Consider the following 72,089-nt stretch of genomic DNA (forward strand, 5'->3'; position numbering starts at 1 on the left):
AGGACACTTGCTGTACCACATGTTGGAGGGGTTCTCTCTGAGATGGTCTCACGGGGGAGGGGTGGGCAGGGTGGGTGCTGTCTGTCTGTGCACAGAGGAGAGGCGAGGCTCACAGGAGGAGGCCTGAACCCCCAGCACTCTTCTGTTTTCACAGTGACCGTTATAGGTAGTTTCTCATAAATCATGACACCCGCAGACACGACCGCCAGAAACATCATGATTCCACATGGTCACACAGCTCGGGCCTGAGGATCTGAGGGTGAGCAAATGCCACTTGACTTGTCTGGCCGCCGGTATCACTGTCACACATCCCTTCAAGGAGCGGAACCTCAGAAAACTCGAGAAGATGGCCAGGCAAGCTGCCTCAGCAGAGCCCACACAGCATGCTCCCATCTCTCCGAGAGAACGGGCTCCACAGACGTCACCAGATTCGCCTGAGTGAATCAGAAGGAAATTTCAGCATCATCAGGGACACATTTGACAGGGAGTTGCGGGGGGGTGGGGGTGGGGGTGGGGGAGGATGAACCGGGAGACTCAGGTTGACATATATACAGCACCGATACTACACATAAAGTCAACGAGTAAGGACCTAGTGCATAGCACAGGGAAATCTACTCAGTGCTCTGTGGTGAAGTAAATGGGCAGGAAATCTAAAAGAGAGGGAGATACGTAGATAGATAGATAGACAGATAGATGACTGATTCACTTTGCTGTACAGCAGAAATTGACACAGCAGTGTAAAGCAACTATACGCCAAGAAATGAATGAATGGATGAATGAATTTTTAGAAAAGGAACACACTGGGCACCCTAGAACTTGTAGAAATGAGGAGTCCACACCCAGGGTGCAGCACAGCGCTAGGGCTGCCCTAATGTTGGTTCACTGCCAACGGACTGCCTGGACCAGGCCTCTTCTACCCCAGAGATCTCAACGCAGAGGCGGGGAGGCAGCCAGTTGCGGTCTCGCCAGAGCTCTGCTCTTGCTCACGCAGCCATGCCAAGGCTGAGATCACCGGGGAACAAGGGACCCACAGTCCACCTCAGGACAACAGACACAGCTGCCGTCACTTACTTCGTGAACATCCTGCTGCAGTTTCCTGTTCACGTCCTCGGACTTGAGGAGGTCCTTCCTGGCCGTGTCCAGGTCCTCCTTCAGCTCTGTCACATGGGCAAAGAGGGCTGCCAGGCGCTCCTCCATCTGGCTCTGCTCCTGCTTGTCTATGACTTCCTGGAGGTTGATCACCTTAGCCAGGTCCTCCTCGTGGCTTAGAGGGTCTCTAAGGGGGAAAGGAAGCCTTAGACAGCCTTGTTTTGAGAGGGAGGGACCACAGCACTTCCGGGCAATCGGTGAGGTCAAAACTGCCTTCTGCGCTCTGGGAGCTCACAAGACCCTCACAGCCACTCAGACCTACATGGTATGTTGGTGAGAGGTCCCGACAGCCCCACACAGACTGGATGGTAAGACAAGAACCAGACAGAGGGTGAGACCAAGGACTTGCCTTTCCATTGGCGCTTGGCATGTTTTCTTGCTCATGATTTACATCTAGCACCCTGTGCGTTAGTATCTTTTCCTGGTTATTCTCCTCTTTAAGAATCATCTGCTAAAACCAAAAAGTTGAATTAGAGTCAAGAAATAAGTAAAGACAGCAAAACACCTGGAAATATTCAAGTCTAAACTGAAAATGCAACATATAAAGAAAATACATGGTGATGCTATCCATCCCGAATACCACCAGGTGATTAGAGTCAGAATTTGTCTTCTGCTGGACAAAGGGGGTACTTAAGAGATCCTGCAGCTCTGAGCCACAAGTCTAGTTTACTAGTCATTAAAATAACCCAGGTGGGCAGGTTCTCAATCAGAACGATAAAAAACATCTGATGCCCACCACTACAGCTTTCATTCTTTTTTAAAATCAAAGGATTCAAATGACAAACCCTTCACGGAAATTACACAATGACTGATCAAACTTACCTCTTTATGTGTGGCACCTAATTCTTCTTCTAACAAACTACACCTTTCGAGTGCTACTCGTAATCACGCTCTCAACTCAAATAAAAGGGGCCAAGTCACCTTGTGTTGATGTGTGTATATACGTTAGTACACTTCTTAGTGTATACTCACCCTAATACATAGATACTGTCACAGAATACCTTTAATGTCTCTCATTGATCTTAACGTCAAGAGAATCTGCTTGTTAACAGCTTTAAATTCTAAATTTGAGAGAACAAAATGTTATCCTAAATTAATTCTATTACCCAGTTTTTAACTGCAAGTTGATATACAGAATATAATAAATCTGGAGACATTTATGCCAACTAATACTTTTTAACTGGGGGTTTCCCAGGTGGCTCAGTGGTAAAGAATTCGCTTGCCAATACAAGAGGGCAGGTTCGATCCCTGGGTCGGGAAGATTGCCTGGAGTGGAAGATGGACACCCACTCCAGTATTCACGCCTGGGAAGCCCCATGAAGAGAGGAGCGTGGTGGGCTACAGTCCACAGCATCACAAAGATTTGGACATGACTGAGCATGTACACAGGCAATGCTTTTTAACTATATAAAACTCTGACTTCTTACAGAAAAAAAAATATATACAAGAATTCAAGAAGCTCAAAAGTCAAGTAGTTACATAAATACATGCATCATCCACCTAACAAGACAGCAAGTGTACAAATCCAGGACGGTTGGGTGGCTGGTACCTTCTCGTCCAGGGTCTTGTGGTGCTCAAACAGCAATTTTGGTGCCCTGAGCACCTCCACGTCGCTGGTAATGCTGGCTAGCTTGCTGCTGCTTGCACCTGCTGCTTGCCCACCGTCATCTGGAGGGACGGCACATACCAGGAAACCAGGCACTCCAGGAGCTCCAGCAGCAGCTGCGCCTGCTGCTTGCCCACCGTCATCTGGAGGGATGGCACATACCAGGAAACCAGGCACTCCAGGTGCTCCAGCAGCAGCTGCAGGGCAGGGCCAAAGGAGCACCATCAACCTCATGCTTGATTCAGGGCCAATAACTCCTCTCAGACTCACCCTATAGCAGAAAGCATGCTAAGGCACATCGGAATCCCGCCAGTTCAAGCTAAAGTTAGAGTGGACTTTCCCAGGGGCCCAGTAGTTAAGACTCCACACTTCTGCAGGGGTCATTGGTTTTAATCCCTGATCGGGGAACTAAGATCCCACACAAAGTGTAGCATGGACAAAAATGTAAGTTAAGAGAACTCCCCCCTCAAATGTTCTAAAATTACATTAGCTCTCATCATAAATTTGAAGCAAGGTATGAGAATCCCAAACTGATCCACCCTGGTCTGCTCAGTGGGAAGGTGTGAAAAATGACTTGAAAATCAGACAGAGTTTAAAGACACCAAAACGGAGGCCAGTGGTGACCCCCCGTGGGGCAAATGTCAACACTTGAGAATCCCCTTACTGACCCTGGTATTGCTTCTTTCCACTCTAAGCTCAGTGATTTCTTCTTAATCTTTCAAGAAGCTGCTCCCTGCATATTTTTAGTTCTTCAGTAGCAGTTGGAAACTCCTAGAAAACAGTTAAATGAGAAACTAAATGCAAACATAAATTAAAAATGAGAGCGAGACTGTGAAGACTGACCCTGTCAAGTCTCTCCAGGCTCCACACAAAGGATCTCCTTGCCCCTCCACAGAAGAGGGGGTCCACTGACCCCACGACCACACAGACCACCACAACTCAGACCGGCCTTCGGCCTCCAACTCGACCTGGCAGGCACGTGGCAAGGGAGCACCTGGAATCCAAGCCTGCCTTCTCAAGACCCAGGGAGGTCTGAGAAGCTTTCCAAAATATAAACCTAACAACAAAGTGGATAAAGAGATTCTTAAATGACACACAGACCAATGACCTAGAGCCACTGGGGAGAGTGAAGAATAAAGGGAAGGTCTACAGGGCCACCAAGCTTTGGAGTGTTCCTCTGGGAGAAAGGCAGATGGCACCTCAGGGCCATCTGTTAGCCTGACTCCACTGAAGCCACCCAGTCATTCAATCAAGTGGTTAAAATGTTAAATTTATGTTATATGTATTTTAAAACAATTTGCGTGCACATGGGGCCCTCCACATGGTGAACTTTCTCAAACTGAACCACATGGAATCTTTCGTTCTATTTTTCTTTGCAGAAATAAAAAAATCCTGGGCTACATATCCCCTACTACATACTGAGTGTCCAGCACCCAGAACAGTGCCCAGCACTTGTAAGAGGCATGTAGTAGACATGTGTAGCTATGAGGGTGTATGTCATACATGTAAGCAGTAGGTACCCATCATTAAAATACTGGACACACTGGTCTGTGCTTTGTAAGATGGGAGACATTAACAGGCTTAGCCTTTCTGCTTCAAGGACTGACTCTCGAGCTCGATCCTCATGCCCAGAGACTCCTCCAGCCAGTGTATCCTTTCTTTGGAAGAAGGGAGACGTTAAGGGGCTTAGCCTTTCTGCTTCAAGGACTGACTTTATAGCTTAGTCCACGTGCCCCAGTGACTCCTCCAGCCAGTGTTTCCCTTCTTGTGGGGCCCCCGCCCATCCTCCACGTGGCACCTGCACAACCTCTTACAAGGTAATCCTGCTGGGGTCGATCCTGCCCACTAAGGCCAAAGCGCCCTGGCCAGCAGGGCCCACAACCATGCTAACAAAATGAAACACAACCCCAACACTTCGCTGGGTGAGGCCCAATCTGACGGGCCCAGCCCCCGGCTGCTCTCACCTCAGGCCACTCTGCTTCCAGGACTTGGGCCGAGGCCAAGTTCTTCCTGGTCTTGGTCTTTGCCTTGGGGTTGCAACACTGAAAAAGTGCCCACAGGCGGGCCCTTCTGTTACACAGCCTCGCGGATGGGGGCAGCCCCCCACTTCAGGACCTGCCGAGAAGGGGGGCGCCCTATGGGGCAGCCCAGGCTTCCAGACCGAGACGCTGGAAAGCTCCTCCCTGGGGTGGTGGTGGAAGGTGGGTGAAGGCTGCTGAGACTGAGCTTACAAGGACACCGCCCCCTCCCCAGCCTCAAGTCCCTCAGGCCCTAAGTGAACAGACAGCTCTGTTCCCACTGGACGTGTGTGTCAGAGGAAACTCTGGAGAAGGCAGCATCACTCAGAACTTCTAGGGTTTTCCAAACATAATGTCCAACATGCAACCAAAGAAGCAAAAAAGGGTGTAACAACAAACAGGACCAAGAGAAAAAGAGCTGAACCAGATCCAGAGGTATCAGATGTATATCAGCATATCAGAGGTGTGCTAGAGGTATCAGATGCAAATGTCACCTGTTCAAAAATATACTTGACAAAAGGAAAAATTTCTGAGAATCAAAACCAACTCTAGAACTTTACAATAACAGTGACTGAATTTAAGAACTCAGTCTCTGGGCTTAACATCAAATCGGACGTAGCTGAAGAGAGGATCAGTGAACTGAAGGATTGGTCAGGTAAAAATATATATAAGAGAGAGAGAAAAAAAGGATAGAATATATTGAAGGAGCCCCTTGTTAAACTACGTTGTTAAAAAGTATAAATGGGGACTCTCATGGTGGAGAAAAGACAGAAAGGGGAATAAGAAATGCCTCCAGGGGTTGAAACTAAAGAGCCTCTTAATGAAAGTGAAAGAGGAGAGTGAAAAAGCTGGCATAAAACTCAACATTCAAAAACTGAAGATCACGGCATCCGGCCCCATCACTTCATGGCAAATAAATGGAGAAACAATGGAAACAGTGACAGACTTTATTTTCTTGGGCTCCAAAATTACTGCAGATGGTGAAATTAAGAGATGCTTGCTTCTTGGAAGGAAACCTATGACAAACCTAGACAGCATATTAAAAAGCAGAGACATTACTTTGCCGACAAAGGTTCACTGAGTCAAAGCTATGGTTTTTCCAGTAGTCATGTATGGACGTAAGAGTTGCCCCATGAAGAAGGCTGAATGCTGAAGAATCGATGCTTCTGAACTGGGGAGTTGGAGAAGACTCTTGAGAGCCCCTTGGACTGCCAGGAGAGCCAACAAGTCACTCCTAAAGCAAATCAGACCTGAATATTCACTGCAAAGACTGATGCCGAAGCTCCAATACTTTGGCCACCTGATGCGAAGAACCGACTCATTGGAAAAGAACCTGATGCTGGGGAAGGCTGAGGGCAGGAGGAGAAGGGGACAACAGAGGATGAGATGGTTGGATGGCATCACCGACTTGATGGTCATGAGCCTGAGCAAACTCCGGAGTTGGTGATGGACAGAGAAGCCTGGTGTGCTGCAGTCCATGGGGTCGCAACGGGGCAGATACTGAGCGACTGAACTGGCTGACAGGGACAGTGGCAAGATTTGGTTCAAGACTCAGACCACTGACTCAAAAATGAAAATCGCCTATTGGTTTCAGCAGCTCTGTGGGTGCCTAAGGCTAGAAGAACATGTTCAAGCGTTCAGAGGAAAAATGGTGTGGCTTTTAATGGCACAGCAACACTGAGAGCTGACTTTCCAAGAACAAGGAAGTCAGAAAATAATGGACTGGCATCTGTAAAATGCTGAAAAACAAATAACCACCAACCTGGAATTCTATACCCAAGAAAAACACTCTTTGAAAATGAAAGCAAAATAAAGACTTTTAGGGCAAATGGAAATGAGACAACTCATCACCCACACACATGCACTAAAAAAATATTAAGGCAGTGCTTTGGGGAAAAAAAAAAGTAGTCTCTGATGGAAATATAAAAAACAAGTAGAGACCAACAATGAGGTAACTGTGAGGGTAAATACAAACTTTACAAAACAATGATGTTAACGCCAAATATATATCTAACAGTTCAAAGTGTAACAGTGACAAGGAGGAAACAGTCGTGTCAGGGAGGCAGTAAAAGTACTAAGTTAGACTTCAATGTAAAACACACGCTGTGTCTCTGAATGTGCACCCAACAATCTGACAGAGGAGCACAGAACTAGAGAAACATTTCAAACTTCTAAAAGAAGGCAAGAGCAAAGAACACAGACTAGGTGGGACAAACAGAAAACACACAGCAACATGGTGTCTACACACTGAATATCAACATTATAAACAGAGCAAATACTCTCATTAAAGGATAAAGTGTCAAACTGATTCCAATGAAAACTACACACTATTCACAGAGCTACATGTTAAGATGGAATATCTTTTAGACAGGTGAACGTAAAAGATACCCAGGCCAACAAGGACAGAAAACCGATGTGGCAATATCACTGTCAAATAGTCTCTAAAAAAGAAGCATTTCTAGCGATAAAAAGAAGCATCTCATACTGATACAAGTTCAGTCTAGCAAGAAGATGAGGATTCTAAATTTGAATGTACCTAATAACATAACTTCAAAATATCAATACATAAAAACCAACAGAAATAGAAAAGGAGTAACAGCCGAGTTCATAATCCCAGTGGGAGACGTTCAAGACACATCTCTCGTGGAACTGGGCCCCCTGGTATGTAGTCACCTGCAGCCATGAAGTACCTGAAATGTGGCTGCTCTACAATCAGATGCACTGCAGGCATGAAACACACACTGGATTTTAAAGACTTAGCGTGAAAAAAAGAACGTGAACTATTTCATTAGGTTTTATCATGTTGATGACACACGGAAATGATAATATTTGGGGTGTGTTAAAATAAAATATATTACAGGTAATTTCACCTACTTCTGCTTTTATTCAACGTGGCTACCGGAATCTGAATTACATGAGTGACAAGCCTGATCTGACTGATACACATGGAACATTGCATTCCCACTGATACATATTCAAGAGCCCAAGGAACATATAACAGAAAGAATATGTATTGAGCCATTAGGAAAGCTTGACTTATTTCAAAGGACTAAAATAATGCAGAGTATATTTAGGGATTGCAATGGGCTGACGGTTTTGGGCCCTCAAACTTCACCCAGCACGTGGTGATGATCCGAGGAGGCAGGCACTCTGGGAAGGGTCAGGCCAGGAGGGAATGGGCTCCTGTGCTGTGAGGACAGGGAGAAGCAGGAGGCAGTCTAGGAACCAGGAAACAGGCCTCACCAGATGTGGCACCTGCTGGTGATCTTGGGACTCCCCAGCCTCAGGACTCCAAGAAACAACTTTCTGTTGTTTATCAGCTAGTCTACGGGATTTATAACAGTAACCCCAAAAGCCTATGACGGGGCTCTTCATGGAATTAAGCTAGAAATCAAAAAAGGATCACTGGAAAAAGCTCCCCAAACATTGCGAAGTTAAATGACATACTGCTTGAAGAATTTCATGGATAATGATTTTGAAAAACACAATGAAAATTAGAAAATACTTTTCCATAAAAGATAATGAAAATCTGGCTTATTCAAACCTGTGGGACACAGCGACTGTGTCTAGAGGGTAACTTAAAGCCTTAAACACGTACACTGGAAAAGAAGGAAGGCTAAAAATCAATTAAGCCTCTCTCCCAAGAAACCAGGGAAAAAACATAGCAAACGAAACACAACATAGATGGGGAAAAAAGGGAGCAGAAAACAAGGAAACAGAAAGCAAATATGAAGTTTTTTAAAAACAAAGCCAAAAGTTTGCTCTTTGAAAGAACTGATAAACCCCTAGAGAGACTTATTAAGAGAAAGAGACAAAGCTCAAATCACCAGCATCAGGGGTTTTTAAAAGGGGAGACAACACATCTTGCAGATAAGAAAAATATTATGAACCACAGTTCACTTACTAACTGGAGAGTCTGCTCGCCTCAATAACTTCCTAGCAGGAGGGAAATGCTTTACTGAAATAGACCCAAGAAGACATACAAAATCAGAAAATTTTATTTGCATGAAAAAAATTACATCTGAAATTAAAAGCCTCCCCACAATAAAACCAACTGGTTTTGCCAATCAATTCTTCCAAAATTCTAGGGAAGAAAACAGTCATCTCACAGGAATTCTTGCAGTAAACAAGGAACACTCTCCAACCTTGTTTTATAAGACTAGCATAACCTTGATACTAAATCCAACCAGGAAGAAGTACAAGAAAGTAAAATTACAGACTCTGAGTATAGATGAAATAATCCTAAATAAAACACTAAGAAATAAAGTCCAACTGAAGGAGAATACATTGAGATCAGGTTGGGGTCGTTTTAGAATCACAAAATTTTTTAAAAGTTAAATCACATAAAAGAAAAATAATCACATACAAGAAAAATTACCTGTTTCAAAATCTGCAGAAAATAAACAAGAAAATTTAATGTAATAATTTTAGTGCACGACTAAGAAAAAACTCTTAGTAAACTAACAGAGAAGAATTTACATATTTTGATTAAACTGTCTACAGAAAAGCTAATATCATGTGTGATGGTGAAATACTGAAAGCTTTTCCTCTGATAATGTGAAAGAGACAAGGATACTTATTCTCACTACTTCTGTTCACCAATGTACTGGAGATCCTAGTCCATACAATAAGGCAAGAAAAAGTAAAGGGTTATCACAGTTGCAAAGGGGAAAAAAGAACTTATTTGCAGACATAATTGTGTATACATAAATAAATACAATTAGAATGATTTGAAATATATGGATTTACCAAGTGAATATAGAAAAGTAAATTCTGTATCTATTAGGAATTTATAATGGCACTGAAAATATCAAGATATCTAATTAAACATTTGTAAGACATACAGCAAACTATAAACTTCTAAGATAAATTAAAGAAGATCTTAAAAAATGGAGAGCTATCTATATTGTGTTCACGGATTATAAGAACAACATAAAGACACACACACACAGAGTTAACCGTGTGAGGTGATGCGTATGTAAGGCAATCATTCCATGACATCTGTGGGCATCAAGTCATCACAATGTAGACTTTAAATACACATAAACTGTATCTGTCAATGACTCCTTAGTGAAGCTGGGGGTCTAAAATCAGGGCCTGGCACCTGGTAGTTGGCAGGTGTGGGAACCCAGGTTCACGTGCAGGCTGTACACACTCTTAATCACAGGTGAGCCCTGAAGCAACCCAGCAACTCTCTATTTTTCTTTTTCTGTTTTGCTCTGTTCCCCTTGCCATTTGTGTTTAACTGATTCCCAGTATCGAGTGAGCAGTGTCAATGCAGCAATAACGTTTCCCCATCTAAGGCAGGAGCATGTAACACCAACAGACTTCCCATCGCCCCGAGATAACTGGGGTGCCCCATCACAACAGAAAGCAAAGAAACACGACAGTCCCCGCGAGAGAGCTGCCCCACGGCAGGGGGAACTAGGTCCACCAGACGTCCCAAGGGGACCCCCAGGGGCTTGGAGCCCAGGCTGGGCCCCTCAGCTTGAGGCCACACTTGCCTTTCCACCATTCTGGGGGTCCTGGCAGAAGAAAGCCAGGCCAAGGAAGGGGGAGGGTGTGGCCGGCCCGTGGGACTCAGGGCAGGACTGACTTGGGTCTGTGCTGGGCTCCACGTCCAGTCACCACCCTTGGAGTGTACAAAGCTCTTGGGATCATTGCAGGTTTTTGGCAAAAAGCAATGGAGCTGAAGTCACTTAGGATGGTTTTTTTTAAAAAAAATCCTCACTGAGGATTCCCTCAGTGCCAGCCTCGGCTCCTAGTGAGATGCAGACTCCTGGTCATCCATGGCTCTGCCCGCAGCCTGCCATGGCAAGGGGAGGCTACCGGACACTGGGTGCCAAATGGGGTTCTTCCCTCACTTTGAGTGAAGGGCTGCACCCCCCCAGGATGAACCCAGCTCAACCCTCCACCTCTGATGCTGAGGCGCCCATGCCTCCCACGACCGGAGGATCCAGCCTCTCCTGGGGCCTCCGTGTCACCGCACAAGCCTCGTCCATGCGGCCCCAGCAGACAGGGTGAGTCCTGTGCGGAGCCTCCCAGCTCGCTGGCCTCGCTGCCCACATCAGGCCCTTGTATGTCCACTGAATGAGTGGATGAGGGCCCCTCACAATGACGGTGATGGTGACGAGGAGGAGGAAGTGAAGCGGGCTGAGATCCAAGTGTCAGTCCCTGATTCAGCCATCTGTGTGTATGAACTCATTTAACCTCATGACAAGATTGTGTGTTGGGGTTGGGGGGTAGGGGGTGGGTCCTGCCACTGTTCTCACCTTGGAGCCAGCAAGTTCACTCTCGGTGTCCAGGGGTGGCTGCAGCCACTGGCCACAGACTGGACAGCTTTAACACAAATTCATTCCCCCCCCCCCCCAGTTCTGGAGTCAGAAACCTGTGATCAAGGTGTGGGCAGGGCTGAGCTCCCTCCAGAGGCTCCAGAGGAGGGTCCCTCTGGCCTGGTCCAGTCCTTGGGGGACGCCAGGCCTCCCTGGGCTTCTGGCCACATCACCCCGACCTCTGCGTCCATCTGCACAAACCTTCTCCCCTGGGTGGCTCTGTGCCTCAGATCACCCCCTCTTTTCTTCCAAGGACACCTGTCGTTGGATTTAGGGTCCACATGCATCCCGGGTGATCTGGTGCAGGGGTCAGGAACTTACTTCCATCTGCCGAGACCTTTCATCGGAATAAGGCCACCTCTGGAGGCTGCAGAAGGATGGATGGCTTTCGGAGCCACCACTCAGCCCAACATACTTGTCATGAAGCCACAGGGCAGAGCCTCACTGGGCTTGGTGAAGGGAGCTTCGAGGAAGCAGGGCCCAGTCCTGGGGCTGCCTCAAGAAAACAGTTAGGATCAGGACACTCGGGCACAGAGACCAGATGGGCAGGGCTCGGAGGTGTGCTGGTGGGCGTGGGGCTCACCTGCAGGGAGCCTGGAGCCTGACATGACGGCCCAGGGCTGGGGGACACAGTGCATGATTTGGGAATGGACACATCCCAGCGCGGACGAGGGGAGGCAGGCCCAGGGGCTCAGGCCAGGGGAGCCCAGATCTTCCTGCTGCCCTCAAGGGGCAGGTCAGATGGGCACAGGAGGGAGCCGTGGTTTCAGCGACCTGGGTCGGAGTCCTGGTCTGCTGCTGTGTGGTCTCTGGTGAGTGACTCAGCCTCTCTGAGCCCACCGGAGAAGTGCTCGGTGGTGCCCGGGAAACAACGCATGCATTTTGGAACTGGGAGAAGAATCCTCGTCACTTATTGGTACAGCTCAATCTTTTCTGGAGGCCATAACCAATGTCTTTATGTTTGATGTTCATTTCAAAGTCAAGAAGTTTTTAAAAACATATGTGTGGCAAAGGATTTAATTGGACTTGGAAAGGCTCTTCTTTCTCCTTTATGAGCATGGCCATTTCATTATCATATGAGCAATAATGATATATGACTGAATATTCACATCACCAGTGAGAACTTCCCCAGTGCCAGACTCCAAGTTAAGTACTTTAGGATAACCCAGTGATGTAATGACTTGTTTCCCAGGTGGTTCAGCAGAAAAGAACCCGACAGCCAATGTAGGAGATGCAGGAGACCTGGGTTCAATTCCTGGGTTGGGAAGATCCCCTGGAGGAGGAAATGGCAACCCATTTCAGTATTCTTGCCTGAAAAATTCCACAGAGAGAGGATCTTAGGGGCTACAGGGCTGCAAAGAGTTTGACACGTATGAGCCACTGAACATGCACACGGTCGTGTAAATACTGTTGTTATCTCTGACAAATGGTGAAGCTTCGGTGTTGTTGATTAGTCATCAGATTTTGTCTGATTCTTTGTGACCCCACGGAGTAGACACTCCATGGAATTCTCTAGGCCAGAATACTGGAGTGGGTGGTGTTTCCCTTCTCCAGGGGATTTTTCTGACTCCCCACATATTGTAAGACTAAACTTGAGAATTCTTGTTTTTCTTTCATTTCAAATAGCCTTTGGGAATCTGAAAGGACAGTGTAGGTACTTTCAAGATGTCTTCTGCAAAACAAAGCCCTTTCGGCAAATGTGGTCATAATACCCAGGTGGGTGTCGCTGTTGTAAGTGTCACATATCAGCCAGAGGCAAATTCTGAGCTCTTCCTCTGGCAGAAACAAATTGACAAAATAAAGCAAGAAAGAGAGCTGGGAAAACAAACCACATCAACAAGTGGAAAAGCGTTCCTCATGAGACAAAGCTAGAGAAAAACCCAACATCCTTGTGGCCCAAAAACCCTCTTAGAAATGAATGTTCCATAAGGAAGAGACGAATCATGTCAAGTTCCAAGGAGAGGCAATGCCCATGGCCAGTGTAGCTTAGAGAACGCCTGACCACTCGATGAAGACACACACCAATGTAAACCCTTTGCAGACAGCAGTGACGGTCATCACCATAGTAAGTGTTTAGTCTGGGGACAACCTGCCCTGGGCGCCAATAAGCGAGCAGACCTGGTTCTCTTCCTCTGCCCCCACACCATTCACTCATAATGGCAGCTCAGGTGCTTTCGTGCCCTGCCTGCCTGTCTGGCTCATCCATGAGCTTGGACCACCTCCAGGGAAGGACTCCGCCTTCTCTTCTCTATGTGCCATGAATCTGCACACAGTGGGCCTTCAGAACCTCAGGAGACTCACCCCACCCCCACTACAGCCAGACCCTCCCCAGGCATTAAAACAGCTGTGGAATCACTTTGGCCCAAGTCCTACTTACGGATCCTTGGAGCCCACTACAGCCTCTACGGCATGATTAATCAGGCCCTTTATACACAGATTCCTGCCTGTCAGATCTGAGCTTTGGATTCATGGTCAGCTCTGTCCCTCCCGTGGCAGCCAGGTGGGTCGCAATGCAGACAAAGGAGCTCAGGAGCTGAGTGTCAAGGGAAGCATTGAAAGGACAGTGATGGATGCAGTCTGTTGCAAACTGAAGGAGGGTCCCTGCATGCCTCAGAAACGGCCTCTGGTGTGCAGGTGTCGAGAAGGGCCCCCACGGTGCAAAGGAAAGAGGGGTACTTGGGGGCAAAGGCTCTTGGCCTCTCCGGTAGCAGCTCCAGGTGGTAGCTCGTGAACAGTGGACAGCCAATGTGGTCACATGAGCGTGACGCTTATTCCCTCACAAAGAAAGAGAAAGGGGGCAGGGTGTGGGAGTACCTGGAGGATGTGGTGGGTTGGATGGAGGGACGTATCCTTCCTCTCTCCAGTGAAAATCGCTTTTTTGAGTCTCAGAGCTGCGAGAAGGCAGTTACCAAGTCAGGTCCCCACAGTATCCGGTGTGGGCTGGGTGTCTTAGCCCCCGTCACATGGACAAGCCACCGTATGGCTTCCCTGAGTTCTAACAGCAGGATCGGGGGGTTTTGTCTAGGTACACACTTCCTTGCTCTAGCTGTGTTACCCCCTTCTCTGAGCCCCAGTTTTGTCCTCTAGAAAAAGGACATCGATTGCTACCTTAGCAGGTTGCTACCTTAATCCCATGAAGACTAATATGGTTGATACTACAATGAATAGCTGGCCTTAAGAGATACTGGGCTTCCCTGATAGCTCAGCTGGTAAAGGATTCTCCTGCCATGCATGAGACCCTGGTTTGATTCCTGGGTCGGGAATGCTGATCCGCTACACAAGGGACAGACTACCCACTGCAGTATTCTTGGGCTTCTCTTGTGGCTCAGCTGGTAAAGAATCTGCCTGCAATGCGGGAAACCTGGGTTCAATCCCTGGACTGGGAAGATCCCCTGGAGAAGGGAAAGGCTACCCACTCCAGTATTCTGGCCTGCAGAATTCCATGGACTGTATAGCCCACAGGGTCGCCAAGAGGTGGACACGACTGAGGGACTTTCACTTCACTTTCAAGAGATATGACCTGAATCCGGATTAAACTGGAGTCTCCCAGTGTCATCTGGCATTTCTTCCCTGAAGCCAGCCAAAACCCACACAGGTGCATTTCCAGGGTCTTCACGTAGCCAGCTGGACAGAAAACCCAGCGTAGTCCAAACAAGCTGACAGTCAAGCAGGAGAGGACTCACGGGCAGACGGCTTCCCTCCGGTCTCAGGTGGAGCCCCGGGACCACAGCAGGAACCGGCGCTCTCAACCCCTGGGCTCAGCAGCGCCCTCCTTCTCAGGCCAGCGGCTCTGCCCTAACGGGCGCAAGAAGGTCACCAACTGCCCCAGGTGAACTCACACCCCCTCCCACTGCTGCAGCCTGACCTCACAGGCCCCCACCCCTTCCGGCAGAGCCAGCCCTCCTCTTCCTTTGAATCCAGCTTGAGGCCTGGTCCTGGGTCCCGATTGGTCAGTGCCAATCATGGTGCCCAGGGATGGAGCACACTGATTGGCCAGGTCCAGGTCATGTGACCATACTCGCCAAGACACGTGTGAGCTGCTCACGCTCTGTCAGGGATGGAGAGAGTGCAATGCCCCCAGAGCAGGGCTGAGAGTCCGGTCACTCTGTCCGTGTGTTCAGTGTCCTGGGACATGCCTGAACATCATCTCTACACACCACTTTGTCTCCTCTGCAGACCAAATATTCATGACACACCTTTTCCCTTCCCAAGCGCTGTTTCACGCACTGACATTCAAGGGAGCAAGACCTCCTTTTGGAAGGTAGGTTTGGAGATCCTCTCTTAAACTCTGGGCTTGTTCCTTGTATCGTGTTAGAATAGTTTATTCAGTCTAAAAACCCTCACTGAGCACCACGACATGCTGCTTTGCCTATTCAGGATTCTTAGCTGTTCTGAGTAGAGGGCATGGCCTAGGGGCCTCCCAAAGGGAATGAATTTTGTCCAAGGAAGTACCTGAGAGGCTGAATCACTGAATCACTTTGCTGTAAACCTTAAACAAATTGTAAATCAACAATACCTCAATTTAAAGAAAAGATATTCCCTCATCAAAAATGGTTCGAAATTTTGTCAAGTTTTTCCTTCAATTGTTGGTTTTTACTATGTGTCTAATTGATTTGGTGCTGTCTTTTGAGGTAGGGATCCAACTTACTTTCCCACATGGACACCAAATTGTCCCAATGGGACGATTCCTTTGTCCTTTCTCCTGGAAATATCCTTTCTGCGTTTACACATTAAGAAGCTTCTTTTAAAAATGCCAAGTATCAAGAACTTCAGATCTTTGGAAATTTGTACAGCACCCCAGAAGCATGTTTCCGTTTCTGTCTTCTCTTCACACTTCACCATTGCCTGTTTCTAGTATACACAAGTACCCTCAGAGGGTTCTCTGTAGTGAACCATGTATGTTTCTGTGAGGACAGAGGATGTGAGCAGAGAGGAGGGACTGGGTGACCCTAGTGACCATGTAACCATGCTCAGCAACCCCAATATTAAGTCTGGCTGAGACTTCCTAAGGCAAGGTCTGTGTTTCTCCCTCTTGCTGTCTGGATATGCAAAATGATGTTGGTGGATTGGGACTTGGGTCCCTGGGTCCAGCAGTGTAGAGATATACCCATAGCCTGCTTTTCCATTATATTTTCCTCCTGTGGGCTCTGCTGAGCTGGTGTGGAGATATTTCTGCTAAAGGCTTGCGAGGTAGTCAATCCTTCTGCTTCTCATACCCTGCCCTGTCTGTACTTCTGTCATTTTTTTAAATATAGCTAATTTTCAATGTTGTTAGCCCTTGTGTCATTCTGACTCTCAGGCACCTGTGGTTTAATAGACCTCCAAGTCCCAAGAGCTCTTTGCCTGGTGGAGACCTGGAGAACTCAGGGAGCAGCACCACATCACACTGAAGCCCGGACCAGAGAGAAGGTTCTTGCCAGGAAGGCTCCATCCCTGCTGGGGGTGGGGGGGGGGGCGGTTCGGGGTTCACATCTGATTGTACATCCCCCGGGCCTTCGGTGCAGGCCCCACTCTGAGATCTGGAAAGGAGGTGGCTTCCCTCCCTGACACAGAACTAGTATATTTTTTTGTCCTCGTCATTGTCCAGTCCCATTTGGCTCCCAGGCTCTACACTTGACCCTCACCCACAGGATCAGAAGAGCCCAGTTCTAGAGGAGTTTCATACAAGGAGAGGCTCCCGGAGACACTCCAATGCCCGGGCCTAAATAAGCATTTCCTTGGAGTTTCACAGCCCTGGGAGGAGATACTGGGTTTGTGTCCATTTTACAGTTGAATATGTTGAGCCTCAGATCATTGTGTGATTTGCCCTGGGTCACTCTGCAGGTCAGTGTAAGGTGGGATTTGAATCCAGACTCTATGTCTTGGAGCCTGTGATTGTACAGGTGTTTCTGCTCATCGGTAAAATTTATTTCATGTTGTTTTTTTTTTGATGCATTTGTATATGGTACTGTTCTGTTCTCTCTCTGATGGCTCATATCCTGCTACATTGCTGAGTTTATTAGTTTTAATACTTGTTACTTGGTGGAGTTTTTATGGTTTCATATAAATTCTGTCATAATCGAATAGTGGCAGTGTAACTTCATTTGTTCCAATGGGGATGCTTTTATTTCCTTTTCTTGCCTAGTTATTCTGGGTAGGACACTTCCACTACTATGTTGAACAAGATTGGTGAGAGTGGGCATCCTTGTACTATTCCTGATCTTTTAGGAAAATCTTTCACCTCTTTACCACTGACTTGGATGTTAGCTGTGGGCTTGTCTTATATACCCTTTAGGATGTTCCATGTTTAACCACTGTATTGAGAGATTGTACCAAAATTGATGTTACACTTTGTTGAAAGCTTTTTCTGCAATTATTGAGAAGATCACATGATTTCATTCTTAATTTTGCTCATATTGTGTATCACAGTGATTGATGTGCAAATACTAAATCATGCTTGCAGGCACAGAATAAATTCCATTTGATCATAGTGTATGATTCTTTTTAATGTGTCTTCAATTTGGTTTGCTAATATTCTTTTGAGGATTTTTACATCCGTGTACACCCGGGTCAGGGTTCTCTGGTGGTTCACATGGTAAAGAATCTGCCTGCAATGCGGGAGACCAGGGTTTGACCCCTGGGTCAGGAAGAGCCCCTTGAGAAAGGAATAGCTACACACTCCAATATTCTTGCCAGGAAAATTCTGTGGACAGAGGACCTGGTGGGCTACAGTCCATGGGTCACGAATAACTGGACATGACTGAGTGACTCACACTTACAAGAGTGCTTCTTGACATTCTTAATATCTAAATTTAAGATTTTATCTCAGTCAAAAATTACAGCCTCAGGCAAAAATGTCAAAAGTCCAAGAGTCCTTAGAAGTAAATGAGGATACGGCATAACAGATGAAAGCAAGAAGGACTCCACATAATGTACTTTTCATAAGAATTTTAGGCCTTCAGAGGAATTCTCACTGAACTGAATTAAAATGCAAGCTTTAGTTTAAAATGGAAACCTTTTTTGGTATTATGTTTCTATGTTGAGACTGAAATGTTGTTATTTATGTGTGAGATATTAAGCAATACTGTGTAGCTATTAAAATCATATTTTCAAAACCTTTAATGACATTTATAAGCACTTATAGTGGAAAAATAGCTAGGAATAGACGATGATCCCATATAGCTTTAGACGACAGTACAAAAGTGTTGAATGATAGTTTTCAGATTGTATTTATTAATTTTTAATTGAAGGATAACTGCTTTACATTGTTTGGTTTGTTTTCCTCATACAACAACACGAATAGGCCATAAGTATATTATCCACTCTTTGGTGAGCCTGCCTCCCACTTCCCGCCATCCCACCCTCTAGGTCGTCACAGAGGACAATGCTGGGCTCCCCATGTTATATAGCAACTTCCCACTAGCTAGCTATTTTACATATGGTAGTAGGTGATGTTTCAGTGCTACTCGCTCAATTCATCCCACCCTCTCCTTCTCCAGCTGAGTTCACAAGTCCTTCCTCTACATCTGTGTATCTATTTCTGCCCTTCAAATATTCACCAGTACCATTTTACAAGATTCCATGTGTATGCATTCGTATACTATATTTGTTTTTCTCTTTCTGACTTACTTCACTCTGTATCACAGTTTCTAGGTTCATCTACCTCGGTTAAACTGACTCATATTGTTCCTTTTCGTGGCTGAGTAATATTCCATTGTGTATATGTTCCACGACTTCTTTATACATTGTTCTCTTGATAGATATTAGGTTGCTTCCATGCCCTGGCTATTTTAAATAGTGCTGCAGTGGACATTGGGGTGCATGTGTCTTTTTAGAGGTATGGTTTTCTCCGGCTATATGGCCAGTAGGGGATTGTTGCATCATATGGTAGCTTTATTCCTACTTTTTAAAGAAACCTACATTCCCTCTCCATAGTGGCTGTATCCATTTACATGTCTACCAACAGTGCAAGAGGGTTCCCTTTCTTCCATGTCCTGTCCAGCATTTATTATTTGTAGAATTGTTGATGATGGCCATTCTGACTGGTGTGAGGTGATACCTCATGTAGTTTTGATTAGCGTTTCATTAGTAATGAGTGATGTGGAGCATCTTCGCCTGTATTTGGTGGCCTTCTTAATGTCGTCTTTGGATAAATTTGTTCATGTCTTCTGGTCACTTTTCAGTTGGTTGCTTTTTATCTGATATTAGGCTCGATGATCTACTTGTGTACTTTGTAGATAATCCTTTGTCAATTGCTTCATTTACAATTACTTTCTCCTATTCTGAGGGTTGTCCTTTCATCTTGTTTATAGTTTTCTTTGCTGCTTATATACTTTGAAGTTTCTCTAGATGCCATTTATTTTTATTTTTATTTCAGTCATTCTCGGAGGTCTTGCTGTGATAAATGACAAAGAGTGTTCTGCCTATGTTTTCCTCTAAGAATTTTATAGTTTCTGGCCTTACTTTTGGTCTTTAACCCATTGTGAATTATTTTTGTGTATAGTATGAAGAAGCGTTCTAATTTCATTCTTCTACATGTAGTTGTCCAGTTTCCCAGCACCACTTACTGAAGAGGCTCTCTTTTCTGTCCTTTTTCCATTGTACATTCTTGCCTCCCTTGTCAAAGAAAAGATGCCTATAGGGGTGTGGGTTTATCTCTCAGCTTTGTGTCTTGTTCCATTGCCCTCTGTTTCTGCTTTTGTGCCTGTACCATAGTGTCTTGATAGTATAGTCTGAAGTCAGAAGGTTGATTCCTCCAGTTCCACCTTTCTTTCCAAGATTGCTTTGGCCCTTCTGGGTCTTTTTTCCCCCCATGTAAATTGTAAAATTGTTCGTCCTAGTTCTTTAAAAAAAAAAAAGTCATTGGTTGTTTGATAGGGATGAATTGAATCTTCAGATTGCTTTGGGTAGTATAGTCATTTTCACAACATTGATTTCTTTCAAGTCAAGAACAAGGCATATCTTTCTATCTGTTTGTTTCAACTTGGCTATCTTTCATCATACAGCCTGTCTTTCTGCATACATGTGTTTTGTCTGTTTAGGTAACTTTAATCCTAGCTATTGGGGAAGAAAAATGGAAACCCACTCCAGTACTCTTGCCTGGAAAATCCCATGTACAAGGAGTCTGATAGGCTACAGTCCATGAGGTCCCGAAGAGTCGGACACGACTGAGCGACTTCACTTTCACATTTCACTTTGATGCATTGGAGAAGGAAATAGCAACCCACTCCAGTGTTCTTGCCTGGAGAATCCCAGGGATGGGGGAGCCTGGTGGGCTCCCATCTATGGGGTCGCACAGAGTCGGACGTGACTGACGTGACTTAGCAGCAGCAGCATTCCTAGCTATGCTATTCTTCTTGTTGCAGTGGGGAATGGCACTTTTTTCTTAGTTTCTCTTTCTGATTTTTCTTGTTGTGCTGTAAGTCTGCAAAGGATTTCTGTGTATTAATTTTGTATCCTGGGCTTTACTAAATTCATTGATTAGCTCTAGTAATTTTCTGGTTCTACCTATAGGGTCTTCTATGAATAGAAACAGGTCATCTGCAATCAATGACAGATGGACTTCTTCTTTTCCAATATGCGTTCTTTCTCGTTTTCTTCTCTGATTGCTGTGTCTATGACTTTAAAAACTCTATTGATTAATAGAAATAGAGTGGGCACCATGATCTTGATGCTGATCTTAGAGGAAATGCTTACATTTTGACACCATTGAGAATAATGTTTGCTGAGAGATTTTCCTATATGACCTTTCTTATGTTGAGGTAGGTATCTTCCATGCCCATTTATGGAGTGCTTTTTAAACTGGTATTTAGTTTTGTCAAAACCTTTCTCTGCATCGATCAAGATTATCGTATGCTTTTTATCTTTCAGTTTGTCAATATAGTGTATCACATTGATTGATTTGCAGATAGCGAAGAATCTTTGAATCCCTGGGATAAACCCCACTTGAACTTGGTGTATGATCCTTTTCATGTGTTTTTGTTTGGTTTTTGCTACAATTTTCCCCAGGATTTTTGTGTTGATGTTCATCAGTGATGTTAGCCTGTAACTTTCTTTTCTGTGTGGCATTTCTGCTTCCTTTTGGTTCATGGTGATGGTGGCCTCGCAGAATGAGTTGGGAATGCTCCTCCCTCCACATTTTTCTGGAACAGTTTGACCAGCATAGGTATTATCACATCTCTACCATTTGAGAGCATTCATCTGTGAAGTCCCAGGCATTTCTTTGTTGGAGACTTTTGATCCCAGTTAGTAGTGCTTGTGATTGATCTGTTCATAGTTAGAGCTTGTGACTGGTGTTGGTGCTTGACTTATTCATATTTTCTCTTTCTTCCTGGTTCAGTCTTAGAAGATTGTACTTTTCTAAGAATTTGTCCATTTGTTCCAGGTTATCCATTTTATTGTCATGCAGTTGTTTCTAATTGTCTCTTATGATCCTTTCTCTTTCTGTGTTGTCTGTTGAAACGTCTCCTTTTTCATTTCGAGTTCATTTGAGTGGGCTGCCTTCTATGGGGTCACATAGAGTTGGACACGACTGAAGCGACTTAGCAGCAGCAGCAGCATATAAGGCTCAGCGACCCCGAGCTTTCCCAGATGTGGGATTTTTAGTGCTAAAACCAGGACAGCCCCGGGCAAACCAGGATCCTGGTCACCCTAGTTCTGTGTATCGTCTTCCTCAATCCTGAATGCTCCCCCTTGTCTGTCCCACCCCGTGTTTACTATCCAATACTCCTCATCCTCCGTTTCTGCTTGCACATCACTTCTGCTGCCCCCAGGGAGTGGTTTATTCGTCCTGTCTAGGAGCTCTGGGGCTTCCCAGGAGGCACTGAACAGAAAGTGAAAGTGTTAGTCGCTCAGTCATGTCCTGACTCTTTTGCGACCCCATGGACTGCAGCCCGCCAGGCTCCTCTGTCCATGGAAATCCCAGGCGAGAATACTGGTACCTATGCCCTCCTCCAGGAGATCTTCCTGACCTGGGGATAGAACCCAGGTCTCCCGCATTGCAGGTGAAATCTTTACCATCTGAGTCACCAGGGGTGCTAGTGGAAAAGAACCCGCTGCCAGTTCAGGAGACCCAAGAGATGTGGGTTCGGTCCCTGGGTCTGGAGAAGGAAATGGCAACCCACTCCAGTATTCTTGTCTGGAGAATCCCATTGATAGAGGAGCCTGGAGGGCTATAGTCCAAGGGGTCTCAAAGAGCCAAACATGACCGAGTGACTTAGCACAAATGCTCAGGCTCTCCTGGCAGTGACCACTGTGTTCTAACAGCTTCTCTGTCTCTCTTCAAGTTATAAACTCATTAAAGACTGAGGCAGTTTTTTTTTTTTTTCCTTCTACCTATAATCTCAGAGCCTAGCAGAGATTCTGGTGCACAGTAGGTGTGCAATGAAGTTTTATTGATTTAATGACTATCAGTATCAACATATCAAGTGTCATCTATTTCATATCACTACGTGGGATGTTATGGACTGAATGTTTGGGTCCCCTCCAAAACTCATATGTTGAAGTCTTAACCCCCAGAGCAGCTGTATTTGGACGTGGAGCCTTTAGGGAAATGCATGAGTGTGTGCTAAGTCGCTCAGTCGTCTCCAACTCTCTGCGACCACATGGACTGTAGCCTGCCATGCTCCTCTGTCCATGGGATTTTCCAGACAAGGATACTGGAGTGGGTTGCCATTTCCTCCTCCAGGGGATCTTCCTGACTCAGGGATCAAGCCTGTGTCCCAATGCAGGGGGCCTGGGTTTGATCCCTGGTCAGCAAACTAGATTGTACCTGCCGCAACTAAGCCCTGGTGTGAGTAAATAAATTTTTTTAAAAATTCAAGTAACACTAAATTCAACACTATACTTTAAAAACAGCATGTGCAGATTGAGCCTATTCCTGTTACAGTCACTCTATCTATGCAGCTCTCTATCCATCCTTCTATCTGTATTTGTTATAACGGTGTTCACCAACTGTGGATATTTATAGTATTTCTGTGATCATAAAGTCAGGATGATTTGAACTTAGGTAAAAAAAAAAAAAGAAGTGGAGAAGGAAATGGCAACCCACCCAGTGTTTTTACCTGGAGAATCCCAGGGACGGGGGAGCCTGGTGGGCTACCGTCTATGGGGTCGCCCAGTCGGACACAACTGAAGCGACTTAGCAGCAGCAGCAGCAAGGAAAAAAAAAAAAAGGAGAGACACCAAGAGACGGCTCTTTCTCCCCCTCCCTCCATCCCCCTCACTTTTTCCCCCTGCAGAGTCACCTAGGAAAGACCGTGTGAGCACACACTGAAAAGGAGCTCCCAAAGGGAGCTCTCAGCAGACGTCCACCCTGTCAACACTGGGTCTCAGGCTTCCAGCCTCCAGAGTGGTGAGAAAACAAATTTCTGTAGTCAAAGCCACCAGCCTATGGTATTTTGTTATGGTGCACCCAGCGCGATAACACAGGGGTCGTACCCAGTTCATATAACCATGCTGTGACGATTGATGGGTGTGGTCATACAGACACCCTCCTGAGTCAGAGAGCTGCTTTCTATTCCAAAACCGTTCCAATAATACTTCCCATCCCACTTTAAAAACATAAGTGTTCAACATGACAAGATTGACAAACCTATTTTTCTATCATTCGGCTTTACTTCTGCAAACAAGTATCTTAGAATAGTAACTTCTGGGACTGGAAATGGTTACATGAATACGTGGTTCAGTTTCAAATGGATGACTAATATTTTTTGCAGCTAAGTAGCATTTTCTGTTTTCCAATGATACTTTAAAGCCCATTTATGTTACTGAGTATGCATAATTAATTCCTCCTTTGGAAATGTCTTTGTTTTCTCCACTGAGCTGGTGATTCTTCCTCGTCCCACTCAAATCCTACCACTCCCCTCCCACCCCTGGCCACACTTGTCATCCCGTTCCCTGCCTCAAAGCCTGACATCTACAAGCTGCAGCCCCCAGGCTTTGCTGTTCTCAGTGCCTCTTTCTCGGCTCTTGACCAAAGGGAAGCACTTTGAGTAGAAGAAGAGTGTGAAGAGAGGAGTGTGAAGGGCGGGGAGAGAGAGGGGTGGGTCTTCCCCCTCCCTCCCTCCCTGCCAGAGCCTGGTCTCCACCATGGGTGCCTTCCTCTGTCATATAGCACCCACGCTGGGCGGCCCCTCTCCTATGACCACAGCTCTGGATGGGTTCTAGGAATAGCACACCCTTTCTCTTTTGTTTCTCCAGGCCCAAGGATGATGGAAGCTTCTGCTGTTAATAGTTCCCAGTGGCTTCTCCATTCATCTTGATTCTCTTTACCTTGCCCACAGTGTGAGTTAAGGGTTGAGTTGTAACCCCCGCCCCCAATTCCTATGTTGAAGTTCTAACCCCCAAGACCTCAGAAAGTGACTGTCTTAGGAGAGTGTCTTCAAAAAGGTAATTAAAGTTAAACAAAGTCATACAGGTGGACCCTAATCCAATCTGACTTGTGTCCATATAATAAGAGGCCCAGGTGGCACTAGTGGGAAAGAACCCGCTTGCCAATGCAGGAGACATAAGAGATGTGGGTTCGATCCCGGGGTCTGGAAGATCACCTTGGAGGAGGGCATGGCAACCCACTCAAGTGTTCTTGCCTGGAGAATCCCATGGACAGAGGAGCCTGGCGGGCTACAGTCCATGGGGTGCCAAAGAGTCGGACATGACTGAGCAACTTAGCATATACACAGTAAGAGAAGATTAGGACATCGGCGAGCAGAGAAGGAAGACAGTCTGTGGGCAAGGCAGCCGTCTGCAAGCCAAAGAGAGAGGCCTCAAAAGAAACCAACCCTGCCCACATCTTAATCTTGGACTTCCCAGCCTCCAGAAAATAAATGTCGGTTGTTTTTAAGCCACTCATCAATTGTGGTGGTGGCTTAGTCACTCAGTCGTGTCCAACTCTTTGTGACCCTGTGGGCTGTAGCCCACCAGGCTCCTCTGTCCATGGGATTTCCCAGGCAAGAATACTGGAGTGGGTTTCCATTTCCTTCTCCAGGGCATCTTCCTAACCCAGGGATCAAACCCAAGTCTCCTGCATTGCATACTGTTTCTTTACCTCTGAGACATCAGGGAGGCCCACTTATCAATGGCACTTTTGTTACAGCAGCCTAAACGGGCTAAGGTTCTGTTACAGCAGCCCCAGCAAACTATGACACCATGGTCAATCGTCCCATCACTAAACCACTTGTGGAGCCCTGGGGATGTGCTGGTTATATCCTTCTCGGACCTGGTCTCACACAGCCAACCTCACCAAGGACACTTATCATATGTCCCTTTATCCACGCCACGGTGTCTATCATCACATTCCTAAGTTTGTAAATATGTCAACGTTTGTGTTGTGAATGCCTGTTCCTGAAATACTGCAGGACTTACTTTCACAATAAGGTTCCTAAGCTGTTTCTAAGCGAGGAGCCAAGTGACATCCAAGTCTCTGTGTGGAGCATCTTGTCGTTTTTGGAAAACTCTTTTCACATTTTTTACATCAGCTGCTGCTGGAAGGCCTGGGGTGATGACTGAAGTCCAGAGAGCTTTTGGAGATGCTGTGTGAGAGTTTTTGTTGCTGCTTCAGTGGCTGGGAGACCCAGTGGCTGGTGAGGAAGCTGAGCAAGGTGAGCTGGAACATGTAGGGAGGCCCTGGGTTCTGCATGTAAGGAGATCTAGGGAGGAAGAAAAGATACCGCTACAGTGAGAGTTGTTAGAACAGCAGGAAAAGCTATCTAATTCAACTTATTGAAGGAATATAAAGTGCCGGGGTCCAGCCCCGGCTGAGCCAGGGTATTCGAAGCGGGGACGGCGTTGGCGACTTATTTAATTATTTATTCATCAAAGATATAAAGAGTAATAGAATAAGGATAGCTCAGTGAGGAAATTCAGTGGAGAAAAGCGGCTGAAATAAGGATAGCTCAGTAGGAAAATTCAGTGGAGAAAAGAAGCTGAGTGGCTTGGTTTACGCGGAAAATCAATATAACCCGTGACACCAGGTTAGCTCTGACCACGGAGGCCGCAGGCGCCCTCTCGAATAGCGGAAGGTGCCCCACCTTAGACACCTTCTCGAGTGGGTCTTAGAAGCCCAGGCAAATAAATGGTCGCAGAGGACATCCATGCTCCAGATGGACACTCAGCTGGAATTTGGGAGAGAGAGTGACATGGGGAGACCAAGTTTCAGTGAACAAGGCCCGCACTTTATTTTCCAAAATAGTTTTTATACCTAAAGTTGTGCATAGAGGATAATGGGGGAAGGGGTAGAGTCATGCAGCAAGCCAGGCTTTTTTCCTGTAAACTTATCATATGCAAAAGTTCAGGTGATAGACATCATCTTCCGGCCAGGAGGCCTGTTAACATTTTAAGAAACTTATCTTTCTCTAAAGGTGATTATTCCAAAGTCAGGCGCCAGCCTTCCAAAAAGCATTGGACAAAGCTGCATTTTACATTTCTATACACCCATTATATCAATCAATACACTGCCAAGGACACAGTAGGTAAGGAGTATGGAGACTTAGCAGCAAACATTGGCCCAACAAGTGAAAAACCCTTCACCAATACAATTTCTAATCAATCTTTTAACTACTCAAAGGAATCTGTGTTTAGGCAGTTTAGAACATCTGCCTCTCACAGTTGGGAGGCTCTGAACAATCACATGTGGCCGGAAAAACCTATTCAGGCAGGCTAGAGGATTTCCAAAGGAGTTTGTAGGTTAAACACTGTCACACCCAGGAATTATTAACTGGAGCTGTAAGCTAACTCTTTTTCCAGAGAGAGGTAGTGGGGGACAGCCCCCCGTAAAGTCAGAGGTGTAGGTGAAAGCACAAAGCAGAAAGTAGGCAGACTCTGGTTTTGGGGGTAGATGCTCGAGAATTTCCAGGGGGACTCCTGAGGCTCGATCCCGCCTTTGCGTATGCCGAGCCTCCTTCCTCATGACCTTTGTCATGGGCGGAGTTCCTCACGCTGGCTCCCAGCAGTGATAGAATTCCAGTTGAGCTATTCCAGATCCTGAAAGATGATGCTGTAGAAAGTGCTGCACTCAATATGCAATATGCCGGCTCCCGGCAATAAAGGGCTTCCCTAGTGGCTCAGTGGTAAAGGATCCACCTGCCAAGCAGGAGATGTGGGTTTAATTCCTGGGTTGGGAAAATCCCTGGGAGAAAGGAATGGCATTGCACTCCAGTATTCTTGCCCGGAGAATTCCATGGACAGAGAGGCTGGTTGGCCAAAGGCGGACACAACCTAGTTACTGACCAACGACAAAGTAGTGTAAAACAATTTTATAAAATCATAGGACGGGATGGGATTTATTGAGATGTCCCAGTTTTACCACCTTCCCCCTCATTCACCCCTCAACTATTGAGTCACTCCTAATAAATACATTTCTTTGTCTCCAAAGCACTTTCACACCCATATTTCATTTGAGCCTCAAGGAAACTGTGTGAGGTAGCTAGGGAGGTATTAATGTCTCCATTTTACAAATAAATGAAACTGAAGAGCAGGTAGTTGAAATGCCAGCATTCAAGGAGCTAAAAAGTGTTAGAGCTGGGCCTGGAGACTCGTGATCCTCAGACCAGGTGGGTATTGCTAGAGTTCCCATCGTTTACCCTCCCTGCTAATCTGGGCATGCGCACTAAAGACTGATGTCGCACGTGGACATTCCATCCAAAACTCACAGCGAGGAAGGACTTCTCAACATCTGGCCGTGAGCAGAAAAGGCAGAGAAAGGGAGAGAGTGAGAGAAAGACCTCATACGAGCTGAGTTTACAGGGAGCAGGAAGGGGCACACGCACTCTTATCTCAGCCCCGACTGGGCAGAGCAACACAGGAGAGCAAGCAGATGTACAGAGGCTGAGCCTCTCCGAACATTGTCCCCCTCCCGACTCCATATTCAGCTGGCAGGCCCCAGGAGTTAGGTCATCCGTTACCTCCCTCTAATGCTCTGATGGATATGTTTGCAACACACAGGGTTTCCATTAATCTGGGGAAAGTCCTACCTTAGGCTTTCACTGAATCTGAAATTGCTTCAGCCATGACTGCTGTCTCCAGTGAACTGGGTCCCTCTTCTTCCACAGAGATGCGCCACACAGGCTGCTCTCGCCTGCACCCTCCACCTGCCTATCTCTCTCTCTATGTATCTTTAAATTGGAGGATAATTGCCTTACAATGGTGTGGTGCTCTCTGCCGTACATCAATATTAATCAGCCATAATGATATATATGTATATATCCCCTTACCCTCTTGAGCCTCCCTCGCCCCGCATTCCACCTCTCTAGGTCATCACAGAGCTCCAGGATGGGCTCCCTGTGCTCTATAGCAGCCTCCCACATGTTACGAGCATACATGGGGCTTCCTTGGTGGTTCAAATGGTGAAGAATCTGCCTGCAATGAAGGAGACTCAGGTTTGATCCCTGGATTGGGAAGATCTCCTGGAGATGGGAATGGCAACCCACTCCAGTATTTTTGCCTGGGAAATCCCATGGACAGAGGAGCCTGGCGGGCTGTAGTCCATGGGGTCTCAAAGAGTCAGACACATCTGAGTGACTCTGAGAGTGAGTAAGTGTATATACATCAATGCTACCTTCTCAATTTGTCCTAGCCTCTCCTTCCCCCGCCGTGTCCACAAGTCCATTCCCTACATCTGCATCTCCATTTCTTCTCTGTAAATAGGTTCATCAGTACTGTTTTCCTAGATTCTGTATATATGTGTGGTGCATGCATCCTGAGTCACTTTGGTCGTGACTTTGGTCATATAGACCCCATAGACTGTAGCCTGCCATAATGCATATCATACATGCATTAATATACAATATTTGTTTTGCTCTTTCTGACTTACTCACCTGCTCTCTTTACTCCTTCTCTACATCTATCCATGGAGGCCCACCTTCTCCAAGAAGCTTGAGTGTTTCAACCCTCAGGGATTTTTGTCTCAGCTGCATTCCTGAAGCCATTATCATACAGACCCCCAAACTCAGCACTGAACATAGGCTCTTCAGGACTAGTTCTCTGATGAGATGTCAGCCCCTGGAGAATCAAGCTGGAATCCCACATCCTACTGAATCTATGCTCCTGCTAGTAGATCCATGCATGTTAGCTGTGACTTTTCTGGGAAAGAGTAGGCAAAACTAGGGTTAAACACAGCCAGTCATTGGAATCCAAGAGGAAAGGGGAAAGGAGTGGGAATTAATTGTCTTCCCGTGTTGGAAGTTTTCGCTGTTGTTTCAAGATCCGTGTACAGTCAGCATATTCATGTTGCTCTAGGATTAGCACAAGGTAAAAGAACAAACAGAAGCCTTCCTTTGTGCTATTTTAGGAACAAGGAAAATAAAATAATACCTTCGAAATGGAGGAACAGCCTAGCTTTCTGTCACTCAAGAATGGGCTCATAACACCTCGGCTGCAACCGTTTCAAATGGAATCCTATTACGGTGCAGAGTATATTTATCAGTGTATTTGAGGAACCCTTTCTCCTAAGTCCCCCCGGGGGAGATCCACAGGCCCAGGCAGGCTCCTCTCAAACTCTCCTATTCCACCCTGGCAGGTCCCAGGGACTCCCCCGCCCCACCACCTCTGCTCTTGGTAATTGTCACCACCACCCCAAGCTGTCAAGTGTCTCACCCCTTCCTGAGGGGCTCTGGAACCTGGTCTCTTTATGCCCACCTGTTGGACTGCACCTCACAGGCCTACAAAGCCTGCATTTGCCCAGCTTCAAGACTGACGAAAGCCTGGATTGGGCAACAGAGGGCTTCCCCGGTGGCGCAGCGGTGAAGAATCCACTAGCAATGCAGGAGACACAGGAGATGGGGGTTCGATCCCTGCACCCGGAAGATCCCCTGGAGAAGGGAATGGCAAACCCACTCCAGTGTTCTTGACCAGAGAATCCCATGAACAGAGGGACCTGCCGGGCTACAGCCCATAAAGTTGCAAAGAGTCAGGCCTGACTGAAGTGCCTTAGCATGCACACATGGATCAGGCAACAGAGACTTCAGTGGTTTGACAGATGGGGAGCTTCTGTGTCTGAAGCGAAGTCCTGGAGCGACCTCCCACGCTGTGCAGCACACACCTTCAGGACGTGGCAGCAGTCTTTGCTCCTGGTGGAGGGGGAGATTGCCAGTTACAGGGGAGTTGATGTCAGATGGGCTCATCGATTACCAGGGAAACCAACAGAAGGGCACACACCTCACCGCCCCTTTGATAAGAACAACCACTAGCTGGCGCCCAAGGCAAGTATGTAGGAAGGCCAGAGTAAGTGTAAATGAAGCAGGCACTGGTCGGGCAAGGGACGGACAGAGAGCAAGGGAACAGCCATCTTGAGTGGGCTAGTCAGCCACCACCCTTCCTGGTTGTCCCTGAAAAAAAGCTCGTAGACCCTCCTTTTAAGACTTTAATGCCCATCATGACAGGAGGAAAGACAAAATATGGGGAATTACATGCGTGTGTGTGTGCGTCCAGTGGCTAAGCTGTGTCTGACTCTTTGCAACCCCGTGGATTGTAGCCTGCCAGGCTCCTCTGTCCATGGAACTTTCCAGACAATAATACAGGAGTGGGTTGTCATTTCCTCCTCCAGGGGATCTTTCTGACCCAGGGATCAAACCTGTATCTCCTGCATTGGTAGGTAGATTTTTTTTACCACTTGAGTCACCTGGGAAGCCTGAGGAAATATACAGACTACAAATCTAACAGTCTTGAGTTTGGTCCACAGCATCTGATGATCTGGTTGAAATAACTGGAAATTTCCTTTATGTCAACATTGGGTGTTGTAAGCAGACAGGGGAGGGGGTCCCTGGAGAAAGATAATCAAGCTTGACCTCATTTTGGTCCAAGACATTTTGTGATCTAAACCTGGCCACAATGCTTGCCCTTAAACAGGTCTCAGTAATTAATGATCTTAAGGGGAGAAAGGACTACAGGCACGAAGGGAAAGCAGTCAAGAAACAATGGGTCTAGGGACTCCCTTGGTGGTCCAGTGGCTAAGACTCCGAGCTCCCAATGCAAAGGGGCTGGGGTTCCATCCCTGGTCAGGGAACTAGATCCTGCATGCCACAACTAAGAGTTTGCACGCCCCAACTAAAGATCCTGCATGCTGTATGATGTGGCCATTGAAAAAGATTGGTCCACATTAAAAAATATATACCTTAAAAAATGTTTTTAATAGAGAAATAGAGGTGAGCAAGAAATAATCAACACAGCAACAGGCCTGTTTTTGTTCTTCATTTGTCTTTAGCTCTGGGGTAAAACCATCAGTTGTGGGGGGAAAGGCTAAGCAGAAAATTCTAGCCAGGGCTTTGGAATTTAAGTCCAAGATTATATGATATATATATATATATATATATATATATATATATATATATAATATACCATTCAGCCTCCCAAATAGGTGGCATAAAGTCGGGTTGTGCCGCCACATGTGCACAGAACATAGAATTCCTATGGTTCTTTGTTAGTAGGGACTATGAATTTACATTTCAAAGCATCCATGTCTGAACAAATTGGCTTCTAATGTAGTTTGCTGTAAAAAGCCAAACTATTTAGTACAAAGGGTTATACTCATGCACATACATATAGACTACATATGCACACGTATATATTTTTTAAGAATTTTTTTGATGTGGACCATTTTTAAAGTTGTTTATTGAATTTGTTACAATATTGCTTCTGTTTTTCGTTTTGGTTTTTGAGCAGTGAGGCATGTGGGATCTTGGTCCCCCCATCGGGGGTTGAACCTGCAGCCCCTGCATTGGAAGGCACAGTCTTAACCACAGCACCACCAGGGAAGTCCCTTTTGTTTAACTCTTAAGTAAAAACAAGAAGCCATTTGGCCACAGTCTAAATATTCGGGGAAAGAAGTAAGTAGAATTACTCCTGTTGGAAATGCCACATTAATTTATTATGCATAGCATGATCAAACAAGAGGCCCCAAGACAAAACAAGCAGACTATGCTCTTTCCGAGGTAAAAGAGAAATGCAAAGATGCTAAGTCGTGGTCCTTCCTGAGAATTAATTTTGCCCCCAGGATTCTTAGCAATTAGGTCTTTTCATCTTGGAGGTATCCGAGGCAAAGGAGGACGCACAGCACCAAATCCATGGCACAGAGTTCAACACACAGTATTCTACCTGGGGATGTGGAATCAAAAACCCAGCACTGAGAAGGAGTCATGCACAGACACACGATTTATGGAGGCCATGCAGGGAAAGAAAATATATGGGTTACATATCATACCACTCTGGATGCAACCATTTTTCACACAGCAGAAACTGAAAGAGAAGATAAAGGAGAAAGACAAAGAAAAGTGGGGAGGGGCTTTCCCTGGTGGTCCAGTGGTCAAAAATCTGCCTTCCAATGCAAGGGACGAGGGTTTGATCCCTGGTGGGGGAACTAAGATGCCACAAGCCACAGGGCAATTCAGTTTGCAAGTCACAACTACTGAGCCCGGGAGCCACATCTAGAGAGAAGCCCGCACCCCACAATGAAAGATCCCACATGCTGCAATTGAGACCCACCAAGGCGATGGAAAGCTGGAATCAAGATTGCCGGGAGAAATATCAATAACCTCAGATATGCAGATGACACCACCCTTATGGCAGAAAGTGAAAAGGAACTAAAAAGCCTCTTAATGAAAGTGAAAGAGGAGAGTGAAAAAGTTGGCTTAAAGCTCAACATTCAGAAAACTAAGATCATCGCATCTGGTCCCATCACTTCATGGGAAATAGATGGGGAAACAGTGGAAACAGTGTCAGACTTTATTTTTGGGGGGCTCCAGAATCACTTCAGAAGGTGACTGCAGCCATGAATTTAAAAGACGCTTACTCCTTGGAAGAAAAGTTATGACGAACCTAGATAGCATATTGAAAAGCAGAGACATTACTTTGCCAACAAAGGTCTGTCTAGTCAAGGCTATGGTTTTTCCAGTGGTCATGTATGGATGTGAGAGTTGGACTGTGAAGAAAGCTGAGCGCCAAAGAATTGGTGCTTTTGAACTGTGCTGTTGGAGAAGACTCCTGAGAGTCCCTTGGACTGCAAGGAGATGCAACCAATCCATTCTAAAGGAGATCAGTCCTGGGTGTTCTTTGGAAGGAATGATGCTAAAGCTGAAACTCCAGTACTTTGGCCACCTCATGTGAAGAGTTGACTCATTGGGAAAGACTCTGATGCTGGGAGGGATTAGGGGCAGGAGGAAGGGGACAACAGAATGAGATGGCTGGATGGCATCACTGACTCAATGGATGTGAGTTTGAGTGAACTCCGGGAGTTGGTGATGCACAGGGAGGCCTGGCGTGCTGCGATTCATGGGGCCGCGAAGAGTCGGACACAACTGAGCGACTGAACTGAAGTGAACTGAACTGAACTGAAAGGCGATGGCACCCCACTCCAGTACTCTTGCCTGGAAAATCCCATGGGTGGAGGAGCCTGGTGGGCTGCAGTCCATGGGGTCGCAAAGAGTCAGACACGTCTGAGCGACTTCACTTTCTTTTTTCACCTTCATGCATTGGAGAAGGAAATGGCAACCCACCCCAGTGTTCTTGCCTGGAGAATCCCAGGGACGAGGGGACCTGGTGGGCTGCCGTCTATGGGGTCGCACAGAGTCGGACATGACTGAAGCGACTTAGCAGCAGCAGCAGCAGCATAGCCATAAAATAATTTAAAATATTTAAAAAAAGAAAAGTGGGGCAAGTAAAGGTAAAATCAAGAAAGAGAAGGATGGAGCCTCCTCCTGGCCACCTGGCTGACCCCTCATCAGCAACTCAGCAGCCACTCAGCATCAGCACTCTCTCAGTATCCCTGCTGTCTCCATGGTGATTTAATGTGATTCTGATGGATGTGACTAGTTCATGAACACTTCCTGGAGCTGGGCACTGTTGGTGCTAACTCCATTTTCCAGATGAGAAAACAGTGCTTCCGAGATTGTTAACAACTTATCCCAAATCACCGAGTTGCTAAAATTGTGGGATCAGGCCATTGAACCTAGGCTGTTTCAGGCCCAAACGTGTGCTCTTGGTGAGCAAAGTAAAAAATAAGATGGTGTTTAATGGAGGAGAACATGAACATGTATTGAGTACTTAATATATACCTGGCATGTGATCCTCACAACAGTCCTGCAAGGGAGGTATCATTCCCATTTCATAGATGAAGAAATTGAGGCTCAGTGCTCACTTTGGCAGCACATATACTTAAATTGGAATGATACAAAGAAGATTAGCATGGCCCCTGCTCAAGGATGACATGCAAATTGGTGAAGCATTTCATGTTTTTATGGCAGAAACCATCACAACATTGTAAAGCGATTTTCCTGCAATTAAAAAATAAAGTTAAAAAAGTATGAATGAAACAGGGAAATTTCTTTAGAAGTTGAGGCTCAGAGAGGTTAAGTAACTTATCTAAAGTTGCACTGCAAAGTCCCGGTCTGGGGCACTTCACCTCCTCTGTGTCTATGCTGAGAGTTTTGTACTTTCTCTCTGAAATAAATCCTGTTTGCTTGCTACCATGAAAAAGAAAAAGGCCAGGTCTCTCAGACTGCAAAGCCCATATTCTATTTGTTAAAAAATATATATTGTTGTTTTGCTCCTAAATTTTATTTATTTATCATTATTTATTTGGCTTCTTCAGGTCGTCACTCTGGCATGTGGAATCTAGTTTCCTGACCAGGGATCAAACCCAGGCTCCCTACAGTGGGACTAGTGTCTTAGCCACTGGACCACCAGGGAAGTCCCTCATATTCTTTCTTATTCTTTCTTCCAGATAGAATTCGCAGGAATTTCACGGATTGAACTAAGTAATTAAAAATCTCTCCTTTAGATATTTTTAGTCCTGCATATCCAAGCCAAACACCTAGTGTATTTGTCAGAATTTGAAAGAAGTCTATTAAAGACTGCTTGCAAGAAAACCACTGTATAAACTATGTTTTATAAGTTCTTCTGTTTTAATTATTTAGGTTTTCTAAAGTTTGAAGGAAAAAAAGGAAACAGAAACCAGTTTTTAATGATTTGGAATTAGGATTCATGAATACACTGGATTCTTTCTTGGTACTGGGGGAAAGCAGAGAGTAAATGTGGTGGGAAACTATGAGGGTCCAGAGATTCAGACTTTAGCCTGGAAGAGACATTAAAGAGGTATTTCAGGGACTTCCCTGGTGGTCCAGTGGCTAAGACTCTGTGCTCCCAATGCAGTGGGTGTGGGTTCGATCCCTGGTCAGGGAACTAGATCCCACATGCCACAAGGAAGATTGATCTTATGTGCTGCAACTAAGACCCAGTGCAGTGAAATAAATACTCAATAAATTAAATATTTAAAAGAAACCTCAGTTATTTAAAAAAATGCAATTCTAATTTATTTTAGAAATAGCTTGAGTGTCTGCTGGTCAACAGTAGAGCTAAGGCCAGAACCTGGGGTTTCCCAATTCTTAAACCATTGTTTTTTCTTAGACATGAACCATGAATTCCTTTAGAGAATACTCCTTTCTCCTCCTCTCTTAATCCAGATTGGGGGGGGGGGAGTGAGAAAGCTTAAAGACTATTAAAAAACAATCGATGCACGATACTGGATGCTTGGGGCTGGTGCACTGGGACGACCCAGAGGGATGGAATGGGGAGGGAGGAGGGAGGAGGGTTCAGGATGGGGAACACATGTATACCTGTGGCGGATTCATTTTGATATTTGGCAAAACTAATACAGTTATGTAAAGTTTAAAAATAAAATAAAATTAAAAAAATTTTTTATAATTATAAAACTACCTTTTAAAAATAAAGAAACAATTAAAATATCAAAAAAAAAAAAAAAAACAAACAAACCCAAACAATCAGGACATTAAGAATCAAGTTATCCTGGAAGGAGGTCAAGATGGTAACCACAGAGGCTGGAGTTAAGGGGAGGAGAACCAGGCAAGATAAGGTCTTAATCTAAAGCAATTAGAGTAAGCAGGTAAGCTTTTGTTACTTGTATTTAGCTGAACGCTGTGAACAGAAAGCTTTTTGAAATCCTTGGCTAAATCAAAACCTGGAAAGTGAGGACTTCTAACCTTCAAGAAAAAAAAGCTGAGCGTGAGACAAAAAGGTATTTGTTTTTATACTTAACTTGGTAGGGAAAAGGGAAGAAAAAACAAGATGTCAGTTCAGCTGGGTCCCAATTCGAGCCCTGGGAAGCCCAAAGCCCGCCCCTCTTGGTTTTATTTTTAAGGATAGCATTTTTTCCCTCCCTTGGCCACGTTCAGTGTGTAGGATCTTAGTTCCCTTACCAAGGATCAAACCTTCACCCCCTGGAAGCGTGAAGTCTTAACTACTGGACTGCCAGGGAAGTCCCACCCTCCCCACCTTGGTTTTTGTAAGTAGTCCTGAAGGGCTTTCTTGGTTTCTAGACTACTGAGATCTTGCTTCCATGTGTAAATTGAGTCCAATTTCCTAAAGAGATGGAAGTCAGGCTTTACATCCCAGTAATAGGGAACAAATTTGATTGGGAATGGCTGGGTTACCATCTAGTACTGACATGTCATTTTCCCCTGCCCGGGCTCAGCTTCCATCCATCCGGCTGGCTTTTCTTTCATGGTCTTATTTCTTTCCTTTCTGCCCTCTGCCCCTACTCTCCTCTCCTTGCAGGAGCAGAAAACAAGAAACTCTTCCTCTAATCTCCAGCCTGGCAGGTTTTCCCTCCCCTGGAGTCCAGGTGCCTGTAGCATTTGCTCCTCAGTGGCTTTCCCCCAAGGAGACAGCTCCCTCCTTCCTCTTCCCAAAAAGGAATCATGGGGCCAGCTGTTAAGATTTCAAACAATTATTTTTTTCACGTCTTTACTCAACATGGGAAAATCTCTGAAGTTTAAGGTGGCACTTGGCTGTCCTGTAGTGCTTGTATTTTTTTCAAGGCTTTGTTCTGTCTGGAATTTTATTATAATAACTAATGATGGGATTTCTTTAATGGTCCGGTGGTTAAGATTCTGAGCTTCCAATGCAGGGGGTCACAGGTTCAATCCCTGGTCAGGGAATTAAGATCCCACATGCCACATGGTGTGGCCAAGAAGCAAAACAAACAAACAACCACTACCACAAAAAACTAATGGGAATGAACATACCTTGATGTTTACATAATTTTAATAAATCATCTTCAAAATGATAAAACATTAGTAATCAAATAGAGATTCACTCAGTCATATCCAACTCTTTGGGACCCCACAGACTGTAGCCTACAAGGCTCCTCTGTCCATAGGATTTTCCCAGGCAAGAATATTGGAATGGGTTGTCATTTCCTCTCCCAGGGGAATCTTCGTGACCCAGGGATCAAACCTGTGTCTCCCATATTGGTAGGTGGATTCTTTACCACTGAGCCACATGGGAAGGCTAGCTTCTATCAATGATTCACACCAAAAGGTGGTTCAATGAAGCAGCTATGAGGAGGCAGTGCTAGAATTCAAAGGGGAATCAGGTACCCTTGAAACTCAAACCTAATAATAGTAGAAAACATCACCCACTCACAGCAATATACACAGATTTGAAACTGTTTCTTTGAGAATGTTTCTGTTTGGGGGGATAATTCTCTTATTTGAAGGCTCTAAGTAATGACAGGCAAACAGAGAAAATGCCTCAGTGACCTGATAGCCATGCCCTGGAGAGAGAGCTGAGAGAGGGGTCCCCAACCTCCGGGATCTAATACCTGATGATCTGAGGTGGAGCTGATGTAATAATAATAGAAATAAAGTACACAATAAATGTAATGCACTTGAATCATCCTGAAACCATCCCCACTTCTCCAATTCATGGGGAAAATCTCCTTTCATAAAACTGGTCCCTGGTGCCAAAAAGTTTGGGGATATTCAAAGGAATGTTCTTTGTCCTTCACACCCACACTGTTTGTCTTCTAACTGCCCCATCTCACAAAGCTTTAACCTCCCCTAGCGTCACATGCCTCTTCCCACTTTGAGGGGCAGGGTGCACACCAGTGTTCAGGCCTCAGGTCCTCCCTGGGCGCTGGTGATCTATCCTTCTCATCCTGGCTCTGTAAGGCGCTCCCCTAAGTTTTTCCTGCTCCCCTGTTTCTCTAGTTCCTCCTGAATCTTCCTAGATAAACCTGTCTAAATGATGCAAGAACTTTCTATCTAATGAACCTGTGGTTTTCTCCACTCTAATCACACCTGGGCCGTGTCTACCACACTCTCTCCACAGCTGCACTTGTCACTTCTGTTTCGTTTTCAGCTTTCTGTTTTACACTGGAGCACAGCCGATTCACAATGTTGTGATGGCTTCAGGTGGACAGCAAAGGGACTCGGACATACGTATTCATGTGTCCATTCTCCCCCAAACCCCTCTCCCATCCAGGCTGCCACGTAACATTAAGCAGAGTTCCCTGTGCTGTACAGTAGGTCCTTCATTATCCATTTTATTGTCAGATTTTATTTACTCCTTACTTTCTTTATGTCCCCTAAATGAATTTCCTCAAAACCCAGTTCCTCTCCTCTCAGGCCCCATAGCTAGTATTTCATTTTCACAATCACCTTGCCTCATGTAGGAGTGTGGTGGGCGGGGGGTGGGGGGGTGGGGGGCAAACTGGCGCAGTGGAGGGAGGGGGCCTTAGCCACCTGCAGTCTGCGGCCTGAACAGCCACAAGGCTCCCCCAGTGGCAGAGTGGTAGACTCTGCCTGCCAAGGCAGGAGATGCAGTAGACTCGGGTTCGACCCCTGGGTCTGAAAGATCACCTGGAATAGGACATGGCAACCCACTGCAGTATTCTTGCCTGGAAAATTCCATGGAAAGGAGGAGCCTGGCAGGCTACAGTCCATGGGGTTGCAAAGAGTCAGACAAGACTGAGCATGCACACATATCATAGACACCAATGTTGAGTCAAACATCCCAGCTCACTTTTGGAGGGTTTAATTATGCCTTAATGCTCCTTATCATAATTAAGCAGAAATAGTGATTCTAATTAGCATATTTACAGAAACCACACAAGTATGCTTCCCTGGTGGCTCAGATGGTAAAGAACCCACCTGCAATGCAGGAGACCCAGGTTCGATCCCTGGGTCAGAAGATCCCCTGGAGGAGGAAATGGCAACCCACTCCAGTATTCTTGCCTGGAGAATTCCATGGACAGAGAAGCCTGGCAGGCTACAGTCCACAGGGTTGCAAAGAGTCAGACATGACTGAGCAAATAACACACACAAGTAGGTCCATATAATCACACACTTCACCTACTCGTAGCTTAATGGTGTTCCATCCGTGTTTACTTTGCCCTGGTTTCCCTTTCAGCTTGAATGAGCACAACTTTTGAAGTCTTTAATTTATGACTGTTTTAACTTAAGCAAGCCCTGCTAGAGGGTGACAGATGGTAAATGTCAAAAACCCAGAGAGAGGGTTTCTGTTTAGCCTTTGATTTTTGTTTTGTTTTTTAAGCCAGAGAAATGTCCGATTGTGCTCCTAGTTTGTCAGAGAAGGCAATGGCAACCCACTCCAGTGTTCTTGCCTGGAGAATCCCAGGGACAGGGGAGCCTGGTGGGCTGCTGTCTATGGGGTCGCACAGAGTCAGACACGACTGAAGAGACTTAGCAGCAGCAGCAGCAGGAGAAAATTATTTCTGTTCTCAAAACACTATAATAATAACAAAAGTAAAACAAAGAACATGGACTTCCCTGGTGGTCTAGTGATTAAGAATGTGCCTGCCAATGCAGGGGACACTGGGTCAATCCCTGGTCCAGGAAGATTCCGTATGCCCGTGTGCCACAACCGCTGAGCCAGAGCTCTGGAGTCTGTGCTCTGCAACAAGAGAAGCCATCGCAATAAGAATCCTGAGCACGGAAGGTCAAGAGTAGCCCCTGTTCACTGCAACTACAGAATGCCCAAGGGCAGTAACGAAGACCCTTTGTAACCAAAAATGAATAAATAAATAAATCCTTTAAAAGAATCATTATCATCATCACCATGATGGCACTGATAATGGTGGCAGTGATTATAGCAGCCACCAACCCAGAGGTACTTGTATGTGCCAGGCACTGTCTCAGGAAGTACTCCTACCTTATTATTTTTTGAGGGGGGTTATACAGTGAGGCATGTGGGATCTTAGTTCCCCCTACCAGGGATCGAACCTGCACCGCTTACATTGGAAGCACAGAGTCTTAACCACTGGACCACCAGGAAAGTCCCGTTCCTACATTACTTTATTCAACCTTCATAATAACTTTAAAAGGTAATTGTAACTGCTTCCATTTTACAGAAGAGAAAACTGAAGGTAGGATAAACTGATAAATTTTTCCACCACTACTGTGAAGACATAAGCAGTAAGACCCAGGGTCAGAATTTGAATCCAGGACTCTCCAGCTTCAGGCCACACAGTGAGCTTCTCTATCCTGTGTCACCACCTCTCCTACCATATCATTATACAGCTATTCCACAACTGCAGTTAGTTTGTTCATAACAATATACGTTCTTAAAAATAGTACCCTGTTCTACCTATCTAAAACACAGAAACAATTTCCATTATGTAGGGGTAAACTATAGATTTTATCAATTATCAAAACTTCAGCCATTCCTAAAGAATTGGGAAATGAAAATCCTTTTTTTTTTTTTTTTGGAAAGTCTATTTTTTAATTGCCCAAAATGAAAGTCTTGTTCTTTTGTATATAAAATTCGTAAGGGTTTTTATGCGGTTGTAGCCTAAGGGAAGAGATACTGCTACGTTGAGAAGCCATTAAAGGTTTAATTTTTTTTTTCTTTAAGAGATTAGGGAAGCTTTGCTCAGTAAATTGATTTGCTTAAATTGTTTGTGAAAATTTAAAAATTCCCCAAGTTCCTCCAAGCAGAATCAGTTAGTTTCTTATCCTTGTTTCAACTGCTCTTTCTTTGTGCATATTTCTCTTACAGGATAGTACTTCGTATTCAGTGTGGTAACTAGCTGTTTGTGTCCTGGGCCATAGACTAGGCTCCCAGAAAGTGGGGTTAAGACCATTGTACCCTTAGCAGCTAGCACATAACAGTATTTAATACATATTTACTGATTTAGTGGGTGATTGTAAGTAGTAGAGTAAGAAGACATTTTACTTTTATATAATCGATGGCTCATTACAAGATTAGTGTTCAGTGTTTTGTGTGAATCCTGACAACCCACTCCAGTACTCTTGCCTGGAGAATCCCCATGGACAGAGGAGCCTGGTGAGCTACAGGCCATGGGGCTGAAAAGAGTTGGACACGACTGATCAACTAAGCACAGCACAGTGCGGATCTCACTTAAAATGGACATTCAAGGAATTCCCTGGTGGTCCAGTGGTGAGGACTCCACACTTTCACTGCCGAGAGCAGGAGTTCAATCCCTGGTCAGGGAACTAAGAGCCCAAGTCACACGGAGTGGCCAAAAAAATAAAATAAATAAAATAAGATGGGCATTCATTTCATTTTTCTGAGTTTATATTGAATGAAATCTATTTTTGCTGGAAGAGGTCTTGTTTAACACCACTGGTAATAAAGAATACATGATAATAAAAAAGCATTTTCAGGGGAGAAAATTTAGGCATGAATGCTTGTAACTATATACATAAACATTAATTCTGAAAAGTACAAAATATTTGACCCATTAACAGAATAGATAATAATGAAAACTGATGACTTTTCTGTTAAGTAAACAAAAACTTTGTTCCCTTTACCCAAAGCCATTTGAGACTTTTTTAAATGGCAAATGATGAAAAAATTTTAAATGCTTTTGTTTGCATATATTGAAATAACCAGACATCTTTTCTCTTTTATTCTGTGAATTACATGGACTGATTGTTTTGTTTTTTTTTAATTTTATTTTATTTTTAAACTTTACATAACTGTATTAGTTTTGCCAAATATCAAAATGAATCCGCCACAGGTATACATGTGTTCCCCATCCTGAACCCTCCTCCCTCCTCCCTCCCCATTCCATCCCTCTGGGTCGTCCCAGTGCACCAGCCCCAACATCCAGTATCGTGCGTCGAACCTGGACTGGCAACTCATTTCATACATGATATTTTACATGTATAATGCCATTCTCCCAAATCTTCCCACCCTCTCCCTCTCCCACAGAGTCCATAAGACTGTTCTATACATCAGTGTCTCTTTTGCTGTCTCGTACACAGGGTTATTGTTGCCATCTTTCTAAATTCCATATATATGCGTTAGTATAGCGTATTGGTGTTTTTCTTTCTGGCTTACTTCACTCTGTATAATAGGCTCCAGTTTCATCTACCTCATTAGAACTGATTCAAATGTATTCTTTTTAATGGCTGAGTAATACTCCATTGTGTATATGTACCACAGCTTTCTTATCCATTCATCTGCTGATGGACATCTAGGTTGCTTCCATGTCCTGGCTATTATAAACAGTGCTGCGATGAACATTGGGGTACTCGTGTCTCTTTCCCTTCTGGTTTTCTCAGTGTGTATGCCCAGCAGTGGGATTGCTGGATCATAAGGCATGTCTATTTCCAGTTTTTTAAGGAATCTCCACACTGTTCTCCATAGTGGCTGTACTAGTTTGCATTCCCACCAACAGTGCAAGAGGGTTCCCTTTTCTCCACACCCTCTCCAGCATTTATTACTTGTAGACTTTTGGATCGCAGCCATTCTGACTGGTGTGAAATGGTACCTCATAGTGGTTTTGATTTGCATTTCTCTGATAATGAGTGATGTTGAGCATCTTTTCATGTGTTTGTTAGCCATCTGTATGTCTTCTTTGGAGAAATGTCTATTTAGTTCTTTGGCCCATTTTTTGATTGGGTCATTTATTTTTCTGGAGTTGAGCTGTAGGAGTTGCTTGTATATTCTCGAGATTAGTTGTTTGTCAGTTGCTTCATTTGCTATTATCTTCTCCCATTCTGAAGGCTGTCTTTTCACCTTGCTAATAGTGTCCTTTGATGTGCAGAAGCTTTTAAGGTTAATTAGGTCCCATTTGTTTATTTTTGCTTTTATTTCCAATATTCTGGGAGGTGGGTCATAGAGGATCCTGCTGTGATGTATGTCAGAGAGTGTTTTGCCTATGTTCTCCTCTAGGAGTTTTATAGTTTCTGGTCTTATGTTTAGATCTTTAATCCATTTTGAGTTTATTTTTGTGTATGGTGTTAGAAAGTGTTCTAGTTTCATTCTTTTACAAGTGGTTGACCAGATTTCCCAGCACCACTTGTTAAAGAGATTGTCTTTAATCCATTGTATATTCTTGCCTCCTTTGTCAAAGATAAGGTGTCCATATGTGCGTGGATTTATCTCTGGGCTTTCTATTTTGTTCCATTGATCTATATTTCTGTCGTTGTGCCAGTACCATACTGTCTTGATAACTGTGGCTTTGTAGTAGAGCCTGAAGTCAGGTAGGTTGATTCCTCCAGTTCCATTCTTCTTTCTCAAGATTGCTTTGGCTATTCGAGGTTTTTTGTTTTTCCATACAAATTGTGAAATTATTTGTTCTAGCTCTGTGAAGAATGCTGTTGGTGATTGTTTTTAATATTATGCCAACCTTACTCTCCTTGGATACATCCCACTTGGTCATCATGTATTATTCCTTTTTTATATCTTACCAGGTTTAATTTGCCAATTTTTTCTTTAATAGAAAAACTGAAATTTACTATAACAAACTACTCCCTAAAGAAATGAAATACTAAGCAACAATGTGGCAATTTTCTTGTATCAGAACTATTCATCGTCTTAAAATATGTGTGTGTTAGTTGCTCAGTCATGTCCGACTCTTTATGATCCTGCAGACTGTAGCCCACCAACCTCCTCCAACCATGGGGATTCTCCAGGCAAGAATACTGGAGTGGGTGGCCTTTCTCTTCTCCAGGGGATCCTCCCAACCCAGGGATCAAACCTGCATCTCCTGCATTGCAGGTGGATTCCTTACCATCTGAGCCACCAGGGAAGTCCATAAATGGTTTCTGGAAAAAGAGTTATTGTTGAAGACCAAGTATTAAAATCAGTATTACATACAATACTCAAAACCTTTTTTCATTCTACAACCTGGTGGATCACTTTTCTCTCCTCTGTCCCAGAACAGCCCACGCGTCAGCTATTGAAGCCTTTCCCTGGCTATGAGTGACGTTGAAGGAGAGTTAAGGGAAACCTTGTGATAAAAGGAGTCATAGCTATTGTAATTTTTAAAATAACTCTTCCACCACTGCACTTTACATTTTTCTTTTTAAAAGAAATTCTCACGAAGAACAGCCATCATTGAAATCAGAAAGACTGCTTTTATCATTGTAATTATAACAATATTAATTATGCACTTTATTACTCTATTAAATGTAGAGGGTTTCTACTTCAAGTAAACACAATAAAATGAAACGTAAATCAGCATGTTAAGAGCCAACTATTCATATTTCAAAAGGATTCTCCAATTCAAAAAGGACTCACTGCAGCTTTTCTATAAAAAAAAAAATCCCTGTGGTTTTAAAAATAATTTTAAAATTGTAATTTACACATAATTTTCAGGAACTCCTCTATTATACAAAACGATGCACAACTCTGCATGTATATAGATCATGCCATAAAGAAAAAGCTCATACAAATTTCCCATAAGTTATCTAATTAACTCTGACTATAAGAATGAACATAAACATTGGTTGCAATGCATAGAAAACCACTAGAAAAAATTTATGCTCATACTGTTTACTGTTTACAATTCTATGTAAGGACTTTACATTGCTAGTTTCTAAAGTGAAAAGAACTTTAATATGCCCATTATGCCATTTCCTAGTTACTAATGTTTTGCAAACTTTTCTTTATTAATGATAGAAACATAAACTTCAATTTGCCTGGGAGAATCACAGAAAATTTGAATTAGTTAAGTAAAATTTGATGACCCATAGGTAATAAATACTGCACATTACCCACAGAATCCCAGTGTCAGAATTGTGTACTGTAGGCATCAGAGACACAGAAATCCAGGAATCTGGAGAGAATGAGGAGCTCCAAGTCATAACCTGGTGGAACTGTGGTTTGTGAGTGTCAGATTACTTTCAACTAACATGGATATCTTGAAAAGAGCTGTTAAGTTCTTAGAACAAGGGAATTTTGAAGTCATGGTATATTTCTTTTGAAACAATGGCCTTCTCCAACTTAGTTCTAGAATTCTTAAGTAGCTGATGTTAGTAATTCTTCTTTTCCCAAATTTACCTTGGGCTTGGTAACATGGAGTTCTTTCACCATTTGAATATAATGCTTCTTCCATACACCCTGCTCATAGGGAGTTGGGGAGACATTGATATACCAGTTAAACCGTAAACATTTTAGCATCCAGAGCTGATCCAGTTCAGTTAAATTCTTCCAATGCCAGCTCACCTGGAGAAACAATGTTAAAAAACTATTCAGCTTACATGTCCACTTTCTCTAGGTTTTGAGCCGTCACCCTGGCACTGAGAGAACTTCTTTATTTTTTTTCTGGAGTGGGTTGCCATGCCCTCCTCCAAGGGATCTTCCTGACCCAGGGATCGAATCCACTTCTCTGCACTGCAGGCAGGTTCTTTACCACTGAGCCACTGGGGAAGTGGATTCATGGATTCGTTCATGAATGAATCAGAGCAAACATAATTTTAACTTGATAAACCAGGCCTGGAATTCACAAGTAGTTTCTTTTTGGTCTTTTTTTCCAAATCACAACCAAGTTACCTCTTACCTGAAGTGCTTCCTAACAAGGCAGGAAGTTTTTTTTTTTTTTTAAATTGGAGGATAATTACAACATTATGATGGTTTTGCCATACATTGGCCATAGGTATACATGTGTCGCCTCCAACCTGAACACCACTTCCACCTCCCTCCCCATCCCATCCCTCCAGGTTCTCACAGAGCACTGGCTTTGGGTACCCCTTTTTCTTTTCTTTTCTTTAATGTTAATTCAGACAGAATCCAAGTCAACTAATATTTATCGAGCACCTATTAACCATCCTCGTCACAACCTGAAGGGTAGTATAATTAATATTCTTCCCTTGCAAATGGGGAAACTAAGCTTCAGATAAGACTTTGGAACTTCCTAAAGATCTCTGGCTATGCCAAAGCCTTTGACTGTGTGGATCACAACAAACTGTGGAAAATTCTGAAAGAGATGGGAATACCAGACCACCTGACCTGCCTCTTGAGAAACCTGTATGCAGGTCAGGAAGCAACAGTTAGAACTGGACATGGAAAAACAGACTGGTTCCAAATAGGAAAAGGAGTACATCAAGGCTGTATATTGTCACCCAGCTTATTAACTTATATGCAGAGTACATCATGAGAAATGCTGGGCTGGAGAAAGCACAAGCTGGAATCAAGATTGCTGGGAGAAATATCAATAACCTCAGATATGCAGGTGACACCACCCTTATGGCAGAAAGTCAAGAAGAACTAAAGAGCCTCTTGATGAAAGAGGAGAGTGAAAAAGTTGGCTTAAAGCTTAACATTCAGAAAACTAAGATCATGGCATCCGGTCCCATCACTTCATGGCAAAATAGATGGAGAAACAGTGGCTGACTATTTTTCCGGGCTCCAAAATCACTGCGGATGATGATTGAAGCCATGAAATTAAAAGGTGCTTACTCCTTCGAAGGAAAGTTATGACCAACTTAGACAGCATATTAAAAAGAAGAGACGTTACTTTGCCAACAAAGGTCCGTCTAGCCAAGGCTATGGTTTTTCCAGTAGTCATGTATGGATGTGAGAGTTGGACTATAAAGAAAGCTGAGTGCCAAAGAATTGATGCTTTTGAACTGTGGTGTTCGAGAAGACTCTTAAAAGTGCCTTGGACAGCAAGGAGATGCAACCAGTCCATCCTAAAGGAGATCAGTCCTGGGTGTTTATTGGAGGGACAGATGTTGAAGCTGAAACTCCATTACTTTGGCCACCTGATGCAAAGAGCTGACTCATTTGAAAAGACCCTGATGTTGGGAAAGAATGAAGGCAGGAGGAGAAGGGGACAACAGAGGATGAGATGGTTGGATGGCATCACCAACTCAATGGACGCGAGTTTGGGTAAATTCCGGGAGTTGGTGATGGACAGGGAGGCCTGGTGTGCTGCGATTCATGGGGTCACAAAGAGTCAGACACTACTGAGTGACTGAACTGAATTGAACTGAAGGATCTCTGGGAGTCTGCATATGAACGTTGTATGAAGGCTACAGAAACTCCAGTTGGCACATTGCTTATTTTTTTCATGATATGCTTCTGTTTTCCCTCCATACTTATGATTTAACTAAATATATAAAGGGAACACAATGACTAATACTATATTGATGTGTCCTAAATAGCCTTTAAGATTCAATGAAGCATTAAGTGTTTGTCCTGGGGACTTCCCTGGTGGTCTAGTGGCTAAGATTCTATGCTTTCAGTGCAGGGGGCCAGGGTTTGATCCCTAGTTAGGGAACTGGATTCCACGTGCTGCAACTGACACCTGGTGCAGCCAAATTAATACATTTTTTAAAAAGTATTCTGTACATTCCATTTTCATAGCATTATGGTCAATCCTACATATCCAGCAAATGGTGGAGGTGACCCTATTATGTGTAGTAGTTTTTAAAATAATTTATTCCAGGTTTTAAATAAGTCTTAGTAGAAACTAGAATCAAGTCCATAGATAAAGTTCAGACTAGGCATTCCATATCTCTTAACATGAATTGCAGAGATGGTAGCTAGTCTTCACATTCATTCCATCTTTGGAAAACTGGCCTCTTTTTCAAGGTTAACTCAATAATAAATAATGTTTGAGTGCCCCCAAAAGGAGCAGAACACTCTGTAATGGAACTCACTACCCATCCATCTGTTTATCTATCTGTCTGTCTTCCTCCCTCCTTCCATCCATTGTGTACGGAGTTTCAAAGTTACCCAAACTCACGTCCATTGAGTTGGTGATGCCATCCAACCATCTCATCCTCTGTTGTCCCCTTCTCCTCTTGCCTTCAATCTTTCCCAACATCAGGGTCTTTTCAGATGAGTCAGCTCTTTGCATCAGGTGGCCCGTGTGTTATGTCCAGGATTATTTTATGGGCTGAAGATAAGACATGTAGGGGAGAGGGAAGCAGAAGTGGGGCATAAATAGGAGAAACAGTAGGTTCAGGATCTAGATGGAGGAAAAGGCTTAGAGGATCTTATACAACACTGCAGGCAGAAACAGAGATCACAACCACTTTGGGCAACCCAGAATGAAACTGCACTGCCCTTAAACCTCATATGGTTAGTTAATTCAATCAAGATGTGGGATTTGGGAGGGAGGGGATGGGGAGAAAGTTTTTCTCAACTCTCATCCTTTTCCTCTTTTGACTTAGATCGGGTTTAGACCTGGGTAGTTAAGTTGGGGTTCCCACCGCCCCCGCACTGGGGATAGATAAAATTTTGCTTTGTTTTTGATTTTTGCTGCTTTTTGTTTGTTTAAAACTAAACAGGAATGAGGAAAGTTGAGGGTGGGGAAGCTCTTTCAAAACTGTAAGACAACCGCCACCACATTTTTAAACAGCTCAAAGCTCATCTTGGTGCAATGACTTTATTGTTTACTTTAAATCTAGCTAAAGAACAATTGCCTCACAGTCAGTTCTGGGAAATAAAATAAAATGTTGAAATCTACCAAGATTGACATCTGGTACACATAGATGATAAGATTATCTATTTCATATCACATCTCCCTGGAATGATAACATTCTCATTGTGAAAAACATGGAAAATTCTGAGAAACCTGAAGAAAAACAATACCCAGAACCCTGTCAATCAGAGATGACCAAACATTATCAACAAGCTGGTAGAGTTATTTTCCTTTCTGTTTTTCAGGTATATATGAAAGCAAAATTGGGAAACTGCGTGCAATTTAAAATCATGCTTTCTTCATTTTACATATAATAAGCATCTCTGTTCTTGCAAAACATGTTTTCTAATGACTGCCTAATAATTCTTTATATGGCAGAATGATACTCTATTACTGGGCATTTAAAACACTATGTTTTTTTAAAAAACAAATTGTTTCAGTTTTAGAATAATATGTGTACATCAATACTAAAATCACAGATACCAAGGGGCACACTGTAAAAAAAGTAAAAAAAAAAAAAAAAAGCCTCTCTCATCCTTGTCATGTAGCCACTCATTTCCCTCTGTGAATGTAACCATTGTTACTGGCTTCTTGTGTGCCATTCCAGAAGAGCAAGAAATATGGATGCATTCTTTTATTCTTCCAAAGTGGTAGGATAATTCTGCACCTTTGTTGTTTTATTGATGATATATTGAGGAGATAGTTGCAGCCAGTCTGCTATTAGCAGACATTTCCATTGTTTCCAACCTTTTGCTACCACAAACAATGATGCAATATTCTTATATAGACATACATTTTGCATGTGTTGAAGTATACCCATCAGACAAATTCCAAGAAGTGGAACTACTGGCCAAAGGTAATCTTGTTTTTTTTTTTTTAATTAAAAAGATTTTTAAAGTTTTTAGCCATGTCTCATGGCTTGCAGGATCTCAGTTCCCTGACCAGGGATCAAACTCACACCCTTGGTAGTGAAAGCCACTGGATCGCCAGGGAATGTCCAGGAATCTTTATTTAAAAATTGGGTACTACCAAATTGCTCTCCTTGGTGTTTGCATCAATTTATCTATGAAGGTGCTTGTTTCCCCACACCCCTAACAATATAAAATGTTATCATTAAAAAAATAAATAAAAAAAGAAAAAAAGAAACTCAATCCATCTGAGTCACAAACGATGGCATGAAAATGAGGCTAAGCATTTTATCTATTTTAGAAACATCTGCTTTTCTTTCTGTGAACTATTTGTTCACCTCCTTTGCTCATTTTTCTGCTAGGCTTTGCTCTTTTTTTTTTCTTCTTAATGTAGATTTATAGTCGTTCTTTAAAAAATAAGAAAATTACCCCTTTGCTGGCAATATGTTTTCCCCCAGTTTATTTTAATTTTGGGGGGCCACACTGCAGCAGCTTGTGGGTTCATAGTCTCCCGGCCAGGGGCTGAACCTGAGCCCTCATCAGTGAAAGCACTGAGTCCTAACCACTCCCAGGGAGCTCCCTCCTGTTTACTGTCTGTATTTATTTACAGTTTTCTTCTCGATGGAGAAAATTTTAACTTTTATAATCACAACTTAAAATCTTGCTTTCTTTATTTATAAAGCATATATAATATATATACAAAATATATAAAATAAATAAAGAAAGATTTTAAGTTATACATTTTCTTTTGAGGCTCTGAATATTATAGATTACTCACAAAGTCTTCCTTCCCTAGATTTCCTTTAATTACATTTTTTTCCCCCTTTAGTCATGCCTGGTGGCTTACAGGATCTTAGTTCCCCAAACAGGGATTGAACTTCTGCCCTCAGCAGTGAAAGAGCAGAGACTTAACCACTGGACCAGGGAATTCCCTCCTTTGAGTAGGGAATGGTTTTCCATAATTTCATATCAATCTTTTATCCTTCTAGAATTTTTTTCCAGATACTGCCCAATTGTCCCAGCACCAATTATTAAATACGTCATCTATCTTACTGCATTCATTTTCTTAATTTTTTTTTCATTTTCTTAATTTTAAAAACTAAAGTTACCCTGTGAATGCACAGTAACAGGGAATTTCTGGTCTTTCTAGACTATGAAAAGAAATCAACAAAATGACTATCAATTTTATGTCTTAAAAAATATACTTGAATACACCGTGAAATTATTTGTAAGAAAATAATGGTCAGATGCTTTTCCAACCTGTGAGCACATTTGCCCACTCTGAACTCCTTTAGTCTCACATGCTTCTGTATTTATCACATTAGCACCTTATTTCATGCTTTTCTATTTATGAATGGCCTGCACTCTACACTCTTATGGTCCTCTGCTGTGCAATATAAGGCTATTCTGATGATGAACCATTATATACATGTGTATATATTTCCCCAACTGGCTAATACTATTTTACGGACACTTAGCGATGGCTTACTTTTTCTCCCCTTTGAGCACTAAGTGCACAGCCAGACACAAAGAGCTGGGGCCAATCCAAACCGTGCAAACGAAACGCGGTGAGCGTCTTGTCGGTGCTCGGTTTTGTATGCGTGCTTTCCTTTTTCCCTCAAGGTTCAGTGTTTTCTAGGCTGTCTTTACAAAACACTGAACCCTGCTTCTTTATCTGTGCCTGTGCACAGAGACAAAGGCTTTGGGGGTCCAGGAAAGAAAAGATGTATAAAGATAACACCTTTGGGAGCTTGGTCGTAAAATCCAGAGCTTCTGCTGGAATTTTCTCCTGAAGCTTTCAACAGCAGAACTTTTGCTGTGACAGGGAGCAGCGTTCTAACAGGACTGTCAGGATTCTTCTCCTCTGAGTGTCCATCCATTTGTCAAACTGGAGAAAAAAAAAAGCAAAGCAAAAAAAAAAAAAAAAAAAAGCTCCAGGTTTAGTCTGACACCAGAGACGCATTATGAAAGAGATAAAGAACTGCATAGAAAGTGAGTTTAGTAACTTATTCTTAACGAATTGCATGCATTTCTTTCCCTAACAAGTACACCCCATGTTTTGCCACCTACCTGTTCTTTCTCACATGTGTGTGTGTGAGCCCAAGCAAGGCCAGTGTTGACATAGACATGCACTTGACCTCAAAACTTGGAGTTACAGAAAAATTTGGGAGCTGGTCATAGTCGTAAACTGAGAATATATACAGACTTGTAAAATGTAGATCTTTAACTTCTGATGGGGCTATATCCCAATTAATCCATCCTAAGTTGAAAGTATCATAAATTAAAAATGCACATAATACACTTAACGTACCAAACATCCTAGCTTAGCCCAGTCTACCTTAACGTGCTCAGAACGCTTACATGAACCCTGATGCTCCTTGCTGTTGTTTAGCCGCTCAGTCATGTCCAGCTGTTTTTCGACCCCATAGACTGTAGCTCAGCAGGCTCCTGTGTCCATGGGATTCTCCAGGCAAGAATACTGGAGTGGGTTGCCTTGCCCTCCTCCATGGGATCTTCCTGACCCAGGAATCAAACCTGAGTCTCCTGCATTGACAGAAGTATTCTTTATCACTGAGCCACCAGGGAAGCCCTCACATGAGCCTATAGTTGGGCAAAATCATCTACCACAAAGCCTATTTTAGAAGAAAGCATTGACTAGTTCATGTAATTTATTGACTACTACACCTGGAGAAGGGAATGGCAACCCACTCCAGTATTCTTGCCTGGAGAGTTCCATAGACAGAGGAGCCTGGGGGGCTACAGGCCATGGGGTTGCACAGAGTTGGACATGACTGACACAACTTAGCATATATACAAGCACACTGAATGTGAAACCAGAATGGCTGTCTGGGTACTGATGGTTTTAAGTGTATTTGGCCTGTACTCTTGTGACTGAGTGGCTGACTGGGAGCTGTGGCTCACTGGCTGCCCAGAACCATAAATAAGTATCCTACTGCACATGGCTAGCCACCCCTCCCAAAAAAACCCAAATACAAAATTTTAACTATGGTGTCCACTGAATGTCTATCACTTTTGCATCACTGTAAAGCCAAAAAGTTGCTAAGCCAAAGCATCTTAAGCCACAGACTGTCTGTACAACCTTAAGAGAAGACACCCGGGCAGTCAGTCTTCCCCCATAGTTTACATCAGCTCATTAGTGATTAAAACTCCAGGACCAGAAACAAACCTTTGCATTCACAATTAGAGATAAGGCAATACAAGCAAATATCTCTGAGAAGGGGGAGTATATAGGGTTAAAGTCCTGTGTGTGTGTGTGTGTTCTCAGTCACTCACTCTTGTCTGACTCTTTGCTGAGCCCGCTAGGCTCCTCTGTCCATGGAATTTTCCAGGCAAGAATACTGGGATGAGGTGCCATTTCCTATTCCAAGGGCTCTTCCCGACCCAGGGATCGAACTTGTGTCTTTTGGGTCTCCTGCATTGGCAGGTGGATTCTTTACCACTAGCACCACCTGGGAAGCTCCAGTTAAAGTCCTGCTGCTGCTGCTGCTAAGTCGCTTCAGTCGTGTCCGACTCTGTGCGACCCCATAGACGGCTGCCCACCAGGCTCCCCCGTCCCTTGGATTCTCCAGGCAAGAACACTGGAGTGGGTTGCCATTTCCTTCTCCAATGCATGAAGGTGAAAAAAGAAAGTGAAGTCGCTCAGTTGTGTCTGACTCTTAGCGACCCCATGCACTGCAGCTTACCAGGCTCCTCAGCCCATGGGATTTTCCAGGCAAGAGTACTGGAGTGGGGTGCCATTGCCTTCTCCGAGTTAAAGTCCTACTAATATGTAAATGATTGATATGATTGGAAAGGAAAAGTTGATAGGAGGACCTGGAAAAAAAAAAGAGTGCCAGAGACAGGAAGTACATGCCAAAGCAATCTGGGGCATACCAAACAAACGCTTGGGTTACTTCACAATTTTCCCCAGTGATGACCCCAAACCAGTCCCAAGATTAGTGACTAATCAAAGATGAGAGTGTGAGAGCTGGCCAAAATCAAAAGAAAGGTTCTTATGGGAACAGCTAGCAGCGGAAGGAGCTGTTATCAGAGTCTAAACCTCTGGTTTTCTTCTTTAGTCCATTAGAGGAGAGAAAACAGGAAAGTTTGGGGCTACTTGTATTTTATACACTATTGCATTTCACCAATAGATATTTGCTAGTTAGTATAAAGTAATCAGAATTTTATAATACTTCAGTTTTAATCATAAAATACATTGACCACCTAAAAAGGCATGAAAGTGCAAGTAAAGGCATTTCCAACTCTTTGCGACCCCATGGACTGTAGCCTATCAGGCTTCTCTGTCCATGGGATTTTCCAGGCAAGAGTGCTGGGGTGGATTGCCATTTCCTTCTCCAGGGGATCTTCCCGACCCAGGAATCGAACCTGGGTTTCCCACATTACAGGCAGACGCTTTTACCATCTGAGCTGCCAGGGAGGCCCTTTAAAAAAAAAAAAAAAAAAAAAGGCATATAAAGTAAAAATGTATTTTAAGCCTTATGACAAGTCAACTTATTTGTAATCATAGGATCTACTTTTTTTTAATTAGTTGGAGTACTTCTCGATTAAAACCATTCACTGTGGGACTTCCTTGGAAGTCCAGTGGTTAAGAATCTGCCAGTGCAGTGGACATGGGTTCCATCCCTGGTCTGGGATGATTCCACCTGCTGCAAGGCAAGTAAGCCTGAGAGCCACAACTACTGAGCCCACATGCCACAGCCCCTGAAGCCCAAGCACCCTAGAGCCTGTGCTCTGCAACCAGAGAAGCCACTGCAGTAGGAAGACTGCGTCCTTCAAGTAGGGAGGAGTGGTCCCATGCTCACGACAACTAGGGAAAGCCCGCACACAGCAACGAAGACGCAGCTCAGCCATAAACAAATAAATAAAAAGAATCTGCCTTCCAATGCAAGGGACTAGGGTTGATAACCTGCTCAGGGAACTAAGAGCCCACATGCCACAACTAGAGAAAGCCTGTGTTGCAACAAAGACCCAGTGCAGCCAAACCAAAGATTTTTAAATAAAACAAAAACTATTCACTGTTACAAGATCTTTTCAGCGCTCATCAATCTCACTTTGGACACTATCATTCAAGGGGGAGGGGGGACTCTCAAATGAAATAAAAAGAAAAAAAAAACATCAGAAACCTTAATTTACAAATAAGTGAATAAAATGTATTCATGTATGAATGTTCCCAGATTTCCTCTCCGCCTGTTTCTGCACAGTCCATATTTCTAACTAACGTAATATGAGACTTCTTTCCTTTGGGGATGGGTTATTAGAATGATAGAGAAGCCAGACCAGAGTGGTGAGGGCTGGGGGAAGGACCAGCCCACGATGCTGCGGTGATCTCTAAAACAAGGAGCCAGTGGGGGGCATATGGACATAGGAGAGCTGCAGGGTTTTGGCGTGTAGGCAGTTTGTGGCGGTTCAGACTGTAACTGCCCTTCCAGCAGTTATACAGTGTGAGAGAACTGGGGAGTGAAGAAAGGGGATCTGGTAAGTAGTGTTATGAGTTCTGAATTGGATCCCCTGTGATTTTTCTTTGAGAGACAACATGAAAATTGGTATTCATCTTTAAAATTACTTTGGGCAGTGCTACGAGCTACTCTGTAGAAACTGAGCTATGTGGGGACCCAGGATGATGAGGCAAGAAATGTTTATGGGATATAATTATCACTACAGTAAATCAGAAATAACCCCAAATGCCTCACAATAGTGAATCAGCTCAGCAACATGATAAGAGAAAATACAGCATTAAGGATGCATGGGGGCTTTGGGAGTGAGGCCATTCAGAGTCTCACTAAGAATCTCTTAATTCCTTCCTTTACACATTGAATAATTATATCAAAATTTAGAGTTACTGGGAAGATTAAAGAAATGAAAATATGTATAAAATTCCTGAAAGAGTGTATGACTCTTTGAACTCATGGTAGCTAATGTTATAAACAGTGGTCCCCAAACTTTTTGGCACTAGGGACCAGTTTCATAGAAGAGAATTTTTCCACGGACAGGGGGAACAGGCAGGGAGGGATGGCTTCAGGGTGATTCAAGCACATTGCATTTTATTGTAGTTCAGTCACTCAGTCATGTCTGACTCTGCAACTCCATGGGCTGCAGCATGCCAGACTTCCCTGTCCTTCGCCATCTGCTGGAGCTGGCTCACACTCACCTCCATTAGGTCAGTGATGTTTTCCTACCCTCTGGTCCTCTGTCGTCCCCTTCTCCTCCTGCCTTTAATCTTTCCCAGCATCAGTCTTTTCTAATGAGTCGGCTCTTCACATCCGGTGGCCCAAGTACGGAGTTTCAGCGTCAGCATCAGTCCTTCCAATGAACGATCAGGACTGACTTCCTTTAGGATTGACTGGTTTGATCTCCTTGCAGTTCAACCTCCCTCCAAATATTTCAGCATGACTAGTATTAGAACTTGTGAAATTTATGAGTGAGTAGCTCTGTTTTTTTTTTATTTCATGAGTTCACATACCAGTGGGTGTACGTTACATATATGTTTGCATATGTGCACCTCTGGGCTTATAGCTCAGTGTATAGGTTTGTTGTTATATACCATTGAGGACAGAAACTATGTCTTATTCACCTTGACTTCTCCACTGCAGAGTGCTGTGTGTGGCATATTACAGGTGCTCAAGCTTGCTGGAAGGAATGAATATGCTTGTGACAAATGAATATCCTTTGGATGTATCGCTACCATGTGAGTGTATTTACGTATTAGTGGAGAGGTGTTTTCCTGAGCTTCAGTCACATGTGTATCTATCTGAATGGGTGAGGAAGGGACAACTCGAGCAAGAAGGTTTGGCAGAGGAGGGCAAGCTGGAGCCAGGAAGCAAGAGACAGCAGGTAACAGGTGTGACTGTCTCTCTGGCGCCCACCCTGTGCTCTGTGGGCTTTCAAAATCGGGCTCCATGTTTTCCCTTCCTCCTGGCACTTTCTAAATTCTCTTGCACTATTCCTACTTAGAAACTAGCTCAGGGCTATTTCTTCGCTTTTGTGGAGGAGGATGAGGAGCTGGTTTCATGCTTCCAACAGATCTGTTTTCTTTTTTTAGACTCTCAAATTCTTCTTTCAAAGGGCAGGCAAAATGGAGACTGAAATAATTGATTCAACAACAACCTCAAGGCCGTAAAATGCCATCTTTGCTACTAACCAGGGAATATCATATATCACAGGTAGACACTTTTTATACTTTAGAGAAAAAGAACAAGAATACCATTTTCTCCTCCCTCCTAATTAACTGCCCCTTGGGCTACTAGGACCCTCAAATAACAGTGACAGATGATCTCAGAATTTCTAGATAATAGAGATAGTAGAGGGGATTTCCCGGGTAGTCCAGTGGTTAAGACTCTGTGTTTCTGCTGCAGAAAGCAAAGGTTCAATCCCTGGTTGGGCAATTAAGGTCCCACAGGCCAATGAAGTGGTCAAAACAAGCAAACAAAGAAAAGGAAAATAGAAGAGAGCCTATAAAATAAAATTTTAAAACCTATAGAATTTTTCAGAAGACTGAAAAATCAGGATTCAGGGCTTTCGTGGTGGTCCAGGGGTTAAGAATCTGCCTGCCAATGCAGGGCACACAGGTTCCATTCCTGGTCGGGGAGATTCCACATGCCTCGGCGCAGCTAAGCCAGTGATCCACAACTATTGATCCTGCACGGCCTAGAGTCCACGTACTGCAGCTAGAGAGTAGCCTCCACTCGCTGCAACTAGAGAAAGCCCTCGTGCACCAATGAAGACTCAGTGCAGCCAAGAAAAAATAAAGAATAACAACAAAAAAGAGAGAAAAATCAGGATTCACACATTTCCTGAACCCTTCTCTTGTGTCTAACAAAGTCCTATCAAGCATCTAATTCCCCTCCTAAGTCTCGGGCACCAGCAATTTTCTGGCACCCACTGGTCTCACTCTTCTCAACTCCTCCTCCACTTGCAGCCCATGCTCCACCTGGCCTTTCTAGGATTCGCTATTGCCCACCAGATGATTCTGTTCATTTTCTCTTCCCAGGTAGATTACACCTACTTTCCCTTATATGATCCACAGGTTCCAGGGGAAGCTCTCAACAAAACACCTGCTGACTGAACAACAATAAGAAATTCAGATGTCATAGAATTTTAGGGCTAAAAGGAATCTTAGGATCTTTTGGTTCACTTTTTCTGTTTTAGAGAGGATAAGCAGAGGCCCAAAGGGTTACCTTTATAGATTTTAAAGAAAAATCATTGGTTCCAGACTGTATGTTCAGCTGAATAATATACTTGGTTCCTCACTAAAAAGCCATGTGGTGCAAGTGTGCTTCAGATCAGATCAGATCATTCACCCAGTTGTGTCTGACTCTTTGCGACCCCATGAATCACAGCACGCCAGGCCTCCCTCTCCATCACCAACTCCCAGAGTTCACTGAGACTCACGTCCATCAAGTCAGTGATGCCATCCAGCCATCTCATCCTCTGTCATCCCCTTCTCCTCTTGCCCCCAATTCCTCCCAGCATCAGAGTCCTTTCCAATGAGTCAATTCTTCGCATGAGGTGGCCAAAGTACTGGAGTTTCAGCTTTAGCATCATTCCCTCCAAAGAAATCCCAGGGCTGATCTCCTTCAGAATGGACTGGTTGGATCTCCTTGTAGTCCAAGGGACTCTCAAGAGCCTTCTCCAACACCACAGTTCAAAAGCATCAATTCTTCGGCGCTCAGCCTTTTTCACAGTCCAACTCTCACATCCATACATTACCACAGGAAAAACCATAGCCTTGACTAGACAAACCTTTGTTGGCAAAGTAATGTCTCTGCTTTTGAATATGCTATCTAGGTTGGTCATAACTTTCCTTCCAAGGAGTAAGCGTCTTTTAAATTCATGGTTGCAGTCATCATCTGCAGTGATTTTGGAGCCCAGAAAAATAAAGTCTGATACTGTTTCCACTGTTTCCCCATTTATTTCCCATGAAGTGATGGGACCGGATGCCATGATCTTCATTTTCTGAATGCTGAGCTTTAAGCCAACTTTTTCACTCTCCTTTTCACTTTCATCAAGAGGCTTTTTAGTTCCTCTTCACTTTCTGCCATAAGGGTGGTGTTATCTGCGTATCTGAGGTTATTGATATTTCTCCTGGCAATCTTGATTGCAGCTTGTGTTTCTTCCAGTCCAGCGTTTCTCATGATGTACTCTGCACAGAAGTTAAACAAACAGGGTGACAATATACAGCCTTGATGAACTCCTTTTCCTATTTGGAACCAGTCTGTTGTTCCATGTCCAGTTCTAACTGTTGCTTCCTGGCCTTCATACAAATTTCTCAAGAGGCAGATCAGGTGGTCTGGTATTCCCATCTCTTGTGCTTAGTCATGTCCAAGTCTTGGAGACCCCATGGACTGTAGCCTGCCAGGCTCCTCTGTCCATGGGATTTTCCAGGCAAGAATACTGGACTGGGTTGCCATTTCCCACTCTAGGGGAATCTCCCTGACCCAGGGATCAAACCCACATCTCTTGCATGTCCTGCATTGACAGGCAGATTCTTTATCACTAACACCTAGGAAACCCTGCTAGAACCATGGTCTTTCTATTCTGACCCCCAACCTTGATCTTCCCTATTCTGACCTCAAGCCCTACGTTCTCAATGAATTGCTGCCCATGATTTGACCTGACAGTGGGAAAAAAAAAAAACAATTAGGTCCCAGGATGACAACCTCCTTTCAAAAGGAGGTTGGGAGGACCATCATGGTGTCCAATGACAACAGAAGGCATCAGAAAGAAAGGGGCACCGACTTGAAGGGGTGTGGAGAGTCAGCAAGAAGGTGGCAGGGGGACTTCCCTGGTGGTCTAGTGGCTAAGACTCCAAACTCCCTATGTAGGGGCCCGAGTTCCATCTCTGGTCAGGGAACTAGATTCCACTTGCTGCAACTAAAAAGATTCCACAAGCCGCATCTAGAGATCCTGCATGCCATCATGAAGACCCAGTGCAGTCAAACAAATAAATAAAATAAATATTTAAATAAATAAATAATAAATCAAGTCAGTCATTGATAATAAAATCAAATAAAGAGGGTAGGAGATAGGGTCTTTAGAGGGCCAATGACCAAGTCTAAGCAGAGTCCAAGCAAATCCAGTTCTTCATCAAAAGGCGATTAGAGTCAGGTAGGAACTGATAGGCATGATGGGCAGAAAGAGAAACACTAGACAAACTCAGATCTGGTTCTGACTCTACCCTTGACAAGAAGTATAATTTGGAACAAATTATTTAACTGTCAGGCCCTCAGGCAGACTCAGAATCTTAGAGTCTCTGGTTGGGAGCAAGTCTTCATTCCAAGGCTTTGCAATCAGATTTTTGATCTTAAAAAGCTGGAAGAGGGTTGGAAGGATAAATTGGGAGTTTGGGATTAACATATACAAACTGTTATATATAAAATAAATAACCAACAAGGACCTACTTATAGTACATACACTACTCAATATTGTGTAATCACCCATAAGGGAAAGAATCTGAAAAAGAATAGATATGTATAATTGAATCCCTTTGCTGTACACTTGAAACTAACACAACATTGTAAATCAGCCATACTTCAATTAAAATAAAAAAAGAGCCCGGAAACAGTATCACTTCAAGTGGAAAACATTAGAGAGAATCGTCTTTCCTTGAAGAATGTTGCAGTTGGTTTACATCACAGTTTACTCACATCACAGTTTATTCAGAGCCTGCTGTTAAGTCAAAATCCCATGGTTGTTATTTTAGTCTATTGACACTGTGGTTGCATATTTCAGCATATGACATCATTCCCATGGAGGCATCAGACATTTTGGGGCTCCCAAATTATGACCGATGGATGGTGGTTAGGTGCTTTTGCTCAGAACACCCTTTATAACTACATGTGTACTGTACTACATGTGTGAACCATATTAAAAAAAAAAAAAGAAATGTTGATCACTTTCAATTAAAACACTAGATGGAAAAAAAAAACCTACACTAGACAGCAAAGAAATACATACTTATAAAACATTCCTCCTCTCAACGTTTTCACAAGGTCTGAATTATCTTGTAATATGAGGATGCTATAATTTTGGCATCTACATTTGAATTCAATCCCTCTGCTTAAAGCCTCTTGTGAAGTTAAACTCCTATGAGGTTTATTTTAGACTGAAACAGTTTCATATTTTTCATTTCACTATAGAATAGAAAAAAGGCAAAATTAAAACAAAAACCAGGGACTTCCCTAGTGGTACAATGTTTAAGACTCCACAAGTGCAATGCAGGGTGCCTGGGTTCTATCCCTGGCCAGCAAACTAAAATCCCATATGCTGTGCAGTGTGGCCAAAACAGAAAAAGAGGACCTCAAAATTACGCTGATCACTGGCAAATGCCCTGTTGTAGAAGTGTAGAAAAGCCCTTGAAGTTATCGTATGGACACGGTCTGCCCAGCTGTAAACTTAGGTATCTATTTTTAACCCCTTTCACAGTGTCAGAATGTTAGACCTGGAAGGGGTCTTTGAGGTCATCTGATCCAAGCCACTCAATTTCCAAAGGCAGGTAGTAAAGATCAGAGGCATAAGAGACTCGCTGAAGTCAAGCAGGAGATTATTTAGTATAGCTGATCTGGAACCCGTGTTTTTTAATTCTCAGCATTACTGTTCTTTGCTCGCTTTTACTTATATTTGTTTTTTAAATTGTTAAAAATCATTGCACTGTATACGGTAAAAAACAAAAACTCTCTCTTCCAACAGACTTCCCTCCCACTCTTCCATGTTGTCCAACTTTTTAGGGGAAACCACTATTGATAGTTGGGCTTCTCTGGTGGCTCAACCGGTAAAGAACCCACCTGCCGATGCAGGAGACATAAAGAGACGTGGGTTTAATCCCTGGGATGGGAAGATTCCCTGGAGGAGGGCATGGCGACCCACTCTAATATTCTTGCCTGGAAAATTCCACGGACAGAGGAGCCTGGAGGCCTACAGTCTGTGGAGTTGCAAAGAGTCAGACAAGACTGAGCACTTGTGCACACACTATTATCAGTTTGCTGTATACATATGCAAATTCCATGTGTGTGTCTTAAGTACTGATACATTCATTCACATACATATGGGTATATACACGGGCCAAGATTTTTTTAATTTGTATTATATTTAATTTTTATTGAATTATAATTGACATACAATATAATGTTAGTTTCAGGTGTACAACATAGTGATTTGACAGTTTTTTAATTTTAATTATTTTTTTATTGAAGGATTTTGCTTGACAGAATTTTGTTGTTTTCTATCAAACCTCAACATGAATCAGCCATAGGTATGCATATATTCCCTCCCTTTTGAACCTCCCTCCCCTCTCTCTCGGAGAAGGCGATGGCACCCCACTCCAGTACTCTTGCCTGGAGAATCCCATGGACGGAGGAGCCTGGTAGGCTGCAGTCCATGGGGTCGCAAAGAGTCGAACACGACTGAGCGACTTCACTTTCACTTTCACTTTTCACTTGCATGCATTGGAGAAGGAAATGGCAACCCACTCCAGTGTTCTTGCCTGGAGAATCCCAGGGATGGGGGAGCCTGTTGGGCTGCCGTCTATGGGGTCGCAGAGTCGGACACGACTGAAGTGACTTGGCAGCCCCTCTCTCTCCCCACCCCAGCCCTCTAGGTTGATACAGTGCCCCTGTGTGAGTTTCCTGAGCCATGCAGCAAATTCCCATTGCCTATCTATTTTACATATGGCAGGCTAAGATTTTTGAAAATAGTTTTACTCCAAACTAGAACCTAACTAAACCAAACTAAAAATGGTGGGGGGGGGGGTGATAAAATGGGAGTTCTGAACAACAAAATAAATATCATTTCTAATAGAAATTGTTATTTCTCTTATCATTGCTCATCTAGAAATAATCATGAAATTTTTAAACATTTTTATTTATTTGACTGCACTGGGTCTTAGTTGTGCCATGTGGGTTCTTTAGCTGCAGCATGCAAACTCTTGCGGCATGTGGGATCTAGTTTCCTGAACGCAGATGGAACCCAGCCCCCTGCATTGGGAGCACAGACTGAGCCACTGGGCCACCAGGGAATTCCCTAGAAATTCTCATAAAATTTGACAAAAGCTCTTCAGGCTTCCCAGGTGGAGCCAGTGTTAAAGAACTCACCTGCTGGGACTTCCCTGGTGGTCCAGGGGCTAAGACTCCATGCTCCCAATGCAGGGGGCCTGGGTTTGATTTCTGGTCAGGGAACTAGATCCCACATGCTTCAACTAAGGGTTCACATGCTTCAACAAAATTGCAACCAAATAAATTAAAAAAAGAAAACTCACTTGCTAATGCAGGTGATATAAAGGACACTGGGTTCGATCCGTGGGTCATGAAGATCCCTTGGAGGAGGTCATGGCAACCTACTCCAGTATTCTTGCCTGGAGAATCCCACAGACAGAGGAGCCTGGCCAGCTATAGTCCATGGGGTCTCCAAGAGTCGCACATGACTCGGTGACTAACACACATGAAGGGGTCCTCAGTGCTATGCATGGTGGGTAGGGTGGAATTTATTCTTTGGAACAGTCTGTTATCTCTTGCTTCATAGGATTAGTTTGGTATTTTAGAAAGATCATTCTGGGACCAGAATAGAGGATGGATTAGAGACAGTGAAACCAGCTGAGGGGTTACTGCAATGTGCCAGGCAAAGGGGGGTGAGTGTGTGAACTGAGAACGTGGAGCTGGATGTGCACAAGTCAAAGGAGAAAAGGGGTCTGGATGAAGAGACCTCGGAGGAAGACTCACAGAACCTGAAAACCAGTTGGATATGGAGGTGAAGGGGAGCTGGTAGACACTCTTCCTTCTCATCTCCTAAATCTTTAAAAAATGTTTATTAATTTATTTGGCTGTGCTGGGTCTTAGTTGCAGCACACAAGGTCTTTAGTTGCAGTATGTGGGACTGAATTTCCTGGCCAGTGATAGAACCTGGGCCCCAGCCCTGGGAGCAAAGAGTCTTAGCCACTGGACCACCAGGGAAGTCCCTAAGATCTTTCTTTCTAAGCAGGAACTTTGTATCTCTTGCCAACTCTGGCCAGGTAACTGGGGCTCAATTAAAGTTTTCTTTATTTTTGTTCTAAATGTATTTCAGTTTTGTTCAATTAAAATTTTTGAAGAAATCCTTCATTTTGTTTTTTGTTTTTGTTTTTGTTTTTATCCACTATACAATCCTAAGCAATTCCTGTTCATGTTTTGATTACCAAAATTTTAATGCTTTTTCTCCCTTCAAAGTATGATTTCAACTAATACAATAGTTCTTATTACTCACCCGGTCATTCAAAAGCTGATGGTTTAGGGGTGTCCAGGTACTCATCTTTGTCTGCATTTTGGGACCATTTGTGTTTTTTGGAGGTGCAAATGCCATCATGAAATAACTGGATATTCTTCTGTAAGAAAAACTATGTCTTCAGAAGAAATGAATCATACAATCTTCAGAATACTAAAAATACTAATACCATATAATCTTTTTCAATACACTGGGACAGGGACTAGGGGGAGAGTGACATTTACTGGGAGTATTTTATATGTCAGGCACTTAACAGGTTTGCTCAATTAAACCCATAACAATATGGTAAGGTGGTGGGTTTTAGCTTATTTTACAGATGAAGAAAATGAGGCTCACTTTGCTTTGCCCAGAGTTATACAGACAGTAGGTGGTGAAACAGAGAATCAGACCCAGGTCTGTTTAACTCTGTTTGATTTTCATTGGACCAAGCGGGAAAAATCAGAATCACTCTTAGCTAAGAACATACCATATTGGTCAGAAAGAAGTATTTATAAAATCACTGTGCAATCTGATCTACTCCATTTTGTCCCTTGTGACCTCCTTCTTCCTCTGTTAACTTTCTGACATCTAGCTAACAAGGGCTCTAGCTTGCTACCATGTTTAAGAAGTAGAATAGTACAATGGACAAGGCCAAGAATTTATATATGGACAGATTTGGGTTTATTGAGAAAAATACACTGGGGAAAATATACAGTACACCCAGTACTGTATATGTCTGCCTTCATTTTTGTGGCCTCACGGCATGTGGGACCTCAGTTCTCCCACCGGAGATGAACTCACATCCCTTGTATCGGAAATGTTGAGTCTTAACCATGACTGCTGTTGTTCAGTCACTAAGTTGTGCCCAGCTCTTTGCAACTCCATGGACTGAAGTACACCAGGCTTCCCTGTCCTTCACTATCTCCAAGTTTGCTCAGACTCATGTCCATTGAGTTCGTGATGCCATCCAACCATCTCATCCTCTTTTGCCTCCCTTCTCCTCCTGCCTTCAATCTTTGCCAGCATCGGGGTCTTTTCCAAGGAGTCGGCTCTTTGCATCAGGTGGCCAAAGTTTTGGAGCTTCAGCTGCAGCATCAGTCCTCCCAATGAATATTCAGGGTTGATTTCCTTTAGGATGGGCTCATTTGATCTCCTTGCTGTCCAAGGGAGTCTCAAAGGTCTTCTCCAGTACCACAATTAAAAGGCATCGATTCTTCAATGTTCAACCTTCTTTATGATCCAATTCTAACCATTGGACAGCCAGGGAAGTCCCTATGTATGTCTTCATTGGATTAAAGCACTCTAATTTCCACGAGGGATTACTTTTCCCTCAGTGTTTAGGGTCTGCTGGGTTGGTTAATCGAGGCGGCCTCCCCTTGCCCAGTCATAAGACTAAGCTAGGCCAGGTAACTGATGCTGGCTTATCCTTGCTTTACAGCCAAGGTGATCATTCAAAGTACCATAGATGCTCTGAGTAGACTGTTAAGCTGTTCTTAGACTCTTCTTGGAGGGGCTTCCTTGGTGGTGCTAGTGGTAAAGAATCTGCCTGCCAATTCTGGAGACAGAAGAGATGCAGGTTTGATCCCTGGGCCAGGAAGATCCCCTGGAGGAGGCCATGGCAGCCCACTCCAGTATTCTTGCCTGGAGAATCCCTGGGACAGAGGACCCTGGTGGGCTATGGTCCACAGGGTCACAAAGAATCAGACACGACTGAAGCAACTTAGCGTGCATGCATGTCCTTTCTTATCCATTTTGTGAGCCACCTGATAGCCTTCAATAAATTTCACCTACATTAGCTAGAAGACCCTTCTTGTAGGGGCATCCCTGGTGGCTCAGATGGTAAGGAATCTGCCTGCAGTGCGGGAGACCTGAATTCAATCCCTGGGTTGGGAAGAGTCCTTGGAGGAGGGCATGGCAACCCACTCCAGCATTCTTGGCTGGAGAATCCCCATGGACGGAGGAGCCTGGCGGGTGACAAAGAGTTGGAAACAACTGAGCGACTAAGCACACAGCACACACACATTAGCTAGAATCTATTTCTGTTGTTTGCAACCAAAACTTTTTACATTACACAGTTTGGATCCTGGCTCTAAAACTTACTAGCTTTGAAACGTTTTGCAAGTAGTCACTCAGTCATGTCCGACTAACTCCATGGACTGCAGCATGCCAGGCTTCCCTGTCCTTTCCCATCTCCCGGAGGTTACTCAAACTCATGTCCATTGAGTCAGTTATGCCATCCAACCATCTCGTCCTCTGGCATCCCCTTCTCCTCCTGCCTTCAATCTTTCCCAGCATCAGGGTCTTTTCTAATGCGTGGGCTCTTCGCATCAAGTGGCCAAAGAATTGGAGCTTCAGCTTCAGCATCAGTCCTTCCAATGAATACTCAGAACTGATCTCCTTTAGGATTGACTTGGGCAGGTACACACTGCTATACTTAAAATGGATAACCAACAGGGACCCATGATATAGCACAAGGAACTGTGCTCAATGGCAGCCTGGCTGGGGGAGAATGGATACATGTATATGTATGGGTGAGACCCTTCATGGTTCATGTGAAACTACCACAACACTGTTAATTGGTTATACTCCAACACAAAATAAAAAGTTAAAAAAAAAAAATAGCATCACCACAGACTTTCTTAGAACTTCCTGTTATTTCCAGAGTTCTTCAAAGCCTCTCCTTGAAGGGGGCACAACAAAATATTTTAAGGTAAAAAATATTTAAAGCAGATGGATGGCATTTTTCAGTATATAGCTTCAGTGTTTCTGTTTGTTTGTGCCTTCTTCCTCTCTGAAGGTATGTTTCAGATCCAAAGCAGTGGTGCTGAGTTGGAGCCTGCACAGGATTTGCCTGCCTGACCCAGGGCTCCAAAAAGTATAGCAACAAATATAAGACAATTTTAAAAAAGATTTCTTTTTATTTATTTATCTGGCCGAGCCAGGTCTTTGTTAGGGCATGTGGGATGTAGTTCCCTGACCAGGGATAGAACCCAGGTCCCCTGGACCACCAGGGAATTCACCCAGACAATATTTTGATCCACATGCCACAACGAAGACCTGGCACAGCCAAATAAATAAAAACAAATATATATTTTTTAAATTAACCGTTAGTTTTGGACTTACAGAGGATTCCCCCAAATGCTAGATCTGAAATTTTGTGACTCTCACTTGACATGTAATATTCCCTCTCAGGTTTAAATTAGAGCTGAAGAGAAAGCCAATAGTTTTAAAACCTCAGGGTTTTAAACCATAGATAATGTCTTCCTGCAGTTGCCTGCTGATACCACTCCACTGGAATAAGGGGAAATAAAGGAGGTTCAGATGAGCCCTCACATTCTTAGCTCCTAACAGCTAAGTTGCAAAGATGTAAGAAATGATTTCATTACAGTATTATTAATTGGCTGCTATAAAAATACACATGAGCAGGCAAATATATAAAGCATGGTCACTGAGTCTAGATCTGCTCAGTTAAAAATCACATATTTCCTTTTTTATTGCTATTTATTCATGGTTGATGTTTCTTCTATTTAAATTGATTGAAGTTGTGTGTACACAACAATTTTTATTTATCTGTTTAGGCTAAGCCACTCGGCTTGCAAAATCTTAGTCCCCAACCAGGGATTGACCCTGGCCCTCGGCAATGAACATACAGAGTCCTAACCTCTGGACTGCCAGGGAATTCCTTAAACCAATTGTTTTCCATCTTTTATTTTATTTTTTTCAGGCCTATAAATCTCTTTGAGGATACAATGAAAACTATGAATCTTCTCCCTAGAAAAATTCATATTAACATTGCTGCTGCTGCTGCTAAGTCACTTCAGTCGTGTCCAACTCTGTGTGATCCTACAGACGGCAGCCACCAGGCTCCCCCGTCCCTGGGATTCTCCAGGCAAGAACACTGGAGTGGGCTGCCATTTCCTTCTCCAATGCATGAAAGTGAAAAGTGAAAGGGAAGTCACTCAGTCGTGTCCGACTCTTAGTGGCCCCATGGACTGAAGCCTACCAAGCTCCTCCATCCATGGGATTTTCCAGGCAAAGTACTGGAGTGGGGTGCCATTGCCTTCTCCGCATATTAACATTACATTTTGCTTATACCAGGTTAAAACCTTCTGTTGTAAGCTCAGAAACTCTCTTTTCCCAGTTTGAGTAGAAAACAATCTGACTGATTCTAAGCACGATTTCTGATTAAGACAAAGTAGTTTTTCCAGGTCCTCCCTAAGGTTTTGCTGTTTTTTTTTTTGTTTGTTTGTTTGTTTTTCATTCCTGGTTCTTCAGAGCTAGAAATCATTTGAATTAGGCTTTTTTTTCAAATCAATTTGAGTAAAGTTTGGTTTTCAGGAGATGGGCCTGGCTGAGCAAAAGAGCCCTCTTGGTAATAGTCTTCCTGAAGCAGGCATATGGAGGTATCCTGCCCTGGTTTTTGTCATTATCCTTTTACAGTTTTTTTCCTCTGTCCACTCTAGAAGATGGGCAGTGTGCATATCTGCATGTCCACACTGGTTCACAGTATAGACCACTCAGACGCTTTCATACAACATACCAAAAAATTACAAGACAAAGCAAGTTGCCTTCCCTCCTTCTACATACAAACCTGGCTGTTGTTTTTTCATGACCTCTTTCCCCCTTAATGGCTGTCCTTGCATGTTCCCCTTTAATTTTTCTTTGGATAAAGGGGAAGAAAAAGGGCTTCTGGCCCTTACCCCCAGTGTGTGCTTCTAGTGTCATGCTTAAAGGCAAGGCTAGGTCCTCTGGTCAAGTTCCAGTGGTAACACACCTCCAATCCCATCTTCAAAGCCATTCTTCACACTGTCACCATTGCACAACTTCACTAAAGACTTATTAGGTCTGTATTACAGGTATAAAGACAAGTCTTGCCTATAATGGAGATTACAGTCTACTACAAGAGGGTTTTTTTTTAAATGTATATATTTATTACATATATTAATATGTACATATTATGTGTACATATTATACGTGTACATGTATATATATATGTACATGTATACATACATGTATACATGTGTACATAATATATGTATATAATTAATATACATATATTAAAATGTATACATGTATGTATACATGTATACATATGTACATGTATACATGTACATGTATACATACATGTATACATGTGTACATAATGTATGTATATAATTAATATACATATATTAAAAATGTATATATTTAAGGTGATGTTTTAGTATATGTACACATTGTGGGATGCTTACCACAACCGAACTATGTAACATATCCATCACCTCCCATAGTTACTGTGTGTGTGTGCACGTGTGCGTGTGTGTGCATGTGTGTGCTTCTGTGTGTGTGAATACCCTTGAGATCTACTCTTCTAGCAAATTTCAAGTATATAATATATTATTATTAACTATAGTCACCATGATCTCTGGGCAGGCAGATCCCCTGAAGAAGTTAATGGCAACTCACTCCAGTGTTCTTGCCTGGAGAATCCCATGGACAGAGGAACCTGGTGGGCTACAGTCCATGGGGTTGCAAGAGTGGGACACAACTTAGCGACTAAACTACCACCACCATCACCACATAGTCACCATGCTGTACATAAGGTCTCTAGAACTTATTCCTTTTATAACTGAAGGTTTGTACCCTTTGATCAATATCTCCACACTTCCCTCCTCCCCAACTTTGGCTAACCACTACTCTATTCAGGGAAGTATTTTTTTAAAGGTCTGTTCGTCATTTGTCAGCTCAAAAACCTTCAGAGACTCAGTAAGGGCTACAGAATCCTTAGCATGCTGATCTAGGTGCACCATGAATTTACCTTTTTGGTTCATCCTCCTTCCTCTCCCTTCATGCACTATCTGTACAGACACACTGAACTTCAGATCAGAGAATGTGGTACAAAACTGGTGCTTCTCTGCTAATGTGGTTTTCTGAATGTGCTCACCTGAATCCTAAACTCAGTAGTACACAGTAGGTGCTCAATAAAACCTTGTCTCAATCAGCGGAATGAATGAACACAATAGTGGAGGTGAGGTGGTTTAAGGATTAAAGCTAGTGGCAAAGAAGGTACAACTCAACATTAGGAACCGAGCATTGGGGTTAGACTCAGGATAATCGGGTTTTTATTTGGCGTTTACAGAGCAGAACACGGTTGAGTTTCTCCACTAACACACAGCTCACCCATTGTATGCTGCAGTATCATCAGAGAAGGAAATAGAGACTGCCAGGAAATGATCAGGAAATAGGGTACGGATGTGAGAGTTGGACTGTGAAGAAGGCTGAGCACCGAAGAATGGATGCTTTTGAACTGTGGTGTTGGAGAAGACTCTTGAGAGTCCCTTGGACTGCAAGGAGATCCAACCAGTCCATTCTGAAGGAGATCAGCCCTGGGATTTCTTTGGAAGGAATGATGCTCAAGTTGAAACTCCAGTACTTTGGCCACCTCATGCGAAGAGTTGACTCATTGGAAAAGACTCGGATGCTGGGAGGGATTGGGGGCAAGAGGAGAAGGGGACGACAGAGGATGAGATGGCTGGATGGCATCACTGACTCGATGGACGTGAGTCTCAGTGAACTCCGGGAGTTGGTGATGGACAGGGAGGCCTGGCGTGCTGCGATTCATGGGGTCGCAAAGAGTCGCACACGACTGCGTGACTGATCTGATCTGATCTGATCTAGATTTAAATATGAATTCATCTTATATTCAACTAGGTGGAAACAAAGAGAAACTATAAGACAATGCAAAGACCTAGTGCTTTGATAAGCACAGAAGTAATTATTTGTTGGTTGTTAATTTCATATATACGATGCACCTGGTCATTTAACTCCTAATACACAGCAAAATGTAATTCCCGGGGTCACTGCCAAGGCTCGTGAGAAGCCCAGGAGGACCTGAGAGAAGAGCTCTCAAAAGAGTCTCCATCTTTTTCATGCAGCAATCACTGCTCTCACCTCTTTAAGGCTTTCTCTTCAAGTCTTTCTCCTCAAGCGTCTAGCGCTGGTGTTGCCATAGCTCCTGTTTCTGTGACTCCGTCTAGCCCCCACCCCTTCCAGTAGGCCAATCACTACCTATACATCTTTTCGCTGGCATGCGGGGTCTCTTAGGCAACAATGTGTGGTCTCTTGATTGGCTGGGAGATCCTGGAGGGCTGGCTCCAAATTTGGGCACGGGGACAAAATGGAAAAGTGGGAGGGCCCAGAGGGTGGGAAAGGCTGCCATCTCTCAATAGAGTGCCAGGACAAATATGCAGCCAATCCTGAAACAAACAGCATTAAATGCCCCCTTTCAAGCTGTAAGTATGTTCCAAATCAGGCCAAGCTACTGAGCATGCCCAGTTATATCGTTCTGGTCACTCCGGGGTTCTGAAACGTAAACTCCGTTTCTCCGGGTTTTTAGAGTGGCCAACAGGTAAAAGAAGGTTGCAGGAAAAACAATTCTGGAGAGGTTCAATGAAAGAATAGCACCTGCACACAGGAAGTGAAAGAACGTGGGAAAATTGCCCAACACACAAACTCAGCAATGCTTCCACATGAATTGTACTTGATTGGATTAAGGAATTCAGGCCGACTAACAGATACACCAGGGAACCAGCAGATGGCATGCCTGAATAAGGATAACTCCAAATTTGGGGAATTTTTCAATCTGGTCTAATTTCATTAATGAAATTTATGAAGCATCTACCATGTAATGAGAGGCAGAGTGAGAATGCAAGAATAAAAAAAAAAGAAATCTAATGAGGAGGATTTGAAAGTACAATGTAGAAATAACTACTGGTATAGAACTATAAACTAATGCTGGAGAAAAACAACATTTCAGAAGGGACATCTAGGAAGTGTAAAACAGTTCTTATGGGCAGCAGCTAACCAAATTCAAAAAAGAAGACTTTTCTCATTATCTCACGTTCTCTAAAATACATAAAAATGTACTCTCTTCCAAGGTAAATAAATGTAAACCCTATGTTTATATTGTTTCATTGTTTTGAAATAGGCAGCATTCGTATATCTCCCGTTTAAAAAGAAAATGAAAAGTAAAGCTCATAGAGGTTGCTGCTTTCTTTAGAGTTGACAAAGGATCAGTAAGTGGCCAAACTGAAACTTATGGTGTCTGAATTCCATCCCAGTGGTTTTAAGCATGGTTGTAAGTTTTATGATCAGGTTGTACGTAAAATGAATAAACAAAGACTTTTGCAGGGGTGGAGGCCTGGGGGAGGTAAGTAGATGCATTACTGAATTACCATGTATTACCGGTTAACATGGATGGTTTCAAAATGGGTTCATCCAGAAAGAGACCAGTTTTAACAACTCCCTGGGAGAGTGTTGGGTCTCGGTGAAGTTCCTGAGCTACCAGGGAAGCCCTAAAGACTTTCTATTGGTGGTTATAACATTGAATGAAAGAAAGATGGGATTAAAGAGAGCCCGACACTTTATCCCTGTTAGATCTGA

At 43.7% G+C, this 72,089-nt stretch overlaps 3 long non-coding RNA genes and 1 other non-coding gene across 5 annotated transcripts; 2 read left to right on the forward strand and 2 right to left on the reverse strand.

Annotated features, from left to right (window-relative positions):
* Nucleotides 1–1,498: 1,498 nt before the first annotated feature.
* On the reverse strand, nucleotides 1,499–14,878 carry LOC129640766 (uncharacterized). The gene is made up of 4 exons (XR_008708973.1): nucleotides 14,789–14,878; nucleotides 3,424–3,526; nucleotides 2,699–2,952; nucleotides 1,499–1,597 (listed from the first exon to the last, which is right to left on the reverse strand). It is a non-coding gene; the product is annotated as an uncharacterized LOC129640766 (long non-coding RNA).
* A 148-nt stretch (nucleotides 14,879–15,026) lies between these two features.
* Nucleotides 15,027–17,574, forward strand: LOC129640765 (uncharacterized). Of its 2 annotated transcripts, none has more exons than XR_008708972.1 (2): nucleotides 15,027–15,366; nucleotides 16,381–17,574. It is a non-coding gene; the product is annotated as an uncharacterized LOC129640765 (long non-coding RNA). The 2 variants fall into 2 exon arrangements; XR_008708971.1 differs by having other exon boundaries at nucleotides 16,405–17,574.
* Nucleotides 17,575–34,198: 16,624 nt separating this feature from the next.
* On the forward strand, nucleotides 34,199–34,305 carry LOC129640783 (U6 spliceosomal RNA). Its single transcript, XR_008708986.1, has one exon. It is a non-coding gene; the product is annotated as a U6 spliceosomal RNA (small nuclear RNA).
* Nucleotides 34,306–44,490: 10,185 nt separating this feature from the next.
* On the reverse strand, nucleotides 44,491–51,852 carry LOC129640761 (uncharacterized). Its single transcript, XR_008708967.1, has 4 exons — nucleotides 51,783–51,852; nucleotides 51,163–51,309; nucleotides 47,833–47,985; nucleotides 44,491–45,308 (listed from the first exon to the last, which is right to left on the reverse strand). It is a non-coding gene; the product is annotated as an uncharacterized LOC129640761 (long non-coding RNA).
* Nucleotides 51,853–72,089: the final 20,237 nt, after the last annotated feature.

Source organism: Bubalus kerabau, unplaced genomic scaffold, assembly GCF_029407905.1.
Source record: "Bubalus kerabau isolate K-KA32 ecotype Philippines breed swamp buffalo unplaced genomic scaffold, PCC_UOA_SB_1v2 scaffold_40, whole genome shotgun sequence".
Lineage (NCBI taxonomy): Eukaryota > Metazoa > Chordata > Mammalia > Artiodactyla > Bovidae > Bubalus > Bubalus kerabau.